Source organism: Ceratotherium simum, chromosome 36 (genome assembly GCF_057802395.1).
Source record: "Ceratotherium simum simum isolate JZ-2026a chromosome 36, ASM5780239v1, whole genome shotgun sequence".
In the NCBI taxonomy this organism is placed as follows: Eukaryota; Metazoa; Chordata; class Mammalia; order Perissodactyla; family Rhinocerotidae; genus Ceratotherium; species Ceratotherium simum.
In genome coordinates this window covers 17,781,796-17,853,884 of record NC_141935.1, presented here as the reverse complement: position 1 = coordinate 17,853,884, position 72,089 = coordinate 17,781,796, and the positions used below count along the sequence as shown (strand labels likewise).

General features: G+C 35.9%; 1 protein-coding gene across 1 annotated transcript; it reads right to left on the bottom strand.

Annotated features, from left to right (window-relative positions):
* Positions 1-21,598: 21,598 nt before the first annotated feature.
* Positions 21,599-66,904, bottom strand: LYPLAL1 (lysophospholipase like 1). Its single transcript, XM_004439664.3, has 5 exons — positions 66,782-66,904; positions 61,595-61,694; positions 41,082-41,251; positions 29,029-29,144; positions 21,599-28,239 (listed from the first exon to the last, which is right to left on the bottom strand). Exons 1-5 carry the CDS (start codon positions 66,873-66,875, stop codon positions 28,000-28,002), a joined length of 720 nt encoding a protein of 239 aa, XP_004439721.1. The 5' UTR covers positions 66,876-66,904; the 3' UTR covers positions 21,599-27,999.
* Between the last annotated feature and the right edge of the window lie 5,185 nt (positions 66,905-72,089).

Here is a 72,089-nt window from a genome sequence, read left to right as displayed (position 1 = left end):
ACTCCAAATGGATTAAAGACTTGAATGTAAGACCTGAAACTATGAAACTTCTAGAAGAAAACATAGGCAGTACACTCTTTGACATTGGTCTTAGCAACATATTTTCAAGCACCATGTCTGACCAGGCAAGAGAAACAATAGAAAAAATAAACAAATGGGACTACATCAAACTTAAAAGCTTCTGCACAGCAAAGGAAACCATCAACAAAACAAAAAGACAACCTAACAATTGGGAGAAGATATTTGCAATGCATACATCTGATAAGCGCTTAATCTCCAAAATATATAAAGAACTCATGCATCTCAACAACAAAAAAACTAACAACCCAATTAAAAAATGGGCAAAAGACCTGAAAAGACATTTCTGCAAAGAAGATATACAGATGGCCAACAGACAGATGAAAAGATGTTCAAAATCATTAACTATCAGGGAAACGCAAATCAAAACTACAATGAGATATCACCTCACGCCCGTCAGAATGGCTATAATTAACAAGACAGGAAACAGCATGTGTTGGAGAGGATGTGGAGAGAAGGGAACTCTCATACACTGCTGGTGGGAGTGCAAACTGGTGCAGCCACTATGGAAAACAGTATGGAGATTCCTCAAAAAAGCAAGGATAGAACTACCATATGATCCAGCTGTTCCACTGCTGGGTATTTATCCAAAGAACTTGAAAACACCAGTGCATAAAGATACATGCACCCCTGTGTTCATTGCAGCATTATTCACAATAGCCAAGACTTGGAAGCAACCTAAGTGCCCATCAAGGGACGAATGGATAAAGAAGATGTGGTATATCTACACAATGGAATACTACTCAGCCATAAGAAACGATGAAATCCAGCCATTTGTGACAACATGGATGGACATTGAGGGTATTATGCAAAGTGAAATAAGTCAGAGGGAGAAGGTCAAATACCGTATGATTTCCTTCCTTAAGTAGTAGACAATAACAACAATAAACAAACACATAAGGACAGAGATTGGACTGGTGGTTACCAGAGGGGAAGGGGGGAGGGAGGAGGGTGAAAGGGATAATTCGGCACACTTGTGTGGTGATGGGTTGTAATTAGTATTTGGGTGGTGAACATGATGTAATCTATGGAGAAATAGAAGTACAATGATGTACACCTGAAATTTATACAACGTTATAAACCAATGCTACTGCGATAAACAAAAAATTAAAGGAAAAAAAAAAAAGAGAGACCCTAGAGAGCTCCCTCACCACTTCCACCATGTGAGGGCAAAGCAAGGAGCTGTCAGTCTGCAACCTGGAAGCAGGCTCTCACCAGAACCTGACCATGCTGGCACCTTGATCTTGGACTTCCGGCCTCCAAACTGAGAAATAAATTTCTGTTGTTTATAAGCCACCCAGTCCGTGGTACTTTGTCATAAGAGCCCAAATGAACTAAGATAGAGTCTGTGTTTTCTGTTACATGCTGTTCCAAAACATCCAAACTGATAAAATGTGCTTTTAAAACAGACATGAAGGAGTAAGTTATTATTTAGTTAAACATATACTGTTCTCCTTTAAGAAAACCATATCCTGGAGAAAGAGTGATATAACAACATTCCCTCTTTTCTTCTATAAGGTGTCAAAATCCAAGGATTATTTTTTAATGTCATTCTTCAACCAATTATTTTCCTTGCCAAGTCCTATACAATCTAAAAACATTCCTGTGGCACTTTTCCAAAGCCATGTTGTAAAGCAAAAGTTTCCATTTAAAGTATAAGTTTCTTCTCAAATGGGACACACTAGATCTAAGGAAGAGTGGCTGTTCAAAGGGCAAGGCTACAAAATTATCAACACTACCATTGACCAAAATGAAGAAAAAGATGCAAAAATAGCATTGCAAATGTTGGTACTTAAAAGTTGGGAGAAGCCCAAGTTCATTTCAGAAACTAAGAAATATTAGCCAGGAAAAATAGAATTTAGGTCAGAGTCAAAAGACACCAGAAATCAACACCCAACTCCTGTTTTTGAAAGAGCAAAGCAGAGCGGCAGGAAGTCAGTAAAGGTAATTCTGGAAAGTCTTGTGATCTCCTGATTTATGTTTAGATTTCCTCTAATGGAGTACAGATGTGCCACCAGAATGTAAGCTCCTTCAGGGCAGAGATTTTTGTCTGTATTGTTAGCCACTGTATCTTAGCATTTACAGTAATTTTCAATGAATGCTCGTTAAACTAATAAATATATATTCCGTAATCTTGGTGGAATTGGGCCCCTGTGTAGGGGTGTGAACAAGTTTAGAAAGAACAGATGTGGTTTTCTCCACATATCACCCACCCAGCAGAAAGACAGAAAAGTTGATATAAACTTCAAACTAAAAAAATAATATTGTTAAAGTCAGAGAACTTTGGCTAAGTATGACTTCCTTCTAAGGGAGATGGGGCCATGTAACATAGTTCTGAAAACTAGGATAGAAGGAGAAGACAGCTAGGGTATTTCTGGAAAAGACTATGTTGCCTGAAAAAGACAGACAAGCGAGACCTTTCCTATGTCTTTCTCGAGGCTCCTTCTTCTTCCACTGAATGCCATGGGGTGAGGATGCATTGTTTGGTGCTCTGGCAGCCATTTTGTGACCAGAGGATGACAAGTGTCAGGAAAAAGGCCACTATGCTGGGGATGGCAAAGTAAACAGATAGAAAAGGCTGGGTCTCTAATGACAGCATTGGACAGCTCTGCCAAGCCTGAGAACACTCACCTCCAACTTTTGTGTGTGAGATTAGTAACTGTTTTTACTGTTTAAGTCATAGTTGATCAGGATTTCTGCAGTCAAAATCACTCTATACTGATAATTTTAACTTTTAATATGTTTCAGAAAAGTCAGAAGGTATTCCATTATCATACATTATCTCTCATTTAAGGTAAGAAATTTATGGATTCAACTGACCAAGCAAGAATAAAAGTACAAGCCTAAAATAAGGCTGTGCCAATGATACAGGGATTTAAAAAGAAGGGGACATATAGGAAACATTTCAGAGATGGACTCAACAGAATTGGGGACTAGATTTGGGAAGGTTAAGATGAAGGGGTGAATGAAAACGATTCTATTATCCCGTGTTTGTGGGACTGGGAGAAAACTCCACTCTTAGCTATAACAAGATAAACATCAGGAATGGAAGAAGGATTAGGGGAAAAGATGATCAGGTTGTCTACCCAGGAATCGGTGCTTATGGAATGATACCAATGACAAGATAGATATCTAGCACGTCATTGGAAAATTTGATCTGGTGTTTAGAAGCAAGATCAGTGTTTCTGTCTCAAACACATGAATCAGACACATAGAGGTGAGTGACTGAGGATTTCCACAGTGTAAAGACTCCCACCATGACCAATTTCAAGCTATCAGCTTGCAAAATTTCTGAAAATTTTACAGTTGGGAGCCAGTAGAAGCTGGCTCTAAAACAACTCAGGGGTAGAATAATCACTATTATTGGAATTGGAGGTACATGTATGAACTCATTACATATACATAATTATACATAATATAGAATATGTACATAGAATATACATAGACATACATATACATAAATATAGCTGTAAATATGTGTATTATATACAGACACTTATCACCAGTTCTTTTCACTGAGGGCCTGGGAACAGCAATACCCCAATAGAATAAATCTACTTAGTGCCCAGATCTTGGTTTCTAAACTTCATGTTCCACTAACTTGGAACCAAGAGTGCTTGGAGAAATGATTGATTTGGTGGCTTGGGCAAGAAACATACAAGATGAGCCTGGTCCATCTTTTTGAGCTGTAAAGAAACACAATGTTCAAAGAATGAAAGGGACATGTGAAAAGGACACTAAAGCCAACTCAAAGCAGCTCCAACTAGCCAATTCTGAGACAATTTCAGTATCCAAAAAAAAGTGACAGCAACATATTACAACTCGTTGAATAAAATAGGAAGCCATGAGTTTATTCTGACATAAGTAAACAGATTAAAACTTTGATGAAGAATTAGATACTGCCATGGTCTCAAAGTACCTCCTCACAAAATACTTATTAGTTTCAAAAGGAAAAGGGAGCTTTTATAGTGAATGATCCTGGAAGTCACCATAATGATAAAATAATCAAAATGAACATTTCTAGTAATGGGATAAATTGAAACCATGAGCCACTTCATAGGATAAAATGAGAAGTACACACTGTCGCTTCTATATGTCTGCACAACAGGAGTTACCCCAAATAGAATCATGAGGAATCATCAGAATAATCCGGTTTACAAAAATAATTGACCTAAAATCTTCAGGAGTATCAAGGTGACAAAAGTCAAGGAAAGACTGAAGAACTGCCCAGACCAAAGGCACCTAAAGACACAATAGCAAATGTCATGTGTGATCTGGTGTGCACTCTTTCGCTATAAAGAATTTAATTGTACACTAGGTGAACCTTGAATGGGAATCAATCTAATGAGGATTACATACTAGTAAAGTATTATTTTGAATTTCTTGATTATTATTGTCATACTGTGGATCTACAGAAGGTTCTTGTTTGTAAGATATACACACCTAAGTATTCAGGGATGATGGGGCACTCTGTTGGCAATTTACTCTCAAATCGTTCAGGAAAAAAAGTTCCTAGTATTGTACTTGCAAGTGTTTTTTGTATCAATTTGAAACTGTTTTAAAATATACACTGGTATAACCTACCTTCCCAGTTGTTATAACTCAACCACAAGACACTCAATTGGTTTTACAAGTTAACTACTTCATTGTATATAATATTTGAACTTCATGAAACTATTCTCTCTATCATTTTAAACTTTTTTCCTAGTTAAGTCACATTCCTTACACTTATTCTTACATCAACCATCAAAAAGTAGCTTGGAAATTACCTGCCCTATTGTTTGAATAGAGAAAATGAGACAAAAATAGTTTAGTAATGAATAGACAATTAACTGCTGAATATCTACGTCATGCAAGACAGCACACAAAGTGCCATCACGTGCATCTTGGAGCTGCCAGCAACAAAGCTGGAAGAAAATTTCAGTTCATCCGATATTCACCCTGTATTTTTTAACTACCTGTTATCCCAAACTGGCTTCACATCAGCTGCCAACTTCATTTGGTTGATAGTGGCTACTGGGAGTCTTGTGTTGAGAAGGGTGAAGAACCCACCTGGCTTCTCAGGGAAGAATGCCTTGCCTAATGATCCCTATCTGCTGGGGGTTGGGTGGGGTGCAGAATGCATACTGCATATTTGCCAAAATTAAATTAAAATTAAATCTAATGTCAAGGGAAACTAAGGTGAAAGAGAAGACTATATCCTTGGATTCTTATAAAAGAAATTCAAAAGAACATCCACAGAAATCTAACAGTTAGAGAAGCCAGCAGGAAATGATAATTAGGTTATCACCCATTTATGGCATTTCTATTGTGTGCCAATCACTGTACTAGGCACTGATGAGGAAAAAAATATATATATAGCCCTTGTCCTTGAGTTCAAAATTGTGGAGTGGGTGGAGGACCAACATACAAAGGATAAATACAAAAATTTGGAGAACAGAGCAATTTCCTCTGCCAAAGACAATTGGGCAAGGCACTGGGTCACTCAAAACCTGCGTCTTAAATGTTGAGTTTGTCAGTAGGAGGAGGACGAAAGAGCATTCCAAATGGAGGGAATAATAAGCTAATGGCAAAGTCATGAAAAAGTTTGGTGTGTCTAGGGAATTCGGCGTCGCAGGACCATTGGAAGTGTGTGTTTGTGTGTGTGTGTCTATCCACGTGCACTGTGACATGGGAGAAAAGAGGGGCGGGAGATGAAGCTGAAATAGCAGTAGGGACTAGATTGTGAAGGGATTTGCTGCTTAGCTAAAGAATTTTAATTTTACTCTGAAGACAGTGGGGAGCCAGCAGGGGGCTGTTTGGTGGTGGAGCAGGGCAGTAACTCTGATGGCGTGCTGGAGAATGAATAGACAGAAGAGACCAGAGGCGGGGAGACCCATCCCAAGACCCAACAAGACCAGAACTACGTCAGAGACGACGAGGACGGTTTAGAGGCCAAAATGGAAAGATGTTTCTCTAATAGAACATCAAAACGATATGGTAACTGCCACGATGAAAAGATGAGAGAGGGGGAAGAGTAGAGTGTGACACGAAGACATTATTATGTGCAGGGAAAGTCATTTAAAACAGGTCACAACAGGAGAAGCAGGTTCAGGAGTCAACAACAAAAGCAATAATTCTCAACTGCTGTGTTGGGTTCTTCACATTTAATTTCAGAACAATACCCATTTTACAAGTGAGGGAACAGAAACTTGCAGAGATTGTTATTATTATTTTTTTAACCCAAATCACACATTTGGTAATTGTGAAAATTTTGCATTGTTTTGAATATATTAACGGGATAGTGGCTGTCTGACAAGCAGGTGGGGAGCTGGGGAGTTCCAGCAGGAATTTCAAAATATGGTCGTGGAGCTAGAATGAGGGCTTGAGGCCAGAGGTATAGCTATGGAGCCAGCAGTCTGAAGCCATAGAAGGGGAAGGTCACCCAGGGAGAGAAGAAAAGGAAAAATAAATCAAAAGGAGACCCCACATTAAGAGAGCAACAGCAAAGGAGCCAATGAAAGGCAGAGAAATCACAGTCAAGAGAAACTAGAGAAACCAGACCGGAAGGTTCCAGTTTCCAGAATCAGGGGTTCATCAGTGTCCAATCCTATAAAGACATCAAGTAAGGACTGAAGCAGGCTATGGGATTCAGAAATTAGAACTCTGATAGAAATGATTAATAATCTTGAAAACTCTTAAATCTATACCATGACTTAAAAATTAGGTGGGTCTGCCATTAACATTGAGGCAGAGGGAGAGACCACTGCGTTCCTTTCACAAAACAGTAAAAATGAAGCCAAAAGCAGCACGAATATAAAATATCTACAAAGGAAAGGAAATGGCTCTGAATCTGAAACGTTTGAAATTTATGTGAATTTTTAGCTATACTTTCTGGACACTACCGCAATGGCAATGTGGTACAGTAAAAAGAGAAGCAGAAAGGAGAATTATGGCTGAGCCTTGCTTATTCAGGACTATGTGTACATCACTTCACTTTTGGATCTCAGTTTCCATATGTGTAAAATGATCATCTCTGAATTCCCTCCAGCAATAAAAAGTCTTTGACTCAATGGCAGAACTAAGACAATGTTAACCAGCTGCCCTAAAATACACTTGACATTTCACAGGATAATTAAGTAACCTAAAAATAAAAGAAACGCATTTCAGCTACTATTTGAAATCGATATATTTTTCATTTGCCATTTAAAAATCCTCTTTTTAGACATAGAGATTTACTGCTGTTGAAGTGAGGTTTTTAAAGAGAACCATTTAGTTGCTTCTGGCAGTTGCATGCCGTGAACTTTGGTTTTAACACTTCTCTCTTGTTATATGATAGAGAAACTGGCTTAAAGTTTAATGCCCAAGGGAAAGGCTTCCGTCTTTCACAGACACCCCCACCCAATTTTTCAATTTCAGTAATTTCATTGGCAAAAGAAAGCAAACCAGAAGTGGCCAAAATTAATATGTCAAGTAACTAATATGTCAAGTGTATCTCTAGTTTCAACTGTAGAAGCCAATAACTGACTAGAAAAAAATGCGGTGGGAAGAAAGGCAAACAAAATGAAAACAGAGTGATTTTTAACTAAAGTAATACTATGTCCTTATGCGTAGGTAGGGAAACACTAAAACAAACCAAAAAAAAAACAAAACAAAACAAAACAATTACGAACTAGTTACAATAACAAAAAATGAAGTAACAAGCTATTTTGTAATCATCCCTAAAAAGAATTTAAAATAGAATGCAAAAGCATCAAACTTTCTCATCACTTAAAAAAAAAAAAAGAAAGAAAGATCCCAGAGGCTCTGAACAAAACTATTGGCAAAAACATGTCTCCTATGGGCATTTTGCCCAAAATATGATTTCTTCAAAACAGGATGTCCACTATTCATCATAGAACCATTAATTTTATTCCCAATATAAAAAGCACATATGGCTTTCACAACTAATCCAAAACAAAAGGCCTAAGCATCAAAAACGTGATGCACATAACTCGAGGGTAGCACAAAGAAAATGTATCTTAAAATAATATTTTACATTTTTGTAAAACTCCATTCACTATTTCAAATGCGATTTCACACTTATTTTCTAAAGTAGTGAAGTACTAGAAAGGAAAGAATGAAGGCTTTGCAGGGTGATCAACAGGATTTGAGGGAAATCCATGGGAAATGGCAGCAAACATGTTGACCAAATTGTATGGTCAACAGGGCAATAAAGGGTCTTCCATCTTATTTCCTCTTAATGAAGAAAAATTAGGGAGGTGATTGTAAGCTGAGGAAAGGGGTCCAAATAACTATCCAAAGAGTATCCTGCTTGTTGGTAACTCTCCTCCACGTGGGAGGACCTCGGTCAACCTCAGCCTCGGACCCATCCCTTCAGAATAACTAATACTAACATTTGTTCTGGATGGGCAGAAGGTTCTGTCGTCTTTCAGACAACACTTACAGAGACATGCACCTGCGTTGAGTGTGACAGGAGGGCAATTCACAATCCCTATGAGCAGAGACCGGGGAATGTTGGTTGGTTCACCTGGAAGATTGGAGGGCATTTTGCAGGATGCTCGCTGAGGAGGAACAGAACAGCTGGTCTGTCTTCCCTCAGATCCATTTGAAGAAGTCAGTAAAAGGCCTCAGAGCTTTGTTTTATTTGTTTTTCTGCAGTGGGTCCTGCCTGCTTTAAGGGAGCTCCGACCCCCTCAGGAAATTTCCCTGAGACACACAATTTCCCCTGGGAAATCAAATATAGGGCATTGACTGGTATTCAGGCACATATTGCCCTAGATTGGGTCTGCAACGTTGATTTGGTTGATACACTGAAGAGTGAGAAACTGACCCCAAAAACCTAAATAAATTATTGCTACCGCCATGCTTCTTGAAACTGAAATGGGGCTTGCTTACTGCGTGGATTCATTCTCCTCCTCCATGCTTCTTTCAGTAACCTCAGCTGGTTTAAGGAGAAAGATGGTTAGGGCTAGAGTGACATCTCCCTGTTCCCAAAAGGGATGAAAGGCCATTCATCTATGGAATATGTTAGGGAGTGTTGGGAAGGGAAGGAATTCAAATTTTTGTGGCTCTGGTGGATAGCGGCACCTGAGTTACCATCCTACTGGGTCCCACGGGCTGAGGGTATGCCCAAATTCCACTGATGGGGTCAGGGCAGAGTTCACAGTGGGGAAGGGAAGTTAACATGGCCTAGGGGTGGAGCCCTCTGTGTTGATTCAATGTATTGTTGTACTAACTTCCACTGCTGAATGTATAATTGGTATTGATGTTTTACATGCTTATACCGTAAATGCTTGTAAGTACCAAAAGGAATTCTCCTGATTGGGAAGAGCTGGACTTTGAGAAGTGCTAATACTTCTGGGGCCCCACATCTTCAATGATCCTTTGAGCTACAAGTCTCTGTGACTGATGATGTTGCCAGTTGGAGCCTCTGGCAAAGGGAGGTGGCCTCTACTTGGAGGAGCCTCTTGGGGTTGGACTCTGACTCTTCGACACAGCTACCAGTATTACCTCTTTTAAAAGCAGCTATTAGGTTACTATTGGGCTCTTACTGAAACCGAGTGCCTGACCCCCGGAGGAACTATGATTCTCTGGCCTGATATTTCCATTTTGGGGTGGATCAACTTAGACTCAATGACTAACAAAGTGAAAAGGATCCAGTAATGGAAATGGTACAGTCAAAAATGCAGCTGGCCATGCCCCAGAGGCATTTGACCTCTACATGAAAAAGACTGCAGCTATTCCACTGCACCAACTGCAGAAAAATTGCTGGCTCAATGGGGCCCTTGATTCACAGAGATTCCCCATAATGCCGGGGCCGGCTTCACTGATGGTTTGGCTAAGCTGAAATCTGATGGTGTCCACCAGGTGGTTGCAACTGTTCATCTTCAAGGCCAACTATTCGAAACTGAAAATGGACATGGTCATTCTGCTCAGTGGGCAGAACTCAAGGTCGTTCTTATAGCTCTGGCAAATAATACCCTTGATGAACCTCATTATATTTTTATTGACTCTTGGGTTGTTGCCATGGCCTGATTATTTGGACTGTCACTTGGAAAACTACAGATCAGAAGATTCAAGATGCCCCTCTTTGGCACTGCAAACCAAGGAAACAAATAGTGGCTGCTGATTGAACCATCTGCATCACTCATGTAGATGGGCCCATTCTCCGTTGAAATTGACTGGAATTAAGCTGCTGGTGGAGCCTGCACTGCCCAGACTGCACTGTTGCTTACTTGAACCATCATCATACCAGACATGGCAACGTATCAACCATTATATTGGGTATAAAGTAAAAGATCCTGTTTTTGCTGCAGTGGCTACCATTGCATGCCACATTTTTAAGTCATGACAAAAGCTGACCCAGTTGTCTTGCAGTGAAGGCAACCACACAGCATGGGGCATTGTCCACACTTGTTCCTGACACATTAATTACATCTGACCTTTGACCTCTCCTTGGGGTTATAAGTGGTGCTCACTGTTATTAACACTTTTTCAGGTTATGTTTTGCTGTTCCAGTCTGATAAGCTCTCTGGCCACACTATTGTTGCTTGTGAAACTAATCTGTATTATATTTTTGGCTTATCTTTCTGGACCACTTTCAGTCTGACAATGGCGTGCCTTTTACTGCAAAACAATCCAACAATGGGCTGGTAGTCAGGTATTCGATGGGCTTTTCACATTCCCTACAATTTATTGGGATCTGGTATCATTGAGCATTGGGGCATTCTCCTCAAAAACTGACTCAAAGATGTCTGGCTCTACTTCCCTCACTTTCTTCTGGTCTGTACTCCCTAGTAAGGCAGTTTGGTCAATGAATAGAGCTGTCTTCAGAAATAGATCATCTCCTCTCAGCTGTTTACTGAGTAAGGGTCAGAATGAAAGTGTTGGGAGACTGTATAGAGCTATTTTGAAAACTCGGGATTTCTCCTGCCATTCTTGGGTATGATGTTTCTTCTTTTCCCTAATGGCAACCTCAGGCTGGCCTGGTTAGTACACGTCCTGGGAGGCTGCTTAGCCAAAAGGATGCAAGAAATTCAAACTTATTTCTAGTTTACAAATATGCATTTATTGGTTGCATTGACATGGTTTTAGATAAAAAACATAATGATTAATTGGTTGAATATAGTGCTTGCTGAAACCCCCTACTGTGGTCCACGTGGGCCAAAATGGGGGGAATAATGGGGCTCTGTAAGTTTTATAAAAATGCCCTTGCCCTTCTTGTACCCAACCCTTCTGGATGAAAGGTCTAGGTGTGAGTAGGAGACAACTGGAAAAAAGGTGAAGTCACAGGTACTGGAATGAGACATAAATTATGTGTAAGTGGAGGGAGAGCAACAGTTATGGAAGCTAAGGAGGGATCACCTCAGACCCCAGGAGCTTGTGGGGAAGAGAGGGACATTAATGATCATTGTCTTCTAGAACCAATCCTGGAGCTTTCCTCAAGATGGAAAACACCCTGGTGAGGCTTTCCCAGTTACAAGCACCTTAAATTTAACTGACTGCTGGGCCTGCCATTCCTCAACAGAGGATTCAAAATTTGATAACTATTCTTCTTAACCTTACTAAGAAGTCTATGGAAACAGCAAAGGATGGCCTCAGCTCCTGTACCAAACCCCTCCCTCACGAAAACAGTAACACCTATCAACCCCCGCGCCGCCCCACCCCCAGATATCTTCCCCACACCTATTCCCATAGCTGCCACTTATTCATTCTGTGGTATGGACAAATGCCACCCAGCTGGTGGTGTGGACAAACAGCGCAGCCTGGAGTGACTGCCCCTGGGCATTCTTGGCCAAAAAAAGAGACTAGACTTAATTGTCAAACTGAACTGGAAACTCAAGGCTCACCAGCTGGCCAGGAAGTCATATTGGAGACACTGTTATCTGTGCCCTTGACGGATGTAGGTCGCAGTTGAGGGGGCCTAACAATTGTATAGGTGTTAACTTGTCTCTCTGGAAAACATGGTGACTTTCATCTTTCATAAGAGACTTTCAAGCCTTTTAGGAAACACCACAAATAGCTCACGTAGTTCACCACAAATAGTTCATCGCAGAGATCATGTAAATCTCAGATTGACTGTGGAGATCTTGCCAAAATGAAGCTACCCTTGGTTACTCAGGAAAGCTTTCTGGAGACATGATAACTAATTTGTTATTTATGTACAGCCTAAGGGCTGTGATCCCTACAGTGGGAATCATCCAATTAGAAAAATTGGTATGAAATTTGTGCCTGTCTTTAGCTAAAATGATCAATGATACCATCTTGTCCCTGGAAGCATTCAGGTCCACTTCAATTCATGGCCATGGTTGTTGTGAAGGATACCTTGTCCTAGACTGTGTCCTTGCAGGCCAAGGTGGACTCTGTAATTGCTCATGCATCCTGCAATGCCTGGATTAATGCTTTGGACCCAGTGGGAAAGTCAATTCAGAAACTTGAGGACAGCTGGCCTCTTAAGGTACATCCTTACTGGTCCATGGGATTTGCTCTGCTGGATGGGACCAGGACCCTGGGGGGCACAGTTGAGGTCAGTGCTACAGGTTGGCCTCATTCTGGTGCTTGGAGTCCTGCTCATAGTAGTCTTAACTCAATGCTGTATGAAACAAGTTGAACTCATTTGGCTGTAGCTAAATGGCAGAATTTAACAAATATGACAGAGAAAACACATGCATGGGTCTGTATCTTACCCTAGGAATATATTAAGGCTACATCTTCCCTTCAGAAGAGTTTATTACACATGTATGTTTCTAAAGGGTCAACTAGAAAGTAGAATCAAAATATACACAACAGCACATTTGTTCTCTGTAAATACAATTCTAGCTCTTCATGTGCTACAATTACTCAGAGTCAAAGTCTTGTGAACCAGCTGTCTTTGTGTATCATATAACCTGAATTTTCTGGAAATGTTTGCATACTTTTGGTATTTTCTTGAAATGTTTGCATGGCTTTGATAATTCTGTTCTCTTATTGTATATCAAGAAATTCCTTTTATATGATAAAGAATTTTTGTATAAATATATTTTGCCTAAAAGATATCTGGACATTTTCTTTTACATATCAAAGTGCCGTAAATTCTCAACAGCCAAATTGCAAGTCTGCTTCATATTTTGTTCTCAGTTCATTTTGTTTACTTCATTTGAAATACTCAACTTCCCCTAAAGAATACATTTAATTTCCTTACGACTGATGATGATCTTTCTTATTCAGTCTTTAGTTGGGAAAAAATGCTATCAATAAACATCGTACTTCACTTTAAGGATTATAAAAGTAATAAAGCTCTTTATAAAAATTCAAAAAGAAGAAATAGAAAGTAAAAAGTGAGTCTACCTTCACTCACATCCTAGCTTTATCTCTCCTCCCTTGCAAAATTCCAGTCTTCCCAACATATAATTTATTATGCTATTGATTTATGCTTTCTTCTTGTTGCCATTTTTCCTCTCCCTTGTAAGAGGTAAGAAAGTACCAAGAAAGTAAGAAAGTACCAAGGCTATTTTAACTCCCTTGGCTTAGGAAATGTTTATGTGGGTAAAGTAACAGAAGGGTTTGGGATGGGACATGAAAATGGCTGAGTGGTTTCCTTAGGAGGATAAAACCTTAAACCCTGGTGTTCCCAGCCTTAGCAATGATTTTTCATGCTCAACTACCTGGCTTTTAGAGAACACATGCATATGGACAATAGGTATCTCAAAATTAGTGAGTGAGAACTGGATACTGGAGGGCCCCCCTGAATATATTGCCTTGTGCAAGGGGAGCCAGATCTTGCATGATTTGGAATGAGATAAAAGAGCTCATGGTAATTGAGAATGAATATCCTATCCACCCAATGGGTAGGAGACCAGAATTGGATTGAAGATTGTCTATATAAAAATTTAGATATATATCCCATGCAATGATCAGTTTGTGGAGAAAGATTTATAACCATTACATGCACACACTCCTCTATCTCTGGCAAAACAATACCTGTTACTTAAATTTGTTTAACTTTACATTTTATTAAAGGCTTTTACATATGCAATATAACTTGATCCTCATACAACAATTTCACAAGAGCATACTGTAGCAAAGGCTGAGCTTTATCCCAGAATATATGATTATTAAGTGACAGGACAAGTATCCATTAAAAAAAAATCTGGATTCCATTCTCTTATACTGTATTTGGAATGTATACACTCAACACTTACAGGCCTGACACCCTTTTCTATGACACGTATATATGTTGCTCTTAGGGCAAATTGCAGCCATAAGGGTTTTAAACATGAGTAATATCATGTATATTCAAGCCAAGACATTTAAAATTTCAAGAAGCTGAAGATCATTAAAAGCTTAAGATAATTAAAACACTGCATGAACTGTGTCTTCCCTGAAGGGTTTTTGGATTTTATTAGTTAAATTCTCAGTCTTTCTCTCTCTCTCTCCCTCCCTTGTCAATTTTAGAGTTCATAACTTTAAACAAAGAGGAACAGGATTCTTATAACTGAGCCGAGCAAGACAAAGTAAGAGGGATCAGGTTTATTCTTCAACCTGAAACAACTAAAAAGCTGGACCACATATTGGACACTGGCAGTACAGGACAGTCAACCCTTAAGGAGGAGAAACAAATGAGGTGAGCTCTACAAACGCCCAGCTTACTGTGTGAAGAGAGTTCCAGGGTGCAGTGTGGGGAGGAGACGCAGATGGAGCCCAGTGAGGAGACAGAGCTGGGAGTCCAGAGAGGTCAAGGAGCTTAGAATCATAGAACAGAGCATTAGAGAGCTGCACAGAGAGTGCCAGAGATCTCCAGAGGGTCCCCCTCAGCTCTCCAGCAGAGAACTAGTCATCAGATGTGTGTGAGGAAAGTACAAACCAGCTGAAAGGAACAGAAGGAACAATCACTGGGGCTCACAGAGGGCTGGAACCAGTCAGAGTGCAAAACCTCACAATCCAGCAAGTATCAGCTAGAGTACTCAAAAATGTATTGCTTGAGTAGTGGGGCAAAATTAGTCCTGGAGCAAACACTGCTCTGGTACCACCTAAGAAAGCTTAAAAGGAAGCTGAAAGGATCAAATTGTTTCTAAGTACTTTCCCAGTAATTTAACTGCATTCCATGGCAAAGTTCATGAATATTTATAGAAATGCAAATGGATCCAGCTGTTAACAAGGTAGAACTCACAATGTTTGGAATTCAATAAAAAAATCACTAGATGTAAAATGAAGTGAGAAAATGTTATCCTCAATGAAAAGAAAAATTAATCAATAGAAACAAACTCAAAAATGACAGAGATGATAGATGCAATAAATAAGGATATTACGATTTCTATTATAACTATATCCCATATATTCAAGAAGGTGGAGAAAAGATTAAGTATATTAAATACAAAAATGTAAGAAAAATAGAACTTCTGGATGTGGGCAATATCTGAGATAAAAAATAAAGTGGATGGGATTAATGACAAATTAGACACTGCAGAAGAAAAGATCAATGAACTTGACAACACAGCAACAGAAACTATCCAAAATGAAATGCAGAGTGAAAAAGAATAAAAAAAAAAAAAAAAAAAAAGGAAAAAAAACTAAGCACTAGGAAGCTGTGAAACAATTTCAAACAGCCTAATGTAAGTAGGATTGAAGTCTCACTACAAGGGGGGGGAGAGAAGCAAACAAATATTTGAAAATGCAAAGGCCAAAATGTCTCTAAATTTAACAAAAACTATAAACACACAGATCTAAGAAGCAGAAACTCAACAAATTCCAAGCACAAGGAAAATGGAGAAAACAACACCAAAGCACATCATAATCAAAATGTTTAAAACTAAAGATAGAGAAAACTGTAAGCGCAGCCAGAGGAAAAAAGATTAGGACAACAGTAGAAAAAATGCGAACTATAAGACAATAGTGTAAGGTTTTTAAAGAAACGAAAGGAAAAAAAAAAGTCAACCTGGAATTCTATACATCTTTAAAAAATGAGGGCAAAATAAGACTTTTCCAGGGTTAAAATAATTTAACAGCAGCAAACCTGCACTATCATAAATGTTAAAGTATTTCAGGCAGTAGGAATATGAAACCATATGGGACTCCGAAACTACATTAAGGAATAAAGAGCATTAGAAAAAGTAAATATATGGGTAAATATAAAAGAAAAAAGTTTTTAAATCTCTTTAAAAGATAATTTAGTTTAGTTTCCAGCCATGATGTAATAACAGGAACTAGATTTATTCTTTCACCTGAAGCAACCAAAAAAAAAAAAACAAAGAAACCTGGCAAAATACCAGAAACAATGTCTTTCAAAGCACTGGAGATCAGGCAATGCAGGACAGCACCTCTGAGAGAAGGGAAGGAAACATGGTGAGCCTTATGACTGCCCTCGCTTATTGCCTCGAGAGAGTTCCCAGGCCACAGAGCAGAGACGGGAAATCCACACAGAGCCTGGAGGACTCCCTGTGTTGAGAAGCGGAGCTGAGAGTCTGAGTAGACGAAGTTGGCTAGAGTTTATAGGACAGAGTACCAGAGAAGAGTGAACTGCACAGAAACAGAACTGCAGAGATCCTGAGATGGTTTACCTGGAGTACAGTAGTCCCTCCTCATCCACGATTTTGTTTTCTGCCGTTTTAGTTACCTGCAGTCAACTGTGGTCCAAAGACAATGCTATGTCACAATGCCTACATCTCTTACCTCACTTCCTCTCATCAGGTAGGCATCTCACATCATTACAAGAAGGGTGAGTACAGTACAATACGATATTTTGAAAAAGAGAGACCACATTGATGTAATTTTTATTACAGTATATTGTTATAACTTTTCTATTTTACTGTTAGTTATTGTTGATAATCTCTTATGGTGCCTAATTAATAAATTAAACTTTATCATGGATATGTAAGTACTGGAAAAAACAGTATCTTTAGGGTTTGGTACTACCCGCAGTTCAGGCATCCACTGGGGTTCTTGGAACATACCTCCGTGGATAAGGGGGGACTACCATATTTAGCAGAGTACCAGTCACCATATGTGCATGAGTAAACTATTTGAGGCCAGGCAAAGAACCACCGAAAAAGTTTAGAAGGAACCCCAAGGATAAGCACCATGATACTGATACTAATACTAAATGTGAAGTGGTATAATAAACTTGAAGGTAGACTGTGATAAGATTAAAGGGTATAGTCCACAAAAAACTCTAGGCCCAGATGATTTCACTAGAGAATTCTACCAAACACTTAAAGAAAAATTAATATCAATCTTACACAATTTCTTCCAAAAAATAGAAGAGGAGAAAAAAACACCTCCCAATTCATTTTATGAGGCCAGTATTACTCTGAAACCAAAACCAGACAAAGACAGCACAAAACCAACAAACAAACAAAAAAACTACAGACCAATATCCTTCATGAATATAGACACAAATATCTTTAACAAAATATTAATAGAATTCAGCAATGTATAAAAACAATTACAGCCACGCGCTGCATAATTGGTCAATGACAGACTGAACATATGATAGTGGTCCCATAGGATTGGTACATATAGACTGGGTGTGTAGTAGGCTATACCATCTAGGTTTCTGTAAGTACACTCTATGATGTTCACACAACGATGAAATCACCTAACAAAGCATTTCTCAGAATGTATCCTCATTGTTAAGTGACACATGACTGTACACAATATGACCAAGGGAGTTTATTCCAGGAATGCAAAGCTGGTCAATATTCAAAAACTGATCACCATATTAACAGGCTAAAAAAAGAAAAATCCCATGATTATATCAATTGTTGCAGAGAAAGTATTTGACAAAATTCAACAACCATTCATGATAAAAACTCCCAGAAAACTAGGAAGAGAGAGGAGTTTCATCAATTTGATGAAGAGCATCTACAAAAAACCCACAGCTAACATCATATTAATGACGAAAGACTGAATGCTTTTCCTCTAAGATTGGGAACAAGGCAAGGATGTCTGCTCTCACTGCTCTTATTCAGCACAGTACTGGAAGTTCTAGTCAATGTAATAGCAAAGAAAAGGAAACAAAAGGCATACATTTGGAAAGGCGGAAATAAAACTACTCCAATTTACAGATGAAATGATGGTATTTGTAGAAAATCCCAAGGAATTTACAAAAAAACTCCTAAAATTAATAATCGAGCTCAAAAAGATCATAGGATATAAGACCAATATACAAAAAGTAAGTGTATTTCAATATGCTAGCAATCAACACATGGAAACTGTATTTAATAATACAGTACTCTTTATAATTCCTAAAAAATAAAATAGTTAGGTATAAATCTACCAAACATGTACAGAATTTGTATGTTGCAAACTACAAAATGCTGATGAAAGAACCCACAGAAGACCTAAATAAGTGGAGTAATATATCATGTTCATGAATTGGAAGACTCAATATAGTAAGGATGTCAATTCTACCTGAATCGATATACATATTTAACACAATTCCTATCAAAATCCCAGAAATTTTTTTTTGTAGATATAGACAAGTATATTTTAAAATTTATATGAAAAAGAAAAGAATTCAAAGAGCCAATACAATTTTGAAAAAGAAAAATAAATGGGAGGACTCACTGTACCTAATTTGAAGAGTTGTGTAACTATACTAATTAAGAGTATGTAGATAGACACATAGAAAACAAGAAACAAACTCACATAAGCAATAGACAGCTGATTCAATGGAGGAAGAGAGGCTTTTTCACCAAATAGTGCTGGACAATTTGACATTTACAGGCAAAAAAAAATGAATGTCCACCTAAACTTCACACCTTACACAAAAATTAACTCACAATAGATCACTGACACGAAAAACATGATCCATAAAAGAAAAAATAATAAATTGGACTTCATTAAAATTTAGAACTTTTGCACTATGAAAGAACCTGTTAAGAAGTTGCAAAGAAAAGCTAGACAGCAATAAAACATCTGAAAACCACATATCTAACAAAAGACTCATATCTGCAACCCTTTGTGTTTCTGTGGTACCTGATGCAATTTCTCCTCTTTCATTTCTAATTTTATTTATGTAAAGCCTTCTCTCTTCTTTTCTTAGTGAGTCGGCTAAGGGTTTGTCAATTTTGTTTATCTTCTCAAAGAACCAGATCTTAGCTTCATCGATCCTTTCTACTGTTCCTCTTTTGTTTGTTCCAATTTCATTTATTTCTGCTCTAATTTTCATTATTTCCCTTCCTCTACTGACTTTGGGCTTCGTTTCTTCTTCTTTTTCTAGTTGTTAGGTGTAGTTTAAGATTGCTTATTTGAGATTTTTCTTGTTTGTTAATGTGGGCCTGTATTGCTATGAATTTTCCTCTTAGGACTGCTTTTGCTGCATCCCACATGAGCCGGTATGGTGTATTTTCATTTTCATTTGTCTCCAGATATTCTTTGATTTCTCTTTTAATTTCTTCGATGATCCATTGGTTGTTCAGTAGTATGTTGTTTAGTCTCCACGTTTGTCACTTTTCCAGCTTTTTTCTTGTAGTTGACTTCTAGTTTCATAGCATTATGATTGGAAAAGATGCTTGTTATGATTTCAATCTTCTTAAATTTATTGAGTCTTGCCTTGTTTCCCAACATATGGTCTATCTTGGAGAATGTTCCACATGCACTTGAGACGAATGTGTACTCTTGTTGATTTTGGATGGAGCCTTCTATATATATCTATTAAGTCCATCTGGTCTAGTTTTTCATTTAGTTCCACTATTTCCTGGTTGACTTTCTCTCTAGTTGATCTATCCATTGATGACAGTGGGGTGTTAAAGTCCCCTACTATTATTGTGTTGCTGTTAATGTCTCCTTTTTGGTCAATTAATAGTTGATTTATCTACTTGGGTGCTCCTGTGTAGGGTGCATATATAAGTGTTATATCCTCTTTGTGGAATGTCCCTTTTATCATTATATACTGGCCCCCTTTGTCTCTCATCATTTTTTTTATCTTGACATCTACTTTGTCTGGCAACACCTGCTTTCGTTTGTTTGTCATTAGCTTGGAGTACTGGCCTTCATCCCTTCACTCTAAGCTTGTGTTTGTCTTTAGAGCTGAGATGTTTTTCCTGGAAGCAGCAAATTGTTGGGTCTTACTTTTTAATCCATCCAACCACTCCATGTCTTTTGATTGGGGAATTCAATTTACTTACATTTAGAGTGATTATTGATATATGAGGGCTTAATGCTGCCATTTTATTGCTTGTTTTTCAGTTCTTATGTATCTCCCTTGTTTCTCGTCCCATGTATTTTGGACTGCCAATTCAGTTTTCTGGCTCTGTATGATGGTTTTCTCAGTTTTCTCTTTATTTATCATTTGTATCTTTGTTCTAATTTTTTGTATAGTGGTTACTGTGAGGTTTGTATAAAAGATCTCATAGATGAGATAGTCCATTCCTTGATGGCCTCTTGTTCTGCTAGTCTAGGCAGGTTTCATCCCTTTCCTCTTCCCCTTCTATGTTGTTGTTATCACAACTTATTCCGTTATGTGTTGTGAATCCGTGCTTAAAATGAAGTGATAATATTTATTTTTGATGTTTCCCTTCCTTTTATCTTTAGAGTTATAATTGTTTGCTAATCTGTTCTGAAAGAGTTGCAATTTCCTGATTTTGTCTGCCTATTTATCTCCTTGCTCAAGGCTTTGTAAGCCCTTTCTTCTTTTTTTTTTTTTTCAGGTATGAGGGCCTTCTTGATCAAATCTTGTGTGTGTGTGGGAGTCTTGTGGCAATGAACCCCCTCAGCTTTTGTTTATCTGGGAAAGACTTTATTTCTCCATCATATCTGAAGGATATTTTTGCTGGATATAGTATTCCTGGCTTACAGTTTTTGTCCTTCAAAATTTTGAATGTATCATTCCACTTTCTCCTAGCCTGTAAGGTTCCTGCTGAGAAATCAGCTGAAAGCCTGATAGGGGTTCCTTTGTAGGTTACTTTCTTTTGTCTTGCTGCCCTCAATATTTTTCTTTTGTCATTGGCTTTTGTCAGCTTTAATAATTTATGCCTTAGAGAATGTCTTTTTACATTGATGTAATTAGGAGTTCTGTTGCCTTTTTTACATGTAATTTCACCTCCTTCTCCAGGTTTGGGAATTTCTCAGTTATTATTTCTCTGCACAACCTCTCTGCTCCTTTTGCCCTCTCTTCTCACTCTCGAAAAAGACTCATATCTAAAATGTACAAAAAAACTCTCAAAACTCAACAAACAAAAACAAAAACCAAAAATACAATTAGATCATGGGCAAAAGATGTGAAGTAACATTTACCAAAGAGGATACAGAGATGGCAAATAAGCATAGGAAAAGATGTTCAATGTCACCAGCCATTAGAGAAATGCACATTTTTACCATAATAAGATATCACTATGTAGCCATTAGAACAGCTAAAATAAAAAATAGTGACAATACAAAATGCTGGTGAGGATGTAGAGAATATTTATCTCTCATACTTTGCTGGTCTGAATATTAGATAGCACAGCTACTCTGGAAATATTTGGCAGTTTCTTAAACATACACTTATCATACAATCGAGAAATCACTGTCCTGGGTATTTATCCCAGAGAAACAAAAACTATGTCCAGACAGAAAGCTGTACAAGAATGTTCACAGCAGCTTTATTTGTAATAATGAAAAATTGGAAGCAATTAAAATGTCCTTCAATGGGCGAAGAGTTTATCAAACTGTAATACGTTCATGTCAAGGAATACTACTCAGCAATAAAAAGAAATGAACTATTGATACATGCAATAATTTGGATGGAGTGAAAAAAGCCAATCTCAAAATGTCACACAAGGTAAAATTACACTTCTGTAACACTCCCAAAATGTCAAATACAGAGATGGAGTACAAATTAGTGGTTGTTAGGGGTTAGAGATGGTGGCAGGGAAAGGGACAGATATGACTATAAAAGTACAAAGGACATCTTTGTGGTGATGGAACAGTTCTGTGTGTTGAGTGAGCTGTTGAATTGTTACCGGATATGAATACCGGGGAATATGAACCATGCCATAGCAAAACATCACAACTGGACTTCACACTCTAGACACTGACTTCTCTGAATGGTCAAGTGAATCCCCGACAGACTGCAAGTTGCTGTTCAAAAAACAGTCTTCTAAAGATAAGTAATGAATGACTCCCAAGTTCTTACCTTCTTTGTTGGACTATGGACAGCAGGCTACTTGGCTACATTAGATTTCAACTGAGGTTCTAGGCACTAACCTTGATTGGTTTACAGCCCTCATTTCCTAGATTCCCCAAAGATTGTATACACATATGTTGGACCAATGTCAATTTCCTGGTTTTGATATTGTATTATAGTTATGTAAGATATAGCCACTGGGAAAAATTGGGTGAGGCTACATGGGACTCCTCTGTATTATCTTTGAAACTTCTTGTGAATTTGTAATTATTTCAAAATAAAAAATTTTATAAAGAAAAAATGTGCTATAAACCCTAAAGTAATCACTAAAATAAAAATACACAGTGTCACAACTAAGAAGCCAGCAAAAAATACAGTCACACGTCACATAACAACGTTTCAGTCAACGACAGACCATATATATGATGGTGGTCACATAAGATTAGTACCATATAGCCTAGGTGTGCAGTAGGCTATTTAGGTTTTAGGCATTTAGGTTTGTGTAGGTACACTCTACGATGTTTGCACAATGATGAAATCGCCTAATGATGCATTTCTCAGAACCTATCCTTGTCGTTAATGACACATGACTGTGCACAATCCAAGGAAGAGGAGGGGGGGCAGAGAAAGAAGAATAAGGGAGTGAAGAAGAAGAGATGGGATATAGAGGAAACACATAGTAGGATGGTAACTTGAAATCCACACGTCAACAATCACATTAAAATGGTCTAAACACTCAATTAGAAAGCAGACACGATCATATTGGATAGAAAAGGAAGGGCTAACTATATTCTGCCTGATGGAAATGCACTTTAAATATACAGACATAAATAGGTTGAAAATAGAAATATGGAAAAGATGCTAGTCTAAAGGAAGCTGGAGTGGCTATATCAGTATCATATAATCAAGATTTCAGAGCAAAGACTATATCAGGGATAAAGATGATCATTTCATAAAGACAAAGAGGTCAATTTTTCAAGAGAACATAATAATCTTATATGTTTATGCATCTAATAACAGAGCTTCAAATACATGAAGGACAAACCTATAGAACTGCAAAGAGAAATAAAAAAATTCAGTTATAGTTGGAAATTTCAATACTTCTTTCTCAACAATTTATAAAACAAGCAGGCACAAAATCAGCAAGGACACACGAGACTCGAACAAGACTATCAACCAACTTGATCTGATTGATATTTACAAAATACTCCACCCAATACCAGCAGCATACACATTTTTCTTGAGTGCACACAACACATTTACCAAGACAGACCATATTATGGGCCATAAACAAGTCTCAATAAATTTTAAAAGGTTTCAAATCATACAAAGTATGCTCTCTGACCACAGTGGATTTAAATTAGAAACCAATAACAAAGATCTGCAGAATATTTCCAAGAATTCAGAAACAAAATAACATACTTTTATTTATATATTTATTTATTTTGTGAGGAAGATCAGCCCTGTGCTAACATTTGCCAATTCTCCTCTCTTTTTGCTGAGGAAGACTGGCCCTGGGCTAACATCCGTGCCTATCTTCCTCCACTTTATACGGGACACCGCCACAGCATGGCTTGCCAAGCGGTGCGTCGGTGCGTGCCCGGGATCTGAACCGGCGAATCCCGGGCTGCTGCAGTGGAGCGTGCGCACTTAACTGCTTGTGCCACCAGGCCAGCCCCAATAACATACTTTTAAATAACCCAAGGGTTAAAGAATTCAAAAGGGAATTTAGAAAGGATTTTGACGTGAATAAAAATGAAAACATAACATACAAAAAATTGTGGGATGCTGCTAATACAACACTTATGGGGAAATTTAAAGCACCAAAGGAGTATGCTAGAAAAGAAGGTCCCCAACAATGACCTCGGCTTCCATGTTAAGATCCTAGAAAAAGAAGAGAAAATTAAACCCAAATTAAACAGAAGAAAAGAAATAATAAAGATTTGAGCAGAAGTTAATGAAATAGAAAACAGAAAATCAAAGAAATCAAAAACTGGTTCCCTGACTATATCAATAAAATTGGTAAACCTCTACCCAGACAGATCAAGAAAAAAGGAAAAAAAGACAAAAATTACCAATATCAGGAATGAGAGAGGTGCTCATCACTACACTTTCTACAGCTACTAAAAGGTTAATAAGGGAATACTATGGACAACTTCATGCTAAAAAATTTGAAAAAATGGAAAATCAGATGAAATTGATAAATTATTTGAAATACATAAACTATAAAAGCTCACTCATGAAGAAATAGAAAATCTAGCTATTTAAAAAATTGAATTTGTAGTTAAAAATATTCCCACAAAGAAAACCCCAGGCACAGATGGCTTCACTGGTGAATTCTACTGAATATTTAAAGAAGAAATAATAACAATTTTATACAAATTCTTCCAGAAAATTGAAAAGAAGGAAATACTTCCCAATTCATTCTATGAGGCTAGCATTACTCTGATAGCAAAACCAGATAAAGACATTACAGAAAAAGAAAATTACTGGCCAACATTTCTAATGAATACAAAAACAAAAATTTTGAACAAAATGTTAGCAAATAGAATCTAACAATACATAAAAATGATAAACTATGGTTGACTTTAGCCCAGGAATGCAAGGTTGAAAAACAATGTAATTCATCCTATCAACAGACTAAAAAAATCAAATCAAATCATCAGAATAGATGCAAAACAGCATGTCCAAAATCCAACATCCATTTCTGATAAAAGCTCACAGCAAAATAGGAATAGAAAGCAACTTCCTCAAGCTGATAAAGGGCGTCTTTGAAAAACTTTGAGGTTAAACATACTTATGGTGAAAGACTGGATACTTTCCCCTGAAGACCAAAAACAAGGTAAAGATGTCCAATCTTATCACTTTTATAAAACATTGTACTAGAGGTTTCAGCTAGTGCGATAAAACACACAGCAATAACAATAACCAAAAAAAAAGAAAGAAAAACATTAAGATTTGAAAGAAATAAGTAAAATTACTTTTATTTGCAGATCACAGAATCATCTATGTAGGAAACCCTACTAAATCTTTTTTTAAAGTATTATAACTAAATTTTAGCACAGTTGCAGGATACAACATCAATATATAAAAATCAATAGCATATCTATATATTAGCAGTGAACAATAGGAAATTAAAATTTAAAAAAACTGGGGCCAGCCCAGTGGCATAATGGTTAAGTTTACGCACTTGGCTTCGGCAGTCCAGGGTTCGCAGGTTCAGATCCCAGGCGCAGACCTACACACCACTTACCAAGCCATTCTGTGGCAGGCATCTTACATATAAAGTAGAGGAAGATGGGCACGGATGTTAGCCCAGGGGCAATCTTTCTCAGCAAAAAGAGGAGGATTTGCAACAGATGTTACTTCAAGGCTAATCTTCCTCCCAAAACAAAAAAAAGGAAAAAAATACTATTTATAACAGCATCAAAAATACGCAACATTGAAGGATAAATCTGATAAACCACTACTGAAAACCACAAAAATTTCAGAGAGAAATTAATAAAGAACTTAATAGAAATACAATATGTTCATAGATTGGAAGACCCGATATTATTTAGATGTCAATTCTCCCTAAATTGAAGTTGATGGTAAAATTAATAACGACATACAAAGGACTTAGAATAGGCAAAATCACTTTAAAATAGAGTAACAAGAGAAATCAGATATAGAAGATCTGATCTCAAGGCTACTTATAATGGAACAGTAATGAAGTCAATGTGGTATTAGGATAAAGATAGACAAATAGATCCATGGAACATAACACAGTCCAGAAATAAACGTACACATGTATGAACAACTGGCAACAATGAAAAGGCAATTCAGTGGGGAAAAGACAGTCTTTTCAACAAATGGTACTGCAATAATTGGTCAGCCATATACAAAAAAATGAACCTTGATACTTACTCTTACTAAATCCAAAACTTTACTTGAAATTGATCACAGACTAAATATAAGATCTAAAGCTATAAAACTTCTAGAAGAAAATATATGAGAAAATTTTAGTGACCTTGGCTTTCTTAAACATGACATCAAAAGTACAAAGTATAAATGAAAAAATAAATAAATTGGACTTCATCAAATTAAAACCTTTTGCTCTTTGAATTATACTGTAAAGAAAATATAAAGGCAACCTACAGACTAGGAAAAAAATTTAGCAAAACATCTAATATAGAGTTTGTATCTAGCATATATAAAAAACTCTTCCAATGTAAGAAGATAAACAGTCTAATAAAAAATTGGCAAAAGATTTGAATAGATATATCATCAAAGAATTTATATAGATCACAAACATATAAAAATTGCTTAATATCATTAGTCATCAGGAAAATGCAAATTAAAATCACAATGTGATACCACTCTACACCCACTAGAATGGGTAAAATTTAAGACTGGCCATACTGAGTGTTGGCAAGTATCTGCAGTACAACTGGAACTCTAGGACTTGAGCAGAGCAGCAATTGGGTCTAACAGAAAGTGAGCTCCGCTGAGAATCAGAAGGTCCGGAGTCTAGCCTTGGCCCTTGAGGCTTTGGGAAAGTCTTTAATCCTTCTATCCTTACTATCAAATACCAGTAACAACTACTGCATCTATTTCATCAGGCTCTTGTGATGATCAAGTGAGATAATGTTGAAACCACTTTATAAACTTGGAGTCTTATTCTGTCAAAAACTACATAAACATGAATATCTTTGGAAAGGGGATTTACAGAAAGGGGTAGAAAAGATGAAATAATACCATGATAAGTCTTTTCACGTTTTCTCATTGCCCTTATTTAAACTAGCTTAGGGCCGGCCCCATGGCTTAGCGGTTAAGTGCGCGCACTCGGCTACTGGCGGCCCAGGTTCAGATCCCAGGCGCGCACCGATGCACCACTTCTCCGGCCATGGTGAGGCCGCGTCCCACATACAGCAACTAGAAGGATGTGCAACTATGACATACAACTATCTACTGAGGCTTTGGGGAAAAAAAAAAATAATAACCTAGCTTAAATTATTTTTTTAAATTTAAATATTTAATTACTTAAAAGGTCTCCAAATCTTTACAGAAATGTATCTGGAGCCAGGCCCGATGGCCTAGCAGTTAAAGTTTGACACGCTCTGCTTCAGAGGCCTGGATTCGGTTCCCGGGCGCGGAACCACACCACTTGTCTGTCAGCAGCCACGCTGTGGTGGCGGCTCACATAGAAGAACCAGAAGAGCATATAACTAGAATATACAACTATGTACTGGGGCTTTGGTAGGGGGAAAAGGAAGAAAAAAGGAGGAAGATTGGCAACAGATGTTAGCTTAGGGCGAACCTTCCCCTGCAAAAAAAAAAAAAAAAAGCATCTGAAAAATAATACACAGATATTTGTCTAAATTAACGTCAACCATTAATAAGATTATACTACTCTCTGTGGTACATTTCAATAACTAACAAATAAGTCAGTAAACTGTTGATATTTCTTAATATTTTAATTATCATTTATCAAATTATAACTTGGCAATAAAAATCAATTTACAGGAAGCCGGCCCCGTGGCTTGGCGGTTAAGTGCGCACGCTCCGCTGCTGGTGGCGCGGGTTTGGATCCTGGGCCCACACCGATGCACTGCTTGTCCGGCCATGCTGGGGCAGTGTCCCACATACAGCAACTAGAAGAATGTGCAACTATGACATACAACTATCTACTGGGGCTTTGGTGGAAAAAAAGGAGGAGGATTGGCAATAGATGTTAGCTTAGGGCCGGTCTTCCTTGGCAAAAAGAGAAGGATTGGCATGGATGTTAGCTCAGGGCTGATCTTCCCCACACACACACACAAAAAAATCAATTTTCACAAAGACGCTGCATATATACTAACAAAATCAATCTTGACTCATTCATTTTGCCTTTCCATTTCTCCTGGTAGTTTTGTAAGAATCCACGACTTCAGTTTCTCTAGTTCAGCTTTGCTTAGCTCATGGTAAACACCTGGGAAACTATGAAACTTTGTGCTCACTCCCAGAGATTTTAACATCGAGTTTGTCTCTTCACCCCAAGAATGGAGAACTAACTCATCTGCAGTACCATGGCACTGAAACAATTCAGGGAGTACACCATCACTTTTCTGAAGAGCCTAGAGAAGAGGACAGAAAAATGGAAAAGTTTAAGAAACTCATTTAAGAACATCATTCCTGGAAATTAGAGAGGGCAGATTAAATATTGGAACTTTGGTAAAATTAGAATTTTAAGGGAAAAAAGAGGCACTGGTGGTACTGTCTGAGGCACAACATTGGTGGGCCAGGCCTGGGGGCTTAGCTAGCTGCTAGCACCATTCGAGCTGCGGATACACACGACCTGCATTTATTCCAGAGAGGACTATCTCAAAAATGGTCAAAATATTTCCTGAAGAAACTGTGTAACTTGGGAAGACAAACAGAGTGCAGGAACACAGACCTAAGGTACAATCAAGAGAAAAATTACATTCTAGTTCTCATTTCCATATCTGCCGTTTCTACCTCTGGTGATGAAGCTGCAACACAATAACGTATCACATTCACGAATTAGGATATTGCTGTGAAGCTGGTATCAGCAATGTAACTGATTGTTTTGATTATGTTCATGACATACTAAGAAAACCGAGCTATAATCATCTGTATTTTTAACATGTATAAAGGATGCATATATACATACACATATTGCTTTTATCCTTTCTCCTTTGACACTGTGCTTCACAATATTCCTTGTACAGGGCATTTCCTGAACATTAACGACCAGCTGGAATTAATCAATATGACTAATTTGGCCATAAATTCCCAGCAATGCTCTGTGCATCAATTATTATTGCTTCATTATCAGTTTTGTTTTAGTTTTAATGTGTGACCATTTCATGTTTTTTGTTTTGTTCTTAAAATCTGGAACTTACCTGGTAAACAGCAGATGTTTTATTCAGAAAACTAGAAAGAGCAAATACTCCTGCCACATCTTGATGACTTCTATATGCTAAATGCATCGCCATGCACCCTCCCATAGAAAATCCTCCTAAAAGAAGCAAAAATTCACTTATCAGAAAAAGCAGAACATATGCAACAAGAATTTGGAACCAGATATTTCTATGCCAGTCTTCCATAAATATTTTAAAAATATTTGGAGACCTTTAAAAAGACACAGTGCTAAAAACAAATGTAGTCTACTTTAGATAACATAGAAAAACACCTGCTTTGAGTTAACAACACTGCTCCATCTATGTCATCAGTGATGAAGAGATTGTTATAAAAGGAGCTAGAACTGAACAAAGAAGTCATGTTCATTGAGTAAAAATACTGATCATAATCCAAAATATGAGTCATAGTACAAGTGTTATTTATTTAAACTTCTAACATCTATTTATATGTTGTTTATACTTATATCATAGGAGTCCTCACACTGCAACTAGAATCAATAACTTGCATCTTTTGTCTTACTTACCAAGCTCTGAGCTCCATGAGGAGTTATTATTTCTAGTGTCTGCCATATAATAGATGCTTAGTGATCTCTGAATTAGGAAGGATGATCAAAAATTTGGTGAGCTGGTTAAAACATATTTGTATTACAATATTATTTTGGAAACAGACATATGATGATATAATTAAAACATATGTACCTATATGAACTTTTAAAAAAATATTTACTCATTTGATAAACTTTTATTATCTTTTATGTGCCAAACACTGTGCTAGTCACTGGAGATATGCACATTAAAATACATGAACCCCGTGCTCCCATTGACAACATATATGCTAAAATACATGGACCCTTCTGTTCGAGGGGGAAACAGACATCACAGAGTATGGAGACAGGTATTTGATGAGACACAGCAGAGAGGGTAGCCCAACTTCAGGGTAGAGACGTGGTGTGATATTCCCCAGCTTGAGTGAGAAGTAAAAGACATCTCATTGATATTTCAAGAGAAATAAATATAGAAAGTAAATCACATAGCCACGCACTTGTGGAAATATAAAAATCTACTTTGGTGTAGAGTTCAGATCTCCTAATTTCCAGCCTCCTGCTTTACTGCACTTAACAAAGTTTAAAAGCTGAGACCTTAGAGAACATAAATTTGAATTTACTACAATTTCCTTTCCTAGATGAAGGGAACTGAGGCCCAAGGAGATTAGGTGACCTGCTAAGGCTGCATCCCCAATTTTAGCTATAAAACTAGGACTTCTGGAACCCAGATGCCTTGCAGTGTAGTTTAACGTACATACAAACGTATGAGTGAAGATTACTAGCCTTGGGAAGTTTCGGTTTTTACAAAGGGCATAATATGTAAATAATTACAGTGTATAATAAATATTACATCTGTGGTTTTCAACATACTAGAAAGAAATAACAGGGTCTCATCAGGAGCAGTAGCTCACCATAAATGAGAACCACTCAAAAGGCTCTTTCAAAATACCCACCACACCACCCCCGATGCAGATACCTCTACTTAGAGGTTCATGAATGAGCTTGGCGGGGGAGGAGAGAGCATAAACATCTTAAAATTGTATGTAAAATTTGCATATGTGCATCAGATTCCCAAAAAAGGTTATAAACCACTGGGCTACATTATCTATGAATTTGTGCATTAATAAATTTTTGACATGCCCCATTTGGATAAAAAGATCTTACTGTAGACAAGATGAGTATTCTTGGTAAACATTCGTTATACGTATGCAGAAAGAACTCTAAGCTTATTGAGAGTCTACGCTTGCTGAACTCTAAGCTTTTGCCACAATTCTAGTTATTGACTTCATTTCTCACATTTTTCTATGTAATACATTATGTGAGTTATAAAGCAAACACATTTTGAAACACAATTCTTACCAAGTTTTAATTTATTGACTATAAATTAGTTCCCTACATTCTGAAATCCTTAAGGGTAAGGAACAGTTCTTTCTTCAATCATCACATTTTGATCCATATCTTATGATGAGCTAAGCAGAGTTTCTCCACCCCCTTGGTGCACACATGCTGATGAGCGGGCTTCATCATTTTACGTGCCCAGTGGTGAGCACAGTCCCTGGCACAAAGTAACAACTCAATAAAAGTCTTGTTTAATTGAATTTTTAGAAAACATACATTATAGGAGTAAAGCAATAAAAAAATTTACAAACATCTCTTAGATTTGTCATATCTAAAGGCACACAAAACATTTTCTAATTTAAAGTCTGGTGGAAAGAGGACCAGGCTGAAGATAAGGGAAAATGAGTTCTAATCCTGCTAGTGACACGCTAGCTGAATGTCTTTGGGTAAATTATTTAAAATCCAGGATTCCGTTTCCAGTAAAATTAGATAGCTGGACCGGATGATCTCTAGGTTTCCATCAAATTTTTAAGTCTATTATACAAATGCTTAATAATCACTTGTAAAAGGCAAACAAGCAAGGACTTTCGAAGTTTACAGAGTTACTGTAAATACAGAAGTCTGCTTTCAGTTCAGAACTAAGAATCCATCTCTCTCAGAATACAATTTTAGCTTCCTTAAAGTTCACAGAATCTGTCTTAGCAAATGCTAACTTCCTTCATCACTTCCGATCTCCCCTCCTTTCCCCTTTTACTTACAAAATGAACTCAACGTTGCTTATAATCAAACACATCTTTAACAATAAAACTACATCTCTAAAATGAGGGGAAAACGTGAGGGAGGGAGAGATGGGGTTGGCGGAAAGAGAAAGAGAGCCACAGACCATAATATGGGGACAGCAGTAATGAGGGGTGCAACCGGACACTGGACTGCTTCCCTGCAGCAAGGCAATATTCTTTAACAGAAGGAATCACACCAAATTGTACTAGAACTTTTCCTAGCATTGCATTCCTGGGTGGAATTTATCAAGTAGATCGTCATTAAACATAAAACTCAAAATCAGACATTTTACATATAGCTACTTCTGCTACCGACTTTTGTATAAAAGTCTAGGACACAGAGGCGTAACATTCACTAGACTATAAGGTCCAGGAGAGCAGGGGCTTTAGTCTGTTTTATTCACAACGTACCCTCCCTATGCTCAGAAAAGCGCCTGGCACATGGTAGGTGCTTAATAAATATTTATTGAATAGGTGAACAAATAATTGTAGTTCTATGAGGTTATTTCTGCAAGGAGACAAATTTATGTCATCAGGAAACGTAGCTTTTTGGTGATCTGACTTGATACAAAAGTAAAGTTTAGAAAATGGAGGAGGGAATGGTTAGTATGCCCCAGGCCAATGATTTCTAAATCTGACTCCTTAAAAATAAAGATTCCTACACTCAGCCCCAGACCAACTAACACAATCACAGAGCAGATGTTTAAACCTTAGAAGTTCTTATGGCCATAAATCAAATGCATAAGAATCACATCCTTAGAAAAATATTGGTAGCTGTAAGGCAGACAATTCCAAATTAAGTATAACGGGTAAGCACAGACAGAGACAATATCATGATTTAAAAGAAATCTATATATGATAGATACTAAGGTTGTAGAACAAAGTTTTTTATTTTTTGGAGAAATTCATGAGCTTGAATTATATTTTTGCCAAATGTACCTATGGAACATATTAAATGTGACTAGCGTGACTGAGAAACCAAATGTTTAATTTTATTTAATTAGTTTGAATTTAAGTTTAAATAGTCACACATGGCTAGGGACTATCATATTGAACAGTGAAGTTCTGGACAATCTAAACTGCACCAATGATTGAAAAAAAGCTTCAAAATTCATAAATGGAGCAAAAAGAAAATCAATATTTCATAAAAAGATAATGTTGAGGCTAAGATCATTATATGTGATCTTTTAATGTTATAAAGATTTTTAAGAAATCACAAGATAAAATGTGAACAAAAACAGATTAGTAAGCAAAAACATATTAAAAAATGATTTTAAAAGCACACGTATGGAGAAAATTTTACACATTAAATTCCCCCCTCCATCACTTTATTTTTATTGGCCAGAGTAGCCTGATCACTTTATGTGGTTTTCACAGCCCCCTTGATGGAGCAGCCTAACAACAACAACAAACTAAGACAGAAAAATTTTCCTACATATGAAATGTTATAAACAAACATAGATATATCCTGAAGACATTTAACCTCATATTCAATTCTCACAATTTACAATGAAGAAAAATGTATTCATTGAAATCTTATTATTTAAAGATTTAATCTAAGTCCCTGACCCATTCACAATCTTGTGAGGTAATCCACAATTTCTCACCAGCCATCTTTGACAATACAATCACCTTCAGCATCAGACACAACTCTGAAAGAGACTGTGTATTTTTTTCTAACAGAAGAAAATTTAAGACAAAGGACTAGTTATTGGAATTCAATTTCCATCTAAATGTCTAAAATGCCATATAAAATATACTGTTCAGTAAGTAAATACCAAATAGTAAACTCATTGTAGGTAATGGTTATAATGTATATTTATAGTTGCTGGCAAAGGATTAACATGTCAAGAGCTAACATTTCAACATACACTTAAGATTAACAAGCTGAATAAAACATGTTAAAAAAATAATAAACCTAGCTTTTATGAACTCTTTAAATAAAATAAAACAGAAACAATGTATAAAAAACTATACTGGAAAACTAAGCTAATCTATCTGAAAACAAAATCCAGAGAAAAAAATACTTACAATTCAAGTTGACCATCAATTCATTAGGATTTTTAAAATGTAATAAAATCTACTTTCCCTCCAAATTTCAGCAATTCCTCCATTTAATTTATATAATTATTCTTCAGACTGAACCATGATAAAATCTCAAAAGATTTGGGAATATATAATATATTCATTTGTATACTTTCTCTCATAAAAAATTTATAGGATAAACAAAATATTTATTATCTTCTATGAAAAGCTGTTAGAACAGCAGTCCCAGGCCTTTAAAGTTCTGATAACTGGTGTTGAAGAAACATAACTTGTTTAATTAAGACATATATTTTAAAAGAAAGTAGAAGAATGCTATCATTCTCAAGCTTTAGCTCCAAGAAAGAGCTTCAGGAGAAACTCGTATAAGGTGAGGACAAGGGAGCCTGGAGACTTGGGTGCTAGGCTTCATCTTGGTAATTCCAACTATCCCTTCATTTTAATTTTAAATCTTATTATATACTCACTGTACAAAGTGTTTCCACCAGACAGACAGAAATAAAGAAAATGAGTCATTCAAAATCTCACTACTCATACATAATTTTGACATGTTTTTTAAAATTCATTTTAACAAACACTCTAAATGTACAATTTATACCTTACTTTCTATTTCATGTAAAACTGATTTGAAATTCTTTCAACAGAACTACAAAACTCCATAATTATTTTTTTATTCATTGAACACATACTTACTAAGTGCCTTCTATATGTAAATACAGTATTTAATGGTTATACAATATTCAATTGTATTAATAGACCATAATTCCTTTTATTATTTCCCTCATGATGGGGACTTAGAGCATCCATGTAAATTACTCAGGTGTAATTCTAAAAGCACTTGTTTCTCCCTGCTTCAAAATTCTGATAGTATGCTCGTGTTATCAAAATTCTTATAATCTGGTCATATCATTTGTCAGGTTCTATACATCCTAGATCAAAGGTAAACCTAAATTACACCAATTTTCTCTTAACAACAAATTATCACCACCTAGTGGCCAAAAAAGGAATCTCATTCTTGTACAAAGTTCTTGACCAAGTCAATGGATCTGGGTTCTAGTCCCAACTCTATTTCACATTAGCCAGCAATCTCTTTGAATTTTAGTTTCTTCATATCTGAAATGAGAATAAAAATTTCCCATTTCACCGATTACAAGGCCCAAGAGAGATAGTGTATATGAAAAACAACTTGTAAATTTAAACATTATCTAAATATAAAACATTATGATGTATAATGGCAAATTAAAAACTGTCAAGTGTAATATAAACGTCAACTATTTTAGTTGTATTATTACCACATATACTTTTGAAGCACAACAGTGCACAGCGGAAAAATGATATACCTTTCTCTATTTTGATTTCTCACTAGATACAGAAACATACTAGAAGGAAATGAAGACTTTCAAGACAGACAGTAACAGGGACACAGAATGTACTATGAAATATGCCTATATTCTGCACACTGGATACTCTCAACATCTTAATAAAACCAGAAGACGACTAGATAATTTAATATTATTAATTTTCTCAGAACACAGGATTTGAACCCAGGTTATATTAATAACTATATTGCCAACATTCAGAGAGTAATTTAAAAGTCATTATTATTGCCTGTGTTTCCCCTAACTTTTATCATACTCTCTGTAGAATCACGTGTGGTATAAATACGTAAAATTAAATAAACTTTCTTACGTCTGATATTCTTAATGTACACAGTGAGGAATCACAAATGTCTTCAAGGAACACACTTTCACTGAACCTCTCCTATATACCTGACACTGGACAGTTCTTCCTATCTACTCAAAGTTTATTTTTTCTAATGAGAAAGCAATATATTTCCAATGATGAAAACTAGAAAACAGTTTGTTTTCATAGCTAACAAGTGTGCAGTCAACTATAATATCCTTAAGTGTAATCTTACTCATCCTGTGTTCCCCAAATCATGAACCAGTGTATGTGTTAGTACTCCATCATTCTACTGGATCTATTGCATCTGTCATCTTGCTGTTCTCCTGACCTTCACACTGGCCAGGCCTCCACAGAACAGTTGGCATAATCTTTCCAAAAGGCACATTCGATCACATCATTCTCTGAATACAGTTCAATAATCCCAGGGGTTGGAGTGCATACCAAACCAGTACTTCCTGAGAGAGTCTCATGTGCCCCTTGCTTTCTTTCATGAATGTGTTTCCCTCCTTGTTCACCAGTCATATTCTTACTCATTCTGCAAAACTCAGTAGGAGAGTCATCTCTTCTGAGAAGCATGTCCTAATTCCCCAAAAGATTTACTTCTTCTTTCCTCACTGCTCGCATTGTACTTTGTACATACTTTTACAATAATACTTGCATTGTAGTACAACACTACTCCCTCATTAGATTGCAAAATTTTTGATAGTTTTTTAGCGCACTCCAGGGGTTAAATTTTTTATTAATAATTTGGAGGTAGAATGTACCATGAGAAGTACCATTTTTGACCTGACCAAGCAAGGGAGACTAGCCAGAAAAGCCTGGATATCACATACTATAAAAATTGTTTTTAGGGGCTGGCTCCGTGGTATAGCGGTTAAAGTTCTGTGCGCTCTGCTTTGGCGGCCCAGGATCGTGGGTTCAGATCCTGGTGCGGACCTATACCACTCGTCAGCAATGCTGTGGCATGACTCACATAGAAAATAGAGGAGGATTGGCATGGATGTTAGTTCAGGGCTAACCTGCCTCAAGCAAAAAGAGAGGAGGATTGGCAACAGATGTTAGCTCAGGGCTGATCTTACTCAGCAAAAAAAAAAAAAAAGAATTGTTTTTAAAACTAAGTTTAATATAATAAAATATCACTAATCAAAATAAAACTACAGAAAAAGAATGGGCTCCCACCTACTCAAATATAGAGAACAGTCAAACATAGAGAAAGCTACACTGGTTGCAATTATAATCTCAGAGACAAGGGTTCCATGAGCACATATTGTGATATTAAATCAGAAATGTTATCTCACATATTAAACAAAATCAATAAGGATAACAATTTTTGTACATATTATCTCCATTTTTCCTTTTCCAATCTTACAATTTTCTAATTTTTCCTCATAATTTTTTAAAATAACCTAACTTCACTATGGTGTGTATATGTGTGTGTTTAATAAAACAACTTCAGAATCTCAAATGCATTTTTCTTTGATTTCCTACTGAATCTTTCCTTCATTAAAATAATACAAATAGCACTTAAATTTTCGTTAACTTAAATGTACTGTCAAAGACACTGTACAAAAGCATAAAAAACAGTAGAAAAATATTAAGGAGTAGCTTCTGTTTAAATAATCTATGAGAAATGAAAAAGAAAGAGGGAAACACAGCATGTGTACCACTGAGGAAAATGAAAACAGCTGGTAAGGAAGAAATGATGAGCTACCTACGAGTCTCCAAGGGGCAGCACTGGTCCAGTATGGCCTTTTTGCTCTTTGGAGGGATGGTGGAGTGGAGTGATATAAAGAGTATTTAATAATAGCAAGAAAACTTTTCAACATTACATGCCAGACACATTTCTAAGTATTTCACATGAATTGACTAATCCAATATCACAACTCTATAAGGTAGGCACTATTATCATCCAAGCACAGAGGTTAAGGAGACTCTATAACTACAAAGCAGTCAATTTAGGATTAGAAACCTGCAGTGTGAATCCAGAGCCCAAGTTCCTAACTATTCGACAGTGCCGCCAGTTGCATCAGCACATCTGTAATGATAATACTCATAACTCAAAGAATGCATGTAAAAGTATTCTTATACAGTGATGATACTGCTTCTCATGCCACATTTTCACATAAACGGCAGGTTCAGTCAGATCAATAAGACAAACAAGTAACAAAAAATCCCTGCAGGACTAGAACACTATTTCCTCTATGCATCAAGAGCTAACCTACGAAAGAATTAGCATGCAATTAAAAGGAGGTAATATAACTAATTGTTTCGTCATAGCCTAAGAGGTCAAGAATCATGTGTATTTTGGGGCACATGTTTAACTTTAAAGAACTATTATTGAAGATTTATGTTTATTGACTTTTACGTAACTAAGAATACATGTAAAAAGGACAAACAACCTTGGCTCTGCACTTTTGTGGTCTCTTTCATATCTCAAGCTAGGAAAGAGGCTTTACAGAAGTTACTTAGCTCATATCACAAATTTTTAAAAAATAATTTTTTTCTTTCCCAATTTTTTATATTCATATAATAATATAATAAATATTATATACAATATTTTAATATGACTTTGTAATAAATTTCAAATTTTATAATACAATATTCTATAAACTTTGCCGAAAGAAATTCTGTTGTTATAAATTCAATGGATCTTTGATAAAATACTGACCATAATACTGATTGCATTATAAATAAGACTATCCTTTAACAATGTTCTCTTGGTACTTTAGAAAATAATTAAAACCTTCCATGATGTGGTAGAAAGAAACCAAAATAAATTCCAGATGAATCCAAGAATTAAATGTAAAAAATAAATAAATAAATCACATTGTAGAAAACCCACTAGAAAATCTATTTGAATATTTATCTAAGTTCTAGAGAAAGACTTCCTTAAATTGAGAAATTATTTGAAAAAAAAACATAAAAAGAAAGGTTAATAGACAACTAAAAAAAGCTTTCTTGTGTCAAAATACAACAAATAGAATTAAAAGGAAAATAACAAATTAAGTGCAAATTAATTACCAGTTTTTGTTTACTTATTTTTAGTGAAGATTTTTGAAGACAATGTTATTCAGTGATAGTGTAACAAGATGGACATTCTAATATAGGTGGTGGTAGAAGTATCAATTGGTACAATTTTTCATGAAGGGAATTTGGCAATGTGTTTTAAGAGTCTTAAAAATGTTCAGTTAAATGGAAGAATCATGGGGTTTGAAATGGAGTAAAATTAGATTCAAAATTCATATTAGCTCTCTGACCTTACACCAATCCACAGTCTTTTTTTAAAGATGAATAAGAAATAGCTGGTGAATCTGGGGAAGACTGAGGAGTGGGGATACAGAAGAAACAAGTAGACGGCAGTTACAATTCAATATGACAACTTCTTTAACACAGGTACATTAAGGGTATCATTAGAATATTTTTTATTTTTTATGTATGGATATTTTGTAATCTTATTTTAAAGCAATTTCTTATCCTGATCTTTTCCTTACCCATTGTCACTATATTACTTCAGGATCTCATTACCTTATAAACATAAATTCAGTAACTGGTTTTCCCACACCTGACTTCTCATCTCTTCACTTACCCCTTCTGCCACGTTAATTTTCCTGAAGTACTGTTCTAATTAACTATATGACTCAAAGGTCTTCTTTAATCATCCCTCACAAATTATCAATAGAATAAAGGATAACAGAGGAACCAGAAAGAATTTATTGAGAGCCTAGAATGAGCGAAGTATTTTACAAACATCATCTCCCAGTAATGTAGATAACTGTATTATCATTACAACTTGACAGATGAGGCAGCAGAAACTCAGTGTAGGTAATTACGTGGTGACCCAGCTAGGTAGGCAGTGGTAGACTTTAGATGTGAGCTCATTTTTGTCACTATATCATGATGCTCTTCAGTCACTTAGTGCAGCTATCAGTCAACAAGGCATTTTCCAGTCAGACAACAAACTTTCTGCTACAGCCAAATAATGTCCACACAAAAACAACAAGCATTACTTTTTCTACTTCTAGGTACTGTTCATATTATTCTCTATGCCTTGACCTCTACATACAATAATTAAAATTTTATTTAGTTGTGCATCTCAGAATCTCAAATGCCACTGCTACCTTCCTATTAAACTCTAATAGCCTCAAATACATACGATCTCTTCTTCATCTGAATTTCTGTGGTACTTAATTACTTAAATCATCACCTCACTGATCAGGTCATGCCATTCATTATAAATTTCCTAAGCATCTGCTCTGTGCCAGGAATTTCGATGCGTCCTGGGAAATAATAATAAATATACAGATCACTCTCTTTGAAGAGCTGTCAGTTATATGGCTTTAGGGCACTCATCATAGGCTTGTTGGCATTACAGTTATCACTCTAAGTACCTCATGGGCTCTTCCAGGTTGTAAGCAATTGTGAGATAGATCCTGTTGTACTTATCTGTGTGTCCCTTTGAGCATCTAACATATTGCCTGGCACACAGCAGGAACTTAGAAAATATTTGCAAAATGACAATGACGGAGTCTGTTGTACATTTGCACATTTTGAATTCTATCTTGTAACTGTTTTATAATCCCCTAGACTGAGTTGGGTGCCCTTCCTTGCATTCTTCCCAGTACTCCCATAATGTTTTATATTTATCTCTGTTAGAGTTAAACTAGAAGTTAAACACAGATTCATAGAAACACAGAAATACAGAGTTAAACATAAATGAAGAAACAGAGGCCCAGGGAGGTGATATGACTGGGCTGGAGGGCACACTACTTTTAACTAACAAAAGTGGAAGTTGAAGGCAAGGCAGAAAAGAGTGGATTCTATTCATTATATCACGCTGCCTCTTAACTCAATGAATAGTTCAGTAGTTCAATAAACACAAATGAAGTTTATTAATTTATCCAAATCCTGTCTATAAAAGATTTCAGTGTGCATTTTGATGTTATTTAGAACATGACAGATACTTAATTTGCTTTAAAATGTCACCATTAAATGCAACTCATTGAAAATTAGTTATATTTGAAAATAAAACTCCTACACCAAAATATGTCCTGTACCATCCACATGCTACACAGCCAATCTCATTTTTGTATGTATTATAAAAAAGGAGATGTTAATAGTTTATGTATTTGATGATTACAGAAAAAAGAAAAGGGTATTAAGTGGAATAAAGAGCTTATATAAAGGCACATTATACCCCCCTGGTAATAGAGACTGCTCAAGTCATGTTTAACAAAAGTTTGTAAATACCTTATTCCTGTGATATTTACTCTGAAGAGTTTACTTTTCATGAATTTGATGTTATATTTTAACCGTGCATTCTATCTTAATCATGGCAATGGTAGTTTAAACATATTTATAAAACTTAAGCTACTTAAAATAAAATGTCTTAAAAATTGAAATGAATACTCTCAACAGAAAATTAAACATACGATACTCAAATTATGTTATTATTAAAAAGAAAATGAATTAAAGTTTAATGAGCTGTTGTTTATAATTCTAGTATCTTTGAAACTCTCAACATGTAAAGTTTATTTGAAACTATGAACAGGTCAAATGATATACAAGTGCTTCTAAGTAATATTCCAAGTAAAGTTCAATGTATGGAATCAGACAAAGTGAAAAAAATCTAAATTAAAGGTCTTACCTACTAATATCCTATTCTTCTTGATGCCACTTTTCACTTCATCATCAATCAAATCTGTAAGCACTTGACACATTATATCGATTGATTCAAGGTGTTCTGGGCAGTCATTAGATATTTTAAATCTGTCAAACCACACATTGGAGATTCCTCCTTTCAAAGGAGTATACGGCCTGTTTGAAATCAAAAAAAGAAGAAAAAAAGAGAAAAAAGCAAGGAAAGGGGAACGATATTAAAATGGATGTTTTAATTTTTAAGACATTAGTGTTTTGAATAAATAATTTCAATTTCCTCACCATACATATTGCATTAACTCGCCTATATTTATATTGATTCCATTAATATTTACTAACGCCCGTTCATCATCATTACTTATTCTCTCCATCTTTTAAGATTCATAAATTCTCTAGAAAATCCCCACAAAAAAGGGGAATTTTATATATATATGTAAAATTGTGTGTGTATATATTTCATATATATATATTTTATATATAAATTTTTTTGCTCAATTTAAGTGACTGATTAATCAGGTCTGCTATTTTTATTTCTGCTTTGATTTACTTTAATCTTTTTTTTCCTCTCAGGTAAGAATCAATATTTTAGTATTCACAGCTAACTGAATAATGTTTGTCCATGTAAAAACTTCAAGAGTGGAAAAAGTGAGTCACCAAAACACTTTTAAAATTTGTAGCACTTAAGTATGAAAGGTGAGTTAATAATTTAAGGGCTTTCTTGATCACATCCAGATAGATCATCCTTAGAATGGCGGTGTTTAGTTTTTTTTTTTTAAATCAAGAGTTGGAACTATTTCTTTTATCTTCTCAGGAACCTTGAGAGCGTTTAATGGGATACAAATAATCTCTGGAAGCACTTATCATGCAGCTCTTCCATGCTGTTTGCATCATTTGGGTCTCAAATTGGACACCTTGTTGGATTTATGTTTTATATGATAAGCTGCTCTAAACTAGGTGTCTTGTGGAACAAGACTGATCTTACAAGATGCTTTACATTTACATATGAGGTGGGATGGTTACAGTATTAGTGAATTTTAACCCATTCATTGTATATTCATACTCTGGAATGCTCTGTTAAAGAGTGTGTGTGTGTGTGTGTGTGTGTGTGTGTGTGTGTGTATCTCAAGGTATTTCAAATAATACTGTTTTAACCAATTACAACGGGGCTAACAGGCCCTGTGTTCAAGTCCTATGGTGGTAAAGGCAAATGTAGAGGACACTTAGACATTCCTGTAAGCAAACACAAAGAGGCACATAGGGATATATAAGATAAACAGGGAGAACAAAGGTTTTCCAAAGATGAGGAATAGGAGAGTTCCATACAAGAAACTTTTCACTTGGCAAACCTTGCTTTCTCCTTATGTGACAGTGAAAACAGGATTTATGTTATATCCAAAGAATGCCCTAGAAAACACCAGTGCCAAAAGTACCCATCATAATTTGAAAGAAATCTAAAGTAATGATGACCACAGAACAGATGGCAGAATTCCTCCTACATCTACTACTTGGCCTCATCTCAGAGTATATTCTCATCCTCCAAAGTCAGTGAAATAAAGGTATGAAATGTATAGCTAGAACAAAAAAAAATGGAGGGCTCAATGACACCAGCTGAGATCTGACAGTGCTTCCTGTATCTTCTCTAGTAAAAAACCAACTGGAATCTTAGCCAACCCCAAGAGTTAGAAATCCTCAATTCTCATTCTCTCATCCACTGTATCAGAAGGACCCCATATTCTTTGCAGATCTACTTTTGGGAAGCATCCAATCTTTGGGACTACTGGGTGGTACTGAAGGGAACAGGAGAACTACGCCATAATTTGTCTATATTGATTATACCACTCCAAAATAAATGGGCATCAACTTTAAGAGCCTGGAAGCCAAGATTACATTTGGAAAGTTTCTCAGAGAAAATGAAAGAAATCTGGAAATAAGAATTCATCTACAGAGAATCTTTTATTTACTAAAATAGAGCCACGTTATAAATATTCCTTTGCAACACGTTTTCTAAAATTTGAATGTGTATTTTGAATATCTCTGTAAGTCAGTACATAAAAAGCTAACAGTTTCTCCAAGTTTATGAAGATATGATATTTTGCAAATATGGGAAATTATCCATATTTGTGTGTGTGTGTCGTTTTGAGGTTTTTCATATAAATCTTATTTACTTTTTTTGCACCGTTGTTCCTGTCCTCTCCCACTGCCCCCCACACTTGCCCATCATGTTTATGATCTGCAATATATCCTTGGGTGTTCTCCTTGCACATACATTAAAACATGCATCTTTAAAGGATATTTTTTAGAGCACTCTTTGCTTTTCCTATGTGCATCATGTTTTCTCCCCTAACAACATCTCCTGGAAATCCTCCCATCTGATATAGTTCCAACTCACACTTTTAAATGGCTATATAGTATCATACGATAAAGACGTTCCATGGTTTAATCAGCCATTCCTACTAAAGGACATTTATTTGGCACCCAGGTTATAGCCACAAAGAACAATGCTGTGTTAAATATATTTGCATACGTGTTTTTACATACTGGAACTTCTATTTCTATGGAATAGAGTCAAAGAAACAGGACTGAAAGGTATAATTTTTATCTTAACAGATGTTCCAAAGTCGCTTCCATAAAGGCTATAAAAATTTACCTTTCTACAAGAAATGTAAGAGAATACCCTTTTGCCCACAGCCCTAACAGCAAGAGGTGCAACATTCTTTAAAATATTACTATTTAAGGGTATCAGCCATAAGTTTTAAAATCAATTGTATATAAAAGTACACATTTTAAGAACATAGTTCTGAGATTTTTGACAATGTAACCACCATCTCCACAATGACACATCATGCCCCTTTGCAAGCAAGTCCTATTCACTTCCCAGGCAATGACTGAGTGATCTTATCACTACAGATTAGTGCTGCCTATTCTAGAAATCCACAGAAATGGAATTACCTATTATCATATTATTTGCTAGTTTTTCCATTGTGGTTTTGATTTTTTCTCTTAGTTTAGAATAGAACTTTATCTATTATTGACACAAATATTTGTAATTTGTACTTTAAGTATCTTTTAAATCTATTTTTAAATACTGACATTATGTATTTAAGGTCTTTTTTTTAAATCAGATAAAAGACTTTACATTTGATATAATCTGTCCTTTTCTAAAAAAAAAAAAAAACTAAATTTCTGAGTTTCCTGATTTAAGAAGCTCTTCCCAATCCATACATTCTTACATATGGAATCCAAGATTTTTTAAAGATTTTTTTATTGCATTTTTGCATCTAAATCTTGAAATTTTCTAGAATTTATTTCATATATGAAATGACCTAAGGGTTCAAATTCATTTTCTCCCGTATGGATAGTCAACTGTGCCTGTGCTATTACTAAAAAAAAAAAAAAACAAAACTTTCTCTTACAAAGGTGAAATTCCATCTTTACCATATACTTAATTTTACAGTTTTGAATTACCTAGTCTCTCTCAACCTAGGTTGTGTAAGAGAATTTGCCCTAATGCCTAACATATACACTACATATAACGAATGGACTTCTCTCTAATGCATTTAGACTGGTACTAGTTCTACACTATTCTTGGGAAAATCAAAAAAATAGTCATTCAGATCATTTCTGTGTTCTGTGATTCAGGTGAAGAACTCTGGTTAAGAAAGGCTCTATTTTGTTCTACTGATCTATTTATCTGATGTGTCAGGGTCATATTGACTGTATTACAGTAGTGTTAGACGACGCTCTGCAGCTGAGTAATGTAATTCCCCTCTCCCTACCATCACCACCACCAGTCTCTTTCTCAGACTTATCCTGTCTATTCTTAGGCATCCATACATCTTTATTTATCTAAGAAATTAATGAAATATTTAGTACATTTTAAAATAATTTCAAATAATTCTCCTTAAAAATCCTTGTGGAATTTTAACTAATATTGCATTATTGTCTGGGAATTAACATTTTATGACATAAATCTGAGAGGAGGGAAGATTTTTGCAGACTGAGCTCTTCCCAGGATCTGCATCATTCTGATTCTCATCTAGGGCTTCCTCTGCCTTGTTCTCCAGGCTCTCAATGGATGCAGAGAAGATAAAATCCTGCACCAGCTCTCTGCTAGGACTTCTACAGAGCCTAAATTCTCCCTCACTCCTGTAGGTCTTCTGACCTCAGCAGCTGCTCGGCTCAGGAGAAGCAGATAAATTGGAATCAGAAGGGGAGAAAAGACAGAAAGCATTCAAGTCTTCTACCTCCCAGAATCCCTTTCTCAGGACTAACTTTCTTAAAGCACTCTGAAAATGAGAGCAGGTGCTTTCCACCTAGTATTAATGTCACTTTCAGACAAAATGAAATCACAAACTGTATTCAATTTGTCACTAAAGTCACAGCGATCTTCTGAATGAAAACTGAATATACAACACTCACTTTAAAGCTTGAATTAGACTGTAACTTTTCTGAATTATTTTTACTTATTTCATTCTGCTATTTTTCTAAGTGTTTATTTGTCTGTCTAAGCACTTAAATAAGGATGATATCATAGGCTAAAATATGAATCATTCTGGGAACTCAGCCATTAATAGAAAAAAATGACATTCACTGTAACTTTTTGTCTTTGATAGTGCTTTACTTAATTAGAGATAGATGCTCCATGGAGGTGGAATCCCAATGTAAATTTTACTAATATAATAGCTTTTTGTTCTTCCAATTCTCTAAGAAAACTAAAATTCCGTTCAAAGGAGATAATTGGGAAAGTTTTAATGAGACAAAGAATAATTTACAACTTTTTTGTTAAGAAAACATAAGAATGCATAATTCTCTTAAGATGTTAGAATAACTTTTAAATAAAGCACAAAAGTAAGATTGTTTTTAAAACAGCTAAACAAACTGGCACATATGTTATACTCATTCACCTTCTTCCTCAAATAAATCACTTTATTAGCTGATATAAAACAGCTCAGACATTACCACAATAAATAAATATGCTTCGCAAAGAACATCTGTGTGGCTCCTCAATCAATCAATCAATCAAACCATTACACACCGGTAAAATATTAAGCTGGAATAAAATGGCCAAGGTTAAAAAAAGAAGAGCTGACATTCAGCTTGATACCAAGTTCTGTTTTGATCTGTGTTCCCTAGAAATCATAAAATCAAAAGGTCATTCATGACCTTTGAGATAACATCATCTGGCTCTTGTCTTCCTCCTTGTCCTCAGTTCACAGCACTGGCCCAGCATTCACTAGCTCCAGTCTCATTCTCCTCTTGTTCTTCTTCAATCAAGACAACACTATTGGTCCAAGGGCTGTGCATTTGATATCCCCTCTACCTGGAATGCTCCCTGCAACATTTCCGCATGGTGGGCTCCCCTGGATCATTCAGGTCTCAGCTCAAATGTTACTTCCTCAGGGGAGCCTTCTTTGACCCTACAATTTAAAGTATACCTCCCCTCCACCCTACAATGCACACACATATTCTCTCTATTCCATTAGCCTACTTAACTGTTTTAATAGAATTTATCACTATTTGAAATTAATATATTTAATTTCTCTTTTATTTTCCATTTCTATATGAGCTCCCTGAGCATGGGGACTTTATCTCTTCCACAATGATACCCCCAGGGCAAAGAACAAATACTGTTGAATGATGAATGTCAACAACCATTTGTGTCACTTGGAAATAATTTGTGTCAGCTAGAAAGAAATATGAGAATATCTAAAATTGGTTTATTTTGCTCTGAATATCTTTTGACTTTAATTCTTATAAAATCCATATTGCAATTCCTAAGAAAAGGTCAAATTTTTCTTTTGTTGCTTTTTTAAAAAGGAACGTTTCTAAGAAAACAAGTTTTTACAGACTCATAGGTATTTAAATGTGCTATTTAAAATACTTACCAAAGAAGTAAAACTATTAAACTATTTCTACAAAATAGCTGTTTCTAGTAGGGTTCCCTACTAGTGAAGTATACTTATAGCACAAATCTACTAGTTTCAGGAGAGAGATCTCATAATATTGTGCTTCAGATAGGAATCCTAAGTGACAGAGTAAAAATGAAGCCATTGTTTACTACATCTAAATTAAAAGTGCCTAACCTTGTTTTGGAATACATGTTTAATGAAAAATATAAACATGCACTTCATGTAGAAAAACAGTGAATCAAAAAGCAGAAGCACTATGCAAATCTTATTACATTTAGAATTCTGAAAACACCAAGAGAAACTATATCATCATATAAATTATTAATAGCTTGTTAAAAAGCTGTTATTATTTTTAAAATGGAAATTCTAACAGTATACCCAAACCAAGAAAACCTCTAATTATAAATACAGCTAAAGTAAACCTCTAATTATAAATACAGCTAAAGTATGTCATAGAAATAAAAATCTTTATTGAGCACTTCAATTAAATAGAGTCCAAATTGACAATGAAAAAAAATGAAGCAATATTTTCCATTTAAATCAACACAGCAAGCTAATTCCTGACTTTTACTTAATATGCCCCTAACTTAGCTGATTAAAAACACCTATTAAATAAGATTGAGGAAAAGGAATACCTTATAGCCAAAACGGCAATTCACAATTTAATCAAAACATACTACTATGCTGTAACAGACCACAACTGGATAAATATAATAGACTATTGTTCTCTTAAGTTTTTTAAAATATGTACAACTGCTCAAAGCAAAAATCATAACCTTGTTTGATAGTTTTCAAGGTACGTAGATGAAATATATATGACAAGTACAACATAAAGGGAGGAAGATAAAGGAACTAGTATGGTTGTAAGGTTTCTACATTTTGTGTAAAGTGGCAAATAACTCTAAATAGGTGAAAGGTTTGCTATATATCTTGTAATCCTTAATAGCAATAAGAAAAAAAAAAAGAATAGATAAATGAAAATGGAATATTAAAAAAATTCAAATAATCCAAAAAGAAGATGGAAAGGGAAAAAGAGCAACAAAAAGCAGTAGACCTAAATTCAAACATATCAATAGTTACATTAAATGCAAATGGTCTAAACAAATCACTTAAAAGACAGAGACTATCAGATTGGTTAAAGAAACAAAGCCCAAATACATGTTGTCTATAAGAAACCCACTTTAAATATAATGGTATAGATAGGTTAAAAGTAAAAAGATGGAAAAAGACATACTAGGCAACACTAATCAAAAGAAAGCAAAAGGACAGAAAAAGATATGCCTATAAACAGTAAACACAGGAAAGCTGATATATATTACTATTAAACAAAGTACACTTCAAGGTATTACCAGAGATAAAAGTAAACGTTTTATAAGACAAAAGTAGCTATTAATGAGGAAGACAACAATCCTGCACAGGCGCACACCTAATATCACTTAAAAAAAAAAACAAAAAACACATGCAGAGAAAACTGACAGAACTAAACAGAAACAAAGACTCATCTACAATCATAGTTGGAAATTTTAATAACCATTCTTCAGCACCTAATAGAACAAAGGAATGACTAAGCAAATATAAAATTTGAGTAATACCTTGAACTACTGAGATTTATAGAACTCTATACACAAAAATGTACATAGAACAGTCACTAAGAGAGACCATATGCAAGACCATAACATAAGTGCCAATGAGTATCAAAAGACTGAAATAGTACAGAATATTTTCTCTGACAGCAATGGAATGAAATTAGAAATCAACAGAATAAGGTATCTAAAATACTCCCAGATATTTGGAAATTTACAACGTATTTCTAAACATCTCATGGGTTAAGGAAGCTCACAGAACTATATTTTCCATATTTCTCCAGAACAATATCTCCCATCCCACATGCTCGTCTTACAATGTGACTCTGCTACTTCCATTAAGACGTGGAGTCTATGTTCTCTGCCCTCGAATCTGAGTAGTCTTCTGACTAGAGAGGAAACAATACTATGTAACTTCTCAAACTAGGTCTTAAAAGGCAGTGCGGCTTCCTTCCAGTTCTCTTTAGCACATTTACACTTGGAACTCAGCCTCCGTGCTGCCAGGAAGCCCAAGATACCATATGGTGAGACCCTGTGTAGGTGTCACAGTAGTACGACCAGAGGAAGGTCCCAGCTAATGTCCAGCATTAACTGCCAGATATGAATGAACTTTCAGGTGCTTCCAGTCCCTAGCAATCAAGTCACATTCACCCCTGCCTTCAAGTTTTCCCAGCAGAGGCCCCAGTTACCAAAGAACAGAATCAATTCATCACCACTGTGGCCCTTTCTGAATTCCTAAACCAAAGACTAGTGACCATAATAAAACTGTTATTTGGAGTGGTTTATTATACAGAAATAATAATGGGACTATAAGAGAGATTAGAAAATATTTTAATATAAATAATACTAAAAATACAAAAGAGAAATTTAGCGGGAATTAGTTAAAGCAGTGATTAGTGAGAAATTTATAGCTTGAACGTAAATAGGAGGAAGGAAATAAGAAATATAAGAGCAAATATAAATAAAACAGAAAACAAATAAGAGACAAATAACAAAGCCGATGTTGGTTCTATGAAAATATTAATAAAATTAACCCCTTGGCAATATGAACCAAGAAAAACAGAAAAAAGAAAAAAATTATTAATATCAGTAATGAAATGAAATAAAGGATATCAACACAAATCCTAAAGGCAATAAAAGGAAATATCATGAACAATCTTATACCAATAAATTTGACCAATTAGAGAAAGGCACAAATTCCATGAGAAACAAATGATCAAAACTGACACAAAAAGAAACAGAAAATCTGAATACCCTCATTATACGAAAGAAGTTAAATTCATTATCAAAACCTTTACACAAGAAAACATCAAGTCCAGATAATTCCACTAGGGAATTCTATCGAATACTGAAGGAAGAAATAACACAAACAAATCCAGAAAAAAGACGGGAACGTTTCCTAATACATTTTAAGAGACGAGTATAACTGTGATGATAAAACTTTGCCAGCACATTAAAGAAAAGAAAACTACAGATCAATATCCCTCATGAACATAGAAATAAAATTCCTTAACAAATCATTTTGTTTTGCTAGCAAATCAAATTCAGCTGCATATAAAAAGAATAATAGATTATGACCAAGCGGGGTTTATCAATGAAAGGTTGGTTTAACATTGGAAAATCCATCAGCGTAATTCACCATGTTAACAAAATGAAAGATAAAAAACATGATTGTCTCAAAGGATACAGAAAAGGCATTTAACCAATTCATAAAGAAAACTCTCAGCTAATAGGCAAAGAAAGAAATTCCTTCAGTATAATAAAAGGTGCACAGAAAAAAAATCTATAATTAACTTCATACTTAATGGTGAAATACTGGACACTTCTCCTCTAAGATTACACAAGAAAGGGGGCTGGCCCCATGGCTCAGCGATTAAGTGCACGCGCTCTGCTACTGGCGGCCCGGGTTTGGATCCCGGGCATGCACCGACGCACCGATTGTCTGGCCATGCTGAGGTGGCATCCCACATACAGCAACTAGAAGGATGTGCTACTTTGACATACAGCTATCTACTGGGGCTTTGGGGAGAAAAAGGGCAAAAAAAAAAAAAGGAGGAGGATTGGCAATAGATGTTAGCTCAGGGCCGGTCTTCCTCAGCAAAAGGAGGAGGCTTGGCATGGATGTTAGCTCAGGGCTGATCTTCCCCACCAAAAAAAAAAAAAAAAAAAAAAAAAAGTACACAGGAAAGAAGTCCTTGATTCTATTCAACATCGTATGGACGTTCAAACAAGTGCAATAAGGCAAGACAATGAAATAAAGATTGGAAAGAAAAAAGTAACACTGCCTTTATTCATAGATGATATGACTGTTCACATAGAAGTCATAAAGAATCTACTAAATAACCACTAAAAATAAATGAACTTAGGAAGGCAGCAGGAAGCAATAACAAGATACAAAAATAAAATGTATTTCTACATACTCGCAACAAGCAATTAGAAAATTAAATTTTTAAAAATTCCATTTACAATAACATGAAAAAACATAAAATATTCGTGAATAAACTTGTCAAAAGATCTCTATATTGAAAACTCCAAATCGCTTCTGAGAGAATAGAATAAATACCTAAATAAATGGTGAGACATATCACGTGCATAAATTGGAAGACATCGATCTTCTCTAAATTGAACCAGAGATTCCACGCAATTCTAATCAAAATCCAAACGTGTATTTTGTAAAATTGATAAGCAGATTTTAAAATTTACATGTAAACGCAATATATGTAGAATGATAAAATTTTAAAACAGAATTTACACCACTTGATTTCAAAATTTCCTGTAAAGCTAGTAATCACAAAAGCTGTGTATTGGCATAAGATTAGACAAATAAACTAACGGAATAAAATAGAGTCTAGATAAGAATCCATTAAAGTATGTTCACATAAAGACTGGTACAAGAATATTTATAGCAGCATTATTCATTGTATTAAAAAACTGGAACTAATCCAAATGTCCATCAACAGTAGAATGGATAAACAAATTGTGATATATTCACACACAATGCCTACTCAGAATGTCTAAAACGAACTATCAATAAATGTATATAGATGAATCTTTAAAACACTCTGTTGAGTGAAAGAAGCCAGACACAAAAGATTAAATTATTCCATTTAATTGAAATTCAAGAATAGGCAAAACTAGCTATAGTGGTAGAAATCAGAACAATGGTAGCCTATGTGTGGTAGGAATTGACTGGAAGGGGGCACAATAAAACTTCGTGAGGTGATGGGAATGTTCTCTATTTTAATTCAAGTTCGTTAAACAGGTGCATATATTTATCAAAATGTATTGAACTATATGTTTAAGATTTTTGCATTTCACTGTAAATTTTACTTTAAAGAAACATAGTAGGACTTCTGTTTATTAGACGTCATTAAGACAGTGAAAATGCAAACCATGCACAGGAACAAGCTATTTGAATTTATATATCTAAGAACAACAACAACATAAATCTAAAAAAATATATAGCTCTAACAAATCAATAAGAAAAAGACAGACAACCAAATAAAAACACGGGCAAACGATTAGAAAGGGCATTCCTTTTGAGGATACGCAAATACTCAATAAACATATGAAACAGTAGTCAACGTTGTTAGTATTTGAGAAATACAAATTAAAAGCACGAGACACCACTACACATACACTAGATCAGCTAAAATTAAAAAGAATGACAACAGAAACTGCTCACGTGGATATGGAACAAATGGAACTGGCAAATTTTGCTGGTAAGGGTCTAAATTGCTATAATCTCTGTGGAAATACATTTGGCATTCTGTACCAAGGCTAATAAAGCTTAACCTGCTTAAACATTTCATTTTCACTAATTTTCATAAATATCTAGCTTGGGTAAAGTTACATAATAGTGAGCACCATCTCAATGATGGGAGGCTAAATACATTCTAGGACAAAACTGGGGTTAATTAACAGGCCATTTAATCCTGCATACCAATTAGATGACATCAAGAAAGATTTAAAAAGCCAGATGATATTTTCAGTGTATCCTGGTAGGAATAACATAGTCAACGAAATATTATAGAGGAGAAAAAGTTAAGAGTTCACAGGTGATGAAAGAGAAAATAGGAGAGATAATAAATACTAGAATTTGGGCAATGTCAGAAGGTGTGCAGCAAAATGTCAAAGCATGCAACTTTGCTGCACTTTTAAAAAGGTTGTTAAAATTAACTTTCATCATTTAAAAGAGTGAGAGTTAAGGAAGGCATGTATCTACCACCTGCTGATGCTATTTAAAAGATAGCAACAAGTTAGATGACACAGGATTCCTTCAAAGGGCAGCACAAGAAACACTTTCACAATAGATGTAAGGCAGCAGCTATCCTTGTGCTACCAAATCATTATGCTACAAAAGCAAGGTCAATAAATCTATGCCCAAATTCCTTGCCTAAACAGAGTAAATCATTTGAAACATCAGTCAGTGATCTTGAAATAGCACCGTATACTATGACTGCCATATTATTCTAATAAAAAGTGAAATAAGTCAGAGGGAGAAGGTCAAATACCGTATGATTTCCTTCATTAAGTAGTAGATAATAACAACAATAAACAAACACATAGGGACAGAGATTGGATTGGTGGTTACCAGAGGGGAAGGGGGGAGGGAGGAGGGTGAAAGGGATAATTCGGTACATGTGTGTGGTGATGGGTTGTAATTAGTATTTTGGTGGTGAACATGATGTAGTCCATGCAGAAATAGAAGTACAATGATGTACACCTGAAATTTTTACAATGTTATAAACCAACGTTACCGCAATAAACAAAAAATTAAAAAAAAAAAAAATACTATCAAACAGCCATCTGAAGTTTGGAAACCAAGTAGAAAGCTATAGGCTTAATGACACCGCAGGCCTCCTAAGTTTGGGATTCATCAGTTAAAAGTAGTTCATGATGCTTTACATCTCACAATTCATTGATCTCATGCTTACTACTGGATTAATCCTATTACTGGTCAAGTCTTAGAATGAATAACTCCAACTCCTTAGGAACTACATTTCTTATATCATTTACTACAACAAAATACATTTTTAAAAAACTCATATAAGCAGAAATCATTACACAGTTAAAATATTAGTATTATATATAAATACCCAGTTACTCATTCCTTGCACAGTATTTTAAATTATAACAAATTCTGTAAGATATTTATTCAGTATTCAGTAAAAGTCTTCTATGTGTTAGGTTCTGTGCTAAGTACTCAGGGATACAGAAATGAATATGATATAAACTGCTCTAGAAATTAGTCTAGCACATGGTAGTAAAAACATCAGCTGATTACAATAAAATATGCTAAGTATTATCCCTCTTAACTAAGCTCCACTTAACTGCCTCAGCATTAACCAAAGCTGTCTATTTCCATGCCTGCTGCTCTTGGCAGAGGAGGCTTCATTCTAGCACATTCTCACACTTTTGCTCCTACGAATTGAGCTTTTCGCTTTTTTGTGTGTGTGTGTGAGGAAGAATAGCCCTGAGCTAACATCTGCTGCCATTCCTCCTCTTTTTGCTGAGGAAGATTGGCCCTGGGCTAACATCCATGCCCATCTTCCTCTACTTTATACGGGACGCCGCCACAGCGTGGCTTGACAAGCAGTGCGTCAGTCCACGCCCGGGATCTGAACCTGAGAACCCCGGGCCACCGAAGCGGAGTGCGCGAACTTAACCACTACGCCACTGGGCCAGGCCCCAGTTTTTTGCTTTTTATACTTACCAAGAGTCAGCTGAGTTTGTTCCCAAATTTGTTTACAACAGTTTCATTTTCTATTGCAATTAAATAAATATTATTTTAAAAATGATATGGGAATGTGAAACAGTTTTATTCTTATGAACACTAAGTTGAATGTTAAAAGTTAAAATGTTTAGGCAAGATCAACAAAGATTAGTTACTAAAACAAAGTCCTATCAAATTAGGTGTGTGGAAGTCAATTGTAAAGGACTGCAAAAAATAAATAAATAAAATAAACAAGGATTCTGTCCTCAAGACTGCTTTGCTATCATAGTCAATATATTATGGTTTTGGCAATGTCAGCTAAGAAGGCATCTACTGGATATATAAATTATATTTAAACACAAAGGAAGACGTGATTAATACTTGAGAGAAAATGGTAAAACGTGGGGAGAGATCAAAAAGGCTTTTTGAATGGGAGATGACAGGGAATTGTGCCTTAAAGGGTTAGAATTTCTAAAAGGACTTTAATGATAATAAATATGGCTCAAATAATTTGTTGAATGTTTAGTCAGTGATACAGAAGAGTGAGGAAGAAATGATAAGCAATAGGTAAACAGAAAAACTGAGAATCTTCAAAAATATTAAATATAAGGTGCCTCCCCACAAAAAAGGGAGGAAGAATGATATTATTTTAAATATATCGTATAGCTAGTACAAATCTAAAATAAACGCTAACACTTACCAGTACCTGTTTTAAATCAGGTGATAATCATCTCCTGATAATAATCTCTCCTGATTTAAAGTTTCAGTAGAAACAAACATTTATAGTGGTAATACCTGTAAAAGAATTCTCCTTGCTGGCCCCCAAAGAGGGGAGGGGCATGCGATGTAGTAGAGACTTTAGGAATTGCACTGGTTGCTACAATTCCAGTGTTAATTGCTAATAATACAATTCCATTGTTAATTGTTAATATTTAATTAAAACGTAAATCAGAAAAGGAGACATTTGAAGTATAAAGACTTAAGATACTTAAAAGTTAATATTTCAAATATTTCAAATCTCAAACACACAGGTAACAGACATTTTACAAAGTTATATCTTGCAAAAATGTTTTAAAAAATTCATTTCAAATTAACTTTTATTTTTGCAAAATAAGAGCTCTAGAATTTTGATGCAGAAAAACTATGTAGCGAGCCAGATCTCACCCAAAAATCTGTTCAGTATTCAGCAGTGGTGAAACCATGGCTCATACCCACAAGGCTGACGTGGGAAACAAAGTAACCAAAGTTTCTGAGCTCCTTTTGCAGAGCAACAGGAAGACGGCTGATAAAAGAGCAGCTTGCTGACAGTCCCCCTCCGCCTGACTAACCATCCTGCAGGTGCATTGAGAAGCTAAAACAACTGATCATAAACTTTAGACATCACAGACTAAAAACAGACCACACGCAACACAGAGAACCCCCTCAAAGTCGCACATAGGACCCATGAAGAAATATGAAAAACAGTAGCGCCTGTGTAGAAGACTCGTAAAACTTCAGTGCCCAAAGCGCTCCTACTCCCTCTCCTACCCAAAACCCTGGATAAAAACCCCTAACTTTTTCCCTTTGGGGAGGTGGATTTGAGTTTTACTCACATCTCCTTGTTTGGCTGTCATTGGATAATAAACCTCCTTCCTTGCTACAATTCTCACATTTTGGTGATTGGTTTTGCTGTCTGTTGGATAAACAAACCCGAGTTTGTGTTTGGGTTCACTGGGAAGGAAGATTCTGTATTTTTTTAAAAAATATGCCAGTATATTTGAATATGAATGGTTAGTAGACACTTTGAACCCACTTGTATCAGAAGTGGTGCTCCTTAAAATGCAAATTATGAGCTCTATCTCATACCTGGTACTCAAGTAGAATCTAAGAGGTTGTAACCTAAAAATCCACATTTTAATAAATTTCCCAGGTGACTGTTATTCTGAACAATACATTTTAAAAACAACTGCCTTCCAGTTTAAAACTCCAACTTTCTAATTAACTATAAAAGTAAAAAAATAAAAGTCCTTCTAATTGAATGCTACTTCATGAACATCCTGCCAGTCTGCTAAATTTAAAATGTCCCAAACAAAATACATTGCATGTCCAATCACTGTATGTACATTCTTCTCTTAGATTCCCTACTTTAACATTACCATCTTCCCATTTCCCCTAATTTTCAATTTCTCCCAGTTTCTACTTTATGAATCTCTTCTGGATTGACCGCTTTTATTACATTTCCACCACACTGACCTAGTTCAGGCTTTTATGATCGCTAGACCAGTGGATCTCACCTTTGGCTGCATATGAGAATCAGCAATTAAGCTTTTAGAAATCCTTCTGCCTTGGCCACACCACAAACTAATTAAATCAAATTCACTGGGGGTAACAACCAGGTGGAACTGCAGAAAAAATATAGGACACAAGCTAACTTTTAATTTCAGATAAATAATATGTAATTTTTGAGCATAAGTATGTCCCAAATATTGCTTTTTTATTTGCTAAATAAATCTGGCAACCCCATGTTCAGGCATCTGTAATATTTCAATCGCTGAAATGTGTGTACAGGATCAGCAAGTGAAGTATATATCCCGTTGTGAGTTGGAGTTTAAAAATTTTGAAAGCTACTGCTCTAGACCAGATGTCAGCAAACTTTTTCTCAACCACAGATAATATATGTAAATGGAAGAGTATGGCCATGTTCCAATAAAACTTTATTTATAAAAAGGGGTGGTTGGCCATATTCAACCCATAGGCTGCTGACCCCTAGTCTAGACTATCAGATCATTTTAGAGGCCGCTAAATTATAAAGTAAGTATCATTGTAAAGGCAACAATTAATTTTGTGATTAAGAAAAAGTATTTAAAAATTTTTGAGAGGACAAGGAAAAAAATCACATATATATATTTTAACTAAACACATTAGGTTAATAACAGACTAAGCTGAATTAGTGATGTTGAAAGCATTGCTTATTTGATAACTGATAACACTTAGAGAATCTCAGTGATAAAATTAGAACCTGTTTTTAAGAAAAATTAATGCTAGTAAGTGTTCAGTGAAATGGGTATTCTGATATAGTGTTGGTAATAATGCAAATTGTTCCATTTTTGGAAAAGAATTTGGAAAAGTTAATCCCTTAAAGAAAAAGAAATTGACTTTAAGGTCTCTGTGTACTTGCTAAGAATTCTTCCTGAACAAAAATCAAAAATAGAATAAATAGATATGCATAGTGATAAACTGAGGATAAAAACTAAAATAGTCTCTAACAGGAAAATTTTTAAAGAATATTTTATAGCTATTAAAACAGTTTTCTAAGACCATTCAATGAGAAATCTTTATAAGGAAAAATCATCAAATACAGTTTTAAGTGAAAGAAAGGGCAGAATTAGATGCTTAGCATGAACCCATATTTGTAAAACTAAATAAACAAGACATTACAGACATTAAAGATAGGAAGAAAGTTTTAACAGTGTTCATCTATATCTTACGATACTTGCGGTTTACTCCAGTTTTCTAAAAAGTTTCAACTTTTAGTCAGGAAAGTGCAAAAGGTTTCCAAAACATTCCTCTAGGACAAATTTTTATTAACTGTTTATATAAAATCACCACCAATAGTCCTAGAATCTGAGGGCATTTGGACTGGACTGATTGAACAATCTGGAAAAGACATACCTGAAAGAGGCCAGATTGTGAGTAGGAGTCATAATACAGAACTATGGAACATAATTTAATGGAAAAAAACTAAGAAACAATAATTTGTGACACAAAGATTAGGTCTAAAAATACGAAAACCCTTAAGCTGTGTTACATTTAACTCACTATGAAACAAAGAAAGCATCATCACCAACTGAACCAGAACACTATTGTTTGAGTTTGCAAACACTATCAATCTAGTGTCTTAATGACCTCAACAAAATGTCTTTAATGCCTATACACTTAAGTCACAATAATCTTCAAATATATTAAAACAGAAAGAAAATAGCATGTGCCAAAATTGCAACGAGATGTAAGATGAACTAAGATTGCAAAATCCTCAGTTAATAGAGATATGGTTCATATTTGAAAATTAAAATATTTCAGATCTTGTAATTTTAAATGACATTAAATGAAGTTTCTAATTGCTCTGAGAGTCTGAGACATCTGAAATTAAAACTTGGTGATTGCTGCGCTATTCATAAAACAAAAAAAAAAATGATTTCACAGTACTGTTGAAATACATTTTCTAATATGATGAAATAGTAAACCGGTCTTGCTTGCTATACTGCTTGGAAAAATCCCTTCCAACATTTGGAAAATCATAAGTCAAAAGTTTTGCAGCCATTGGTTGGCACTGATCAATGACATTTGATTTCCAATATGGAAAGGGACCATGAAATACAGCAGAGCTACAGAACGTACAACTTACTGAATATTTAACACAAAAAAACTTTGCTAGGTCAGTTGAGGGTTCTGGTATTTATATTTGAAAGAAATAAGCATATTTTACAAACTTACTTGATTTGTATATTAGTAGCAAACTAACTGGCATTATTATTCTTAATTGCATATGCTTTATTTCACTGTTTTATTTGAGATGCCTGTAATCAAGAATAGAAATCCAAAATGTAATATTCCCCAATGTAGATCCTATTTATAGTAAAAACATCTATATACTCTTTCTGAAAATTTTTGAAAAGTCCTTGAGTTCCAGAATAGGAAATTGCAAATTGTACTGAATTGCGAGGTCTTTATTTCTTCATTTTAGGAATCTTACAACCAGTGAAAACACGGAAGCAAAACTTTACAGCTCCATGCTCACAAAAGTAAATTTGAGACTAGAAAGGCTTTTGAACGAAAGTGGGATTTTGTTTTTAATGTTTCTGACCGAGAGTAATTAAGTCTAAAAATGAAGGAAGCCTAGTACTTAAAAGACCTGTGCTTAGGTGCAATCTCGATGTCTTTTTGTATCGACTCAAAGACAATGATGCCATTCATACTTTAATTACTTCTGATATTTGTTTTTCTAAAATATAAACAGAGCTGACCACACTGTGACATCTTTTTTTTTTCCTAAAGGAGAATCAAGATACTAATCATCTAGCATGTGTGGGATGGAGGTGTAATTTAAAGCAGGGTTTCTCAGCCTAGAGACCATGAGATCTTGGGCTGGATAATTTTTTATTGTGGGGGCTGTCCTGTGCAGTGTAGGATGTTCAGCGGCAGCCCTGGCCTCTACCAACTAGACACCAGAGGCCTCTCATGCTGCCCCTCCTGCCACTTGTGACAACCAAAAATGTCGCCCAACACTGCCAAGCGTTCCCTGAGGGACAATTATTCCTGCTTGCGAACAAATGATTTAAGTCATCTTGTCATTAGAAAATAAAATCCTACAAGTTCAAGAATGATAACTCATGAGAAATTTAAGTAAAAGAGATTTGATCTAGAACAATGGCCCCCAATATACTGTAAATGGAGACTCCTTTCTAAGGTCTATGGTTACACTGTCCACAATGGTAGTCCCGAGCCACATACAGCTACAGAGCATGTAAAAATGTAGCTAGTGCAACTGAGGAACTGAGTGTTTAGTTTTATTAAATTTAAATTTAATTAATTAACTAGCATCCAAACTGACATGTGCTCTACGTGTAAAATACACACCAGATTTCAAAGATTTAGAAGGAACAAAAGAATGTAAAATATTACTTTAATAATTTTATATTGATTACATGTTGAAATAATATTTTGGATATAATGGGTTAAATAAAATATTTTAAAATTAATTTTACTTGTTTCTTTTTCCTTTTTTTTAATGTGGCACCAAGAAAATTTAAATTTACATATGTAGTTCATATTACACTTCATTGGTTAGCATGGTCTAAAACATTTGATGATCTGTCCAAATAGCTACTGACTATGAAAACATATAATACCAAAAAGTTACTAGGAATTCAGTGAAATATCTCAATGATTTGATATTTTACTAAATCACAAAAGCACTCACAAATAATGCTTAGTGCCCGTGGAGATTTTTGGACTTTCCGAAATATCTCTGGCCTAAAGTCTGAAATACACTGGTCTAGAATTCATATCACAATTGGTGGTGACATGAAATTCATAAGCTGAAAAATATTAATTCCTAGAATCATGTTTCCAATGATCTTTCTTCAGGTAATTACATTTATATTTAGGCTGAAATAAACTTATCTTTCCCATCCTCATAGGAATACCACTGTCCCTCTCCTTCCCAGCTTCACTCACTCTAAAAACCAACGGCAAATAACCTCTTTTGACATTTTCAAAGACGTTCAACTTACAGCACAAAAATTACCTATTGGTCATTAGGCCTTTTATCTGCACTACCAAACTACTAACCTGCTCTAAAATTATATTAAAATAATAACTTTTTTTGAGTCTTAAATTGTACAACAAAATTATCATTTTATTGTTCTACCTCTTTCAGTCCTATCAACTGAGGTAAGTAAAACCTTAATAGTGCGTATGAAAAGGCCCTTGAAGTTCTGGTTCTACTTTTCCTTAATACTAAGCTAACAGCAAAACAAAGCAAAGCATTTGCATAAGCACACAGAGTGCTTAACAAGAACAGACCAAGAACAGAGAATGGGAAATCAGACTGGGTTACATAGCTCAGCACATTATTTCGCTTACACAAAAAAGTATTTGCAAACCCCAGTTTAAAGCGTGTGTTCAGAAGAAAAGACTGCAGATGCTAATTTAATAATTATAAAAGGCAGTTTGACTTCAAGACTACACCAATCTCATGACTGTGCATTTTGTGAAACAATGTGTCTACAGGTTGTATAACCTAAATACTTATAAAGTAGTCAATTCTATATTCCTATTCTGGTTTATCAATTCAAAAAGCTTAACATTATTTCTCAATCCTTTTAAAAGTAGAAAGAATGCCACAAACCCTTTTCCAGAGATTAGGAACTCTGGCTTAATTAAATTATTAGAAAGATTATACTCATTGGAGTTATTAGTTTCTTTTTTGGGGTGAATGAGAGTAAAAAGAGAGTTTGAAAGATGAGCAATCTGCAGGGCCAGAGGAAGCAGAGTTCTGCAGGCTGTGCTTGGGACAAAGTTTAAATTAATAGCTTCAGGGAATGCTTTACAAAGTAGGAATCACTCACTTAGCAAAACTTGGCCCAACAGCGTAATTGCAAAAAAAAAAAAAAACGTTCTGGAAGAAAAAGCACCCCAATTTAAATATTTTAAACATAGAATTAACCTTAAAGATTGTCTAGCTGGTACATCTATTTATATATATTTTATACCACAGAGTTATACTGAACAGTGAGATAAATTGCTTGCATACCTGGGAGGAGCTGTTGGATAAATAATTTTTATGTGTTGGAATGTTAAATCTTGATTTAAAACCTGCTTGATCCATGTTCTCAATCCTTGTCCAGAATCACCTGATGAATCACAAAATCCAGATTAAGATAAAACATTTTGACAATACAGTATCCCTAAAAGCAGTATATAACTTTCATGTCACACAGAGGCTGGAACAAGGAATAAAAAAAACCTCCATACATTAAAATAACTGTAGAGAAACCAATTTATCAATGTGAATTAATTAATCAGGCATCAATAGCTACGAATAATTTTGATTATTTTGCTCCTAACTTCACCATTGATCACTTTAAAGACCTTGTTCAAGCTTGAGTTTTAAATTTCCTCATATAAAGTGTATAGCAGGAACAAATAAAGTCAATCAATTTTTCTAAGAAAAAAATTCTTTCTATATCTGATTTTAAACATTGTCATTTCTTATCTTACTCTTAAAAACAGTAAATTCCTAACGTGCTTATAAACTTTTATAGTTGGAACAGCCTAAATCAATTTTCTTGGTTAAAATAATAAAATCCTTCAAAAGGCTATTCAGCATACTTTTATTTTTAACTTGAAGAATGAGAATTTAATCTTGATAATGTGTTTACATGACTTAAAATAATGATTATACACCCCAAAGCTGAAAAATAACCAAAATTCATGCAAGAATTAATGTATGTATGTTATTTTCATTAAAAAAATGGAAGGAAATATAGGTCTATCTTATGTAGTCCTGAAGGGGAAATTTTAAAGGTAACAAATTTTTTAATCAATTATTCATGAAGACATCAATTCAAAAAATATCTGTTGAATACCTATTAATGTATCAGGCACTGTGCTCACTGTAGAGAGGCAATGACGGGTAGGTGAGGGGCAGAAAGAGTCCCTACTCTCGTGGATTATATAGTTCATTGTGAGAAACAGACCTTAGTGAAATAAACATATACATAAACGCAAAAGACAAATGTAACCATGCAAAGATGGGACAGCTGGTGCTACCAGGGTTTATTATATGCAGAATTGACCCAGTTAAGGGGTTCAGGGACAACTTCACTAGAATATAGGCTCTGCAAGGCAAGGTTCATTTGTGTTTTATCCATCCAATTATCTGTTCATTTAATGCCTAGAACAGGACTGACACAAACCAGGCATCCAATAGATAGTTGTTCAATGGTTTGAACTAAAATCTACAGGATGGTGAAAAGTGAAGTGCCGAAGGAAAGCTCATCTCAGATAGGATATGGCAAAGGCTAAGACCCTTTACAGGAAGGAGCAGCACATCTGAGAAGGAGAGAAAGAGCAATGAGTGCAAGATGATGCTAGAGAAAGTATAGGAACTTGACAAATTCTAAGAGCATAGGGTACAGTACTTTCTGGACGAAAAGTGGCATGCTTCTAAAGATCACTGTGTGAAGACAGAACTGAAGGACAAAAGTAGATGTGAGGAGATCAGTTAGGAGGCAAGTCCAGGTGACGGATGCTTAAACTAGGGTGACAGTAGTGCAATATACAGAATAGATACTAGAGATATTTAGGAGAAAAAATTAACAGAAATTGGCAATAGATTAGTTATGAAGGGTCAATGGTGAAAGGTTTCTAAGATAATGGTGAGGTTTTTGGCCAGGACAACTGGGTGAACAATAGTACCATACACTGAGACAGGCAGCACATGAAGTATCAGGCCTGTACACCTCGCGTGTGAGGTACCTCTATGTAATGTACATAAGGTCCTATACCAGGGGTTGAGCAAATTGCAGCAGGCTAGAGGACAAAATCCAGGTCCTTAAGGGCCATAGCTAAGAATGGTTTTTACATTTTTAAAGAGTCATAAAGAAAAAGAAGAAAAGGGAAGGGAAAAAGAAAGACAGGTGAAAGGGACCATATGTGGTCCACAAAAGTTAAAATGGTTACTATCTGACCCTTTACAAAAAAAATTTGCTGGCCCCTGCCCCACTCTACCTTGACACTGGTCCCCTTCTGGATACCCTCTCCTACTCCTCTCACTCCAGGCACACCAGCCTTACTGCTGTTCCTTGAATGTCAGGGAGCCTACCTCAGGGTCTTTGTCCTGGCTTTTCCCTTGTCTGTAACATCTAACCCAATGTTCGCACGATTCACTCACTAAGTCCAGCTGCTGAGGTGTCACCATCACAGTGAGGCCCGCTTTGACCATGTTATTTAAAACTGTAATCCCCATACCTCCCATCCTCTTTATCCTCCTTTGTTCTATTCCACAGAACTTACTACTGTCTATTATATAACATGTCCTCCACTAGAACGTTAAGATCCACGTGAGCAGGGATTTTGTTAGTTTTGTTCACTGCTGAATGCCCAGAACCTAGAACAGTGCCTTGCACAGTGGCCATGTAACAGATATTTCTTGAATGAATGAATTAATGAATGAATGATTATTAGGCAGTTGTATAAACACGTGTAGAATTCAATGGAGACCTAAAATGGAGACAGACATTTATGTCACCTGTACATAGGTAAAAATCGAATCTGTGGGCTTGTATGGAGTTTAGCTGGGGCCAAAAAATGACAAGTGAGAAAGAGAAGAGGACCTAGGACCAAATTTTGAGGAACCCAACATTAACGGCCAGGTAGAGGAAGATGAGTCTGGAAAATAAACCAGAAGGAGCAAACAGAGGTAGAAAGAACCAAGAGAGTGTTTCAAGAAGAAAGCTGAAGGCTGCTGACAGTTCAAATAAGTGGATGACTGAAAAATGTCCATTACATTAAGCAACATAGAGGTTACTGGTGACTTTAGTAAGAGCTAACTCAGTCAATTCGCTGAGACTTCCTATATGAGGAGAAAGCAAGACACACATGGTTTGGGCCAGCATGAACCTTATAGCTTGGTGTAGAAGACAGACATTAAATTAGGTAATTACAAATATGATGAATACTATTGAAAGGAGAACCACAGTGTCCTAAAGACACTATATAGACACCATATAACAGAGTGAATTAACCTAATCTTGGAAGCCGAACAAAGCTAATTAAACTATCATTTGTTTTTATCATCCTGAAAGAAGGTACTTTGATTATTTTAGGGGTAGGAAAGGCTCAAATTGTATTGACTATATATTAACTTACATTCCCATATGTTCTTCTATGGCTGCCATATCCTAAAAGAGAACCTCAAGCTTTTAAGATTTTTTTAAAAAACAAAATCTGCCTCTAAACACATTTTTTCAACCTTGAAAAGTAAAATTGAATGCTACAAAACATCATCCATCCATCCATTCACAAAGCCCACTTTTGAAAAAGCTATCATCTTATTCTAAGAGTATGGTGAAACAGTTAAAATTGGTTTGCCCCATGTGGATTAACCAGAAGCCAAACATTTCCTATAACATAACCACATGTACTAAAGTCTACAGTCATACTCCCAATAAGAATTTTATTTACTACAATGGAGCTCTAAATATATAGGAATTGCACTATATTTGTAAAATTGGCAGAATTCTTTGTTCAAAGTACAAAGGGAAAAAATATATATAATATACAACTCTGGGTTTCAGAGACATATAGGTACAAATTACAAAAATGTCAGTGATTTGAAATTGAACAGAGTAAGGATAGTTACTTAAAGCAAAGTGGTCCAGGGAAAAAAAATTTAGGAGGATTTCCTAAAGATATTGTGAAATAATTAACTTATTAAAAAGAGTATAGTACTGAGGAATTTCTGGGTGCTTATAAATGAACACCCTTGGAGCCCCAAATAGTACTAGTAATAGTCTCCTAGTTGTAAAGCATTGCTCCCATCATAGACATCTAACCTTCTAAATATATTTCATCAGTCAAGTCTTTCCCTTTAAACATCTTTGGCCCCCTTCTTCCCTATTTCCAAAATGACACATCCTAGTTCAGAGGTTTTTCACCTTACGCCTCCAGAGCACTAATTTTGGAGTCAGAGATATCTGAGCTCAAATCCCAATTCCAACACCACTCATGGTAATAGTCAAGTGACCCTGAGCAAGCTGTTTAACCCATCAGGGACTCATTTTCAAAATGAGAATACTTCCCACAACCGCCCATTTCTCCACCTTGTATCTTTCCAATCTCCTCCACTATCCAATCACCATCCTCTTTACAAGTTTCAGCTCAAAGACCACTTTCTCTGTTAAATCTGACAAACTCTTCATCTTCCAAATGCCTTAATAATGCCTAACCCCAGTTTTTTCCTTACAGTTCACTTGGCACTAAATCACGCACCATCTTGTGATCTTCCATCCACTGCTGACTCAAACTAATTGACTTGTTTTTGTTTTTAACTTTAGGTAGGCCCCCTGAGGACACTGGCTGCGTCTCATTTCTTTAAAAAACATTTCCCAAGAACTTACCCTGGGCCAAGCACTAGGGAGGCAAGGATTAAAACAAGGGTCCTTACTCCCAAGGGGCTTGCAATCCAGTGGGGAAGACAGATATGTCATTACAGATGAGCTTAAGAAACCCTGTACAGAATTAAGCACATGTTACTAAAGGTAGGAAGTGGAAGGAGAATATGTGTCCCTGGGACTGAGTTGACTTTGTGTTGTATCTTGCGGACTTAATGACAAGAGGAGGAACGAGGGGCATAAAGGAAGGAGGTGCAGAAAGAGAGCAAAGAGAAAGGCCCTCCAGCCCTGGCACAGTGCCTCACAGAGAGGACACGATAAATATTATTTAAGTTAACTGTGAATCTCAATTGTCTACATGAGTATGGGAGACTGGAGAAAGAAAGCAATGGCAAATAATGCACTGCGGTTGAAAACTCAAATCATTAATGACTGACCCTGAAAAGTACTAAATAATTTATCTGTCCCTAGCGGAGGGCTTACCTTGCTTACTTGCTCTGTCTAAACTAGGGAGGAGAGCGATGGGGGACAGCAAGTTGCAACGGAGAGAAGGATGTGGATGGAGTGGCGGGACACAAGGGCTGGCAGCGAGGACGGTGGGCCAGTGACCGCAAGAGAAAAAGGAAGACAAGGGGGGACGGCTGGGGACAGGTGACCAGGCCCGTGGTCCACAGCCGCGGGGCCAGCGAGGGGAGAGTCACCCTCTCCGAGCTCAGTGGTCCCTAATGGGGCCCGGGGCCTCCTCCACCGCAGCAACACTGGAGGAACCGAGAGGAGGACGTTTCCCAAGCTGCAGAAAACCAGGACGTAAAACCAGACTCCACCTGAGCCGTGCAGGAAGATCAGAGAGGCGCTGTGCCTCCCGGCCGGCGACACCATGCAGCGCTGCACGCCAAGAGAAGCCGAGGCAGCCGCCATCGCTGCCGCCCGGAGCTGATTTCCGCAGGCCCCGCCCCCCTGCCGCCCCGCGGGCCCGCGCACGTAGGCACGCAGGGGGCGCGCCTGGAGACGCGCATGCGCATTGGACTGGCGCTGTCTTGCCTCTGGGTCGAGTCTGAGGCAATTCTAGCTGTACTGTTTGTTTTCCCTAAGAATAGTGTACAAGTGACAGCTTCTGTAAGGGCAGTGGATATGTTTATTTGCTGTAGGATTTTTAACTGCAGTCCTAAAACTCAAGGTGAGCTTTTATTTGGAGAAATATTGGTGTTATTTTGTTTAAAATTTAACAGGTATAACCATATTTCTCCTTCTATTTTGGGACTTGAACAGGATGTTTTTAGCTTTTCACGTAACAGGATAAGATAGCCATAGAATAATAACAAATCTTTGTGTAGTTTTTAAAACTAGTTTACAAAGCAAATCTAATTTAAAGAGGTATCATTTCAGGCCCATGAAGATGACTGTTATTGGAAAAACGGAAAATAAAATGGTGGTGATGATGCTGAGAAATTGGAACCCTCGTGCATTGCTGATGGGCATGTAAAATGGTGCAGCAGCTGAGGAAGCAGTTTGGCGGTTCCTCAAAAAGTTAAACAGAATTACCATATGATCTAGCAATTCTGCTTCTTGGTATATATGCAAAAGAAATGAAAGCAGGGACTCAAACGGATACTTGTACACCAGTGTTCACAGCAGCATTATTTGCAATAGACAAAAGAGAGATGCAACTCAAATGTCCAATGATGGATTAATGGGAAAGAAAATGTGGTCTAGCCATACAATGGACTATTATTCAGCTTTAAAAAGGAATGAGATTTTTTTTTTTTTTTAAAGATTTTATTTATTCATTTTTTTCCCCCCAAAGCCCCAGTAGATAGTTGTATGTCATAGGTTCACATCCTTCTAGTTGCTGTACGTGGGACTCGGCCTCGCGTTGGACGGAGAAGTGGTGCCTCGGGGCGCTCCCGGGATCCGAACCCCGGGCCGCCAGCATCAGAGCGCGCGCACTTAACCGCTAAGCCACGGAGCCGGCCCAGGAATGAGATTTTGATACATGCTACAACATAGGTAAACCTTGAAAACCGTATACTAAGTGAAATCAGCCAGACATAAAAGGACAAATATTGTGTGATTTCACTTATGCGAGGTATCTAGAATAGGCAAATTGATAAAGACAGAAAGTAGAGTAGTGGTTACCAAGGGCTGAGGGGAGGGGAGAATGGGGAGATTATGTAATGGGTACAGAGTTTCCGTTTGGGATGATGAGAAAATTCTGGAAATAGTGCTGATGCACAACATTGCATCAACATTGTAAATGTACTTAATGCCACTGAACTATATGCTTAAAAAATGATTAAAATAATAAAATTTGTGTATATTTTATCATAATTTTTAAAATACCAAAAAAAATGGAATTGCTTTCCATATAAAGACCCAACCATAGACATCTTTTAATACTCAGGGCTGTAGCCCCAGCAAGTGGCTCTTTCCTCATGTAAAATTGAACAAACAACCTAGTAGAGCTTTAAGTGCCATTAAACACCAGCATTCCATTCATTGTCATCTGCATCATATTTAAGCAATTACAACTTATCTTTTATTTGTTCAGGGTAATCATGCTACTCCCAAGTGACTAAACTGCTTATCATCATGGGTCAGTTGCCAAGCTAAGCTCCCCATGCTATCACAGTGTTATACCAATGCTGCGGATGGGGATGGTCCTACATGCTGTCAGTTAACCAGATCAGAAAGGAACTCTGAGTCATTTTACTAAAACCTAAGGATCTTCAGCTCAGAGTTCCGAGGATGAAGTCATTAAGGAGGACGGGCTGGGGTGGGCTGAGCTCTGACAGCCAATTCTCAAAAAATACTTCTATCTTTAGAACTGCCTTTCCTGAATTCTTGAGAACTTTCAAGAGCCAGATGAGAAGAGAGCAGTGCTATACCAGTAGAGGCCACGTGGAGATATGCCAGGTAAGGCTTTCAGTTCTACTCTTCGAAGTCTATTTACTGCCAGAAGCCTTGTTGTCACTACCCCATTCTTTTGAGACAGCAAAACACCAGAAACATAATTAACAGTGATGGTTATTGTTATTGCTAATAATAATAATAAACACTTGAAATTCATTGGGACTTACTAGGTGCCAAGCACTGTCATAAGTAAATTCCCGTAAAACTCTGTACTATTAGTCTCTGTTTTGGGTGATGAGGCTCAGAGAGGTAAGGAATTTGGCTCAAGGTCATACTGCCGGTCATTTGTAGAGCCTGGACTCACATGTTGGGCCTATCTGGCTTCAGAGTCCTTAAATGTTACCCACATTTACACATTAGCTCACAAAAATCAGACAGGGCATGTCCCAACTATTTTATTAAGAAAAAAAACAAAACTTCTGGGATTTGGACTGTACCCCATTAGAGTCCCTATTGATTAGGGGTTCCAATGTTTCCTCAGATTTCCCCAAGTCTCCCGGTGTTAGTTCCTGGTTTGCTCCTCTTCCTGGATGAGCACCAGTTTGACCAGGTAGATGAGTAGAACCTGAAGGGTGGTATTCTGAGTTTCACCTAGAACTTGAGCCTTCCCAGATTCAGAATCATTAGTAGAATAAGTCAGATTCTTCCAAACCTAATCAAAGTGCTCTTTTATTTCCAGTGTTTTAAATCCTTAGCTATTGTTGCTATTCCTTTCATCTTTATTTATAGAACAAACAGAAGGGTTTAGATTACTAAATTTAGAAATGCCATCTGGTAGACCAACTATTGAACAAAAATGTTTTGTTCCTTTCATGTAACTGCCTTACTTTGAAATGTAATTAAGTTTCAGGATGGTTGTTTGCTTCTTTTATGGTGGATCTTTTGCCCTCTTGAACTGAGGGGAAAAATTATCCCTAGAAGATTTTTATTCATACATTCTTTTACTCTTTGTGTATCTCTTAATTCTTTTGTTGTTACTCATTTGTTTTCAGCCAGTTTATATGCCCATTATTGATGCACCCCCTTTTGGTAACTTCAATGTCTAAACTAAGAAAAGCAAGTTGACAAAATAAAAGCAAAAAAAAAAATCTCCCTTTTTGCAGGGTTTCAATATCTATTGGGATATAAAAATATAAATGACAAAGTAAGAGTTTAGTTTGCTGTTTCATTATGAGTTTAGATATTCTTTAGGGCACACTTGTTGGCTTTAAAAAAGTGATTGAACGATTAGCCATTTAAAGTACTATATTTGATATTTTCAAATGATTACAGTTAAATGAAATCACTTTAGTCATGCAGACAATATACAGTTATGCATTGTTTTCCTCAATCTTGAGCATCAAATTGTATCCTCTCCATTGGTTGGTTTTTATCTGTTGCATTATTCAAACGGACAGAGAAACACATACACATAAACAATACATACGCATTGAACAAAATGTCTTAGTGTTAGGCAATTTTTTAAAATTTTATAAATTAACAAAGTAAGTTCCTTTATACGTTCTCCTTATCCGTTTATGAAAGAAAAACTCAAAAAAACTTAAAAGTCCCGAATTCCTATAAAACAGTAAAATTAAACTCTTTAGAAAGGAATGGTTATATGAGATTATAAACTTTTAATATAGCCATTGCCTCAGTCTAGGGACCTTAAACTTTTTCAGTTCACTTCTTCTAGATACAGATGTGGGAAGTCCCCCTACTTCACCCCTCTACCCCTACTAGATATGCATGGCATAGATCCATGCATCCTTCCTCTCTCTTCTTACCCTTTCCCTGGTGGTTTCTAAAAGCCAGAGGGAAAAAGAGTTAAAAAAGGATCTTTTAAAAAGATCATATGAAATCAATCTTTGCAATTTAAAAAGTAAGTGCAATTTATTCTGAAACCAACTATTTTCAAGATCTGTGTGTGTACATGTATGTATGTATATATGTATCTATATCATTGACCAATGGAAAATATTTTATGTAAAGGTATGATAATGGATTTTCTATTGTCATATCTGTATTTTATTAAGAAAATAAAGAAGCTTTGTAAAATTCTCCTTAATTCATATTCTAAAGGCAAATACCATTCCTTTTTCTTATTATACTTTCAGAGAATTTACTTTCTTATAAAATGCTCGCAAAATGTCATTCTTTGAGAGCAAATTTTCTTTGTATAGGTTGAAAATGGGTGCAAGTGTATATATCCAAAATAGTTGAAAGCAGGGGCTCAAAGAGGTATTTGCACCCTCATGTTTATAGTAGTACTCTTCACAATAGCCAAGAGATGGAAGCAACCCAAATATCCATCAAAAGATGAATGGATAGATAAAGCGTGGTGTGTACATACAATGGAATATTATTCAGCCTTAAAAAAGGAAAGGAATCCTATTACATGCTACAACATGAATGGACCTTCAGGACATTATGCTAAATGAAATGAGCCAGTCATTAAAAGACAAATACTGAATGATTCCATTTGTATGAGGTGTCTAGAGTAGTCAAATTCATAGAGACCAAAAGTAGAATGGTGGCCTCCAGGTGCTGGGGGAAGGGGAAAAAGAAGTGTTGTTTAATGGATATAGAATTTCAGATGGAGTTTCACATTTAAAGATAAAAAGGTTCTGGAGATGTGATTCACAATAATGTGATTATACTTTACACTACTGAATGGGACACTGAAAATGGTGAAGATGGTAAATTTTGTTATGTGCTCTCTATCACAATAGGTAAATGGATACAAATGACAAAATAGGGAGTTTAAAGCAGTGATTATTCAGAATGTTAATTTGGCATTCATTATATGTTTTCATTTGCATACTTTTGTTTAATTTGCCTTCACAGAGGTTAACAGAGTAAAAGAATATAAGTGAAAATAAGTATCTTTATTAAACAGTGTTGAAAATCTGAAAACCCACACACAATTCTAAACTAACTATAGACGAAATTGTCAGTGTTCTGTGATGGAAGGCACAATGGATTTGAGGTATGAAACCTAAGTTTGCATGCTTGTCCGGCTGGTCCTGTGATCTACTAAACTGTAGTTTCCTTAAGGGCAAGAACTATTTTATTTATCTTTGTGTCCTCCTGAAATACCTAGAATGGAATCATAAATATTTCTTGGTAGAATTAAGTTATGCTTTTAATTGACTTATATTTTGAAGAAAAAGAGTGAACAAGGAGTGAATCTCCACACTTCTTCAGGCATCTACTTGTCATGTGGGCATGTTGGCAGTAGTC

What these genes read in the sequence shown, in the direction of transcription:
- LYPLAL1 (XM_004439664.3), bottom strand. Translation starts at nt 66,875, where the DNA reads ATGGCGGCTGCCTCGGCTTCTCTTGGCGTGCAGCGCTGCATGGTGTCG. An exon ending in GATCTTCCTGCACGGCTCAG is followed by an intron (nt 61,695 to 66,781) that starts GTGGAGTCTGGT and finishes GTGATTCATCAG; the next exon opens with GTGATTCTGGACAAGGATTG. An exon ending in GAAGAATAGGATATTAGTAG is followed by an intron (nt 29,145 to 41,081) that starts GTAAGACCTTTA and finishes TGCTTCTTTTAG; the next exon opens with GAGGATTTTCTATGGGAGGG.